Here is a 72089-nt window from a genome sequence, read left to right on the forward strand (position 1 = left end):
GATTGAATCACACAAAAACTTCTCCAAACATTCGATCGAAATTCTTCCAGTGAAGTGAAATGTTTTCCGGCCAAAATTGGTTTTGAATTTGAGAAGAAGATGTCCTACCACTAATCATGTACGAGTTTCCCTTTAGCACTTGCCTTATGGGGTGCAAATAGTAATTTTTGGGCGTAAATAGTAATTTTTCTGGGGTTTCTCCGGCACATTTTTTGGGTGCTTCCGGTGCATTTCTGGGGTGCCTTTTGTACTTTATCCTGGGGTGTAAAACACCACTTTTCGAGCCAATTTTTGCTGCAAGAGCTTATTTCTCTATAAATACCTGCAAAGACATAAAATAACAAAATAAATACAAAATCGAGCACTAACAATACATACAATTGAGACATATTAGACACATAAATGCGTCTATCAACACGCCCAAACTTATTATTTGCTAGTCCTCGAGCAAAAATAAAGTAGAAATAAAATCCTAACTCACTGTCGCAGGCATCATCGATTGCATTTAGCATATGCAATAAGCCTTTAAACCCCTAGGTGTCCCTAGTGGCGGAGTGAAGTCTCCGGAGGGCTTACCAAAGATATACCCACAAAACCTTTATACTTCAGACCCTAGATATCTACACAGAACCTTGGAAGGCACTAAAGAATCTCCTTAGTTGGCATACTTATTGACTACAGGAGGAAGTACCCTGATGCGAAATTCCAATTGTTGTACACGAGTTTGCACTCAAGCATACTAAAATTCATATGAAGTGACAGAGCTCTACTCAGATAGTCGCACTATGGACATCAATATCCGGAGTCAAAACTAATCACATGGATAGATCAAGAAGATGGATATAGAAAAACATAGATGGTTTTGATGTTTACTAGGTGAACGGTGTTTCCCATATCTGTCTGAAGGCCTCTGCCAAAATGAACCTATCCTAATGGACTGAGATACCGGTCTGACTAATATCAGCACACTGGCATATACAAGGGTACCAGTGGTCGACTTTATTGAATTTATTCCAGTTGGTCTAACGGTCTGTTTTTTTTTTTTTTTTTGAATCTCAATCACTCTAATTCACCCTAGCATTGGTAACAACTTGAATCGTGAGCCCCACCTAATCACTTAGAGAAACATAGTTTAAAAACAAAACAAAATAAAAACAGAAGTGAAAAGGACTCAACGAGATATAGTGAAACTATCATGTTATTTCTAACACCTGAGCTTTGTGCTTTTATGAATAGACTCTTTAGATGTTGCCATCTAGTCAGATTGGTTCCTCAAATCCTATAACCAAAATGCTTCCATCCACTTATATTGGTTGGTGCCATCCTTAATAGGCATAAATTTCTAGGCTCTGGAGTTTATTTATTGCAAATAAAAGCTAACAAAAAGTTTCTTCCTTACCCCCAAACTTAAATCTAACATTGTCCTCAATGTTTCTAATGAAATAGCAATACCAAACAGTAAAGTAACATGAGGAATTAGTAAAGAGAGAAGTCGGAAAGATAGTACCTGGGTGAAGAGAGAAATAAAAAACTAATATACAACAACATACAATCGCCTCGATGGTCAATCAAGGGTAAACAGGGTCCTCCAGAGGGACCTCCTCAATATCATCTGTATGAAAGGGCTCTCAAAAGGGTTTCAATCTCTGACCGTTAACCTTTGAAGAACTACTACCATCCGGTGTCTCGATCTCAACAGCTCCATGAGGAAAGACAATGCGAACAATAAAGGACCCGTCCACCGAGAACGTAACTTCCCAGGGAAAAGATGCAAGCGAGTATCATACAGAAGAACTTTTTCACCTGGAGAAAATGACTTTCTTAAGATATTTCTATCATGCACAAGTTTCATTTTATTCTTATACTCCTTAGCACTATCGTATGCATCTCTACGAATCTCTTCCAACTCATTGAGCTGGAGTTTCCTATGGGCTCCTGCCTTGTCAAGTGAAAAATTTAGCTGCTTAACAGCCCAATAAGCTCTATGTTCTAACTCAATAGGTAAGTGACATGCCTTTCCATACACAAGTCGATAAGGTGACATTCCAATGGGGGTCTTAAACGCAGTTCGGTAATCCCATAAGGCATCAGTAAGCCTAGACGACCAGTTTTTCCGATTAGGATTAACTGTTTTCTCTAATATACGTTTTATCTCCCTATTGGAAACTTCTGCCTAACCACTAGTCTGTGGATGATACGGGGTAGCTACCTTATGTGTAATACCATATTTCTTCATCAAAAGCCTAAAAGGTCCATTACAAAAGTGCGACCCTCCATCACTAATTATATCTCGCGGTGTACCAAAACGTGTAAGTATATTATTTTTCAAGAACTCAATCACAACCCTATGGTCATTAGTTTTACACGCAACCGCCTCAATCCACTTAGAGACATAGTCTACAGCGACAAGGATGTATAAGTTACCAAAAGAATTAGGAAACAGACCCATAAAGTCAATACCCCACACATCAAAGACCTCCACAACTAAAATAGGGTTCAAGGGCATCATGTTCCTACGGGAAATGGTTCCTAATTTCTGGCAACGTTCACAAGTCACACAATAACTGTGGGAGTCTTTAAACAACGAAGGCCAATAGAATCCACACTGTAATATCTTAGCAGCAGTTTTGCTAGCACTAAAGTGACCCCCACAAGTATGATCATGACAAAAGGAAATAATACTGGACTGGTCACTCTCAGTTATACATCTCCTAATAATCTGGTCTGGACAATACTTAAACAAATAAGGATCATCCCAGAAGAAGTGCTTAACCTCAGCTAAAAACCTAGAACGATCTTGTTTACCCCAATGTTGGGGCACTCGACCAGTAACAAGATAGTTCACTATATTCGCATACCAAGGTAATTGGGTAACAAAGAACAATTGTTTATCAGGAAAGTTATACCTTATAGGAAGGGAATCATCAGGGTAACTAACAACTAGCCTAGACAAGTGGTCTGCTACAATATTTTCGGCACCCTTTATGTCTCTAATTTCTGGAGAAAACTCTTGCAACAAAAGGATCCACCTAATCAATCTAGGTTTTGTATCCTTCTTAGACAAAAGATATTTCAAAGCAGCATGATCAGTATATATGATGATCTTAGAACCTAAGAGATAGGGTCTAAACTTGTCTAAGTCAAACACAATGGCTAACAGTTCCTTCTCAGTAGTGGTATAGTTCAACTGGGCATCATTCAGAGTTTTGCTAGCATAGTAAATCACATGAAGTAATTTGTTTTCTCGCTGACCTAGCACTACACCAATGGATAATCTGAAGCATCACACATGATCTGAAAGGGTAGGTTCCAGTTGGGTGCCTGGACTATGGGGGCGGTAGTGAGTAAATTCTTAAGCTTCTCAAAAGCCTCTAAACAAGCATCATCAAAGACAAAATTAACATCTTTTGCAAGCAAATTGCAAAGAGGTCTAGAAATTAAGCTAAAATCCTTAATGAATCGACGATAAAAACCTGCATTCCCTAAGAATGACCTAATATCTCTTACGGTTTTTGGGACCTGTAAAGTTTTAATAAGGTCAACTTTGGCTTTATCTACCTCTATACCCTTAGAATATACGATATGCCCTAAAACAATTCCTGAACGAACCATGAAGTGACATTTCTCCCAATGAAGCACTAAATTATTTTCCTTACACCTAGCCAACACTAGTGACAAATGATGCAAGCACTCATTGAAAGACGAACCAAACGCTGAAAAATCATCCATAAAGACCTCTAAGAACCGTTCTACCATGTCAGAAAATATGCTCATCATGCAACGCTGAAAAGTCGCAGGGGCATTACAAAGCCCAAAAGGCATGCGTCTATATGCAAAGGTACCAAAGGGACAGGTAAAAGTGGTTTTCTCCTGGTCTTCTGGGGCAATAACGATCTGATTATATCCAGAATAGCCATCTAAAAAGCAGTAGTGACTATGTCCAGCTAATCTCTCTAGCATCTGGTCGATGAAGGGAAGGGGAAAGTGGTCCTTCCTAGTGACCTTGTTCAATTTCCTATAGTCAATACAAACACGCCAACCCGTGGTCACTCGGGTCGGGATTAACTCATTGTTATCATTCTGGACTACAATAATACCGGATTTCTTGGGAACAACCTGAACGGGGCTGACCCACTTACTGTCTGAAATGGGGTAGATTGTCTGCATCTAACAACTTAAGGACCTCGTTTCGAACCACCTGTTTCATATTAGGGTTTAGTCGACGTTGCATCTCCCTAGAAGGTTTGGTATCACTCTCTAAATAGATCTGATGCATACAAACAGTGGGACTTTTATACCCTTAATGTCAGCTATGGTCCACCCTAAAGCTTCCTTGTTGTTTTGAAGGACGGTTACTAGCATACTTTCCTGGTCACTATCCAAGACGGAAGAAATAATCACAGGTAAAGTCTCAGACGGGCCTAAAAACCTATTTCAGGGAATCTGGCAATGGCTTTAGGTCCAACTTAGGAGGCTCTTCTAACGAAGGAACTAGGGTAGACTCAGAAACTGGTAGTGGTTCGACTTTAGGTTTCCATCCATTACTAGTATCTAACAAAGGAGTTGAATCTAACAAAGCATTCACCTCATTAATCACATTATCATCATCAAAATCAACCCCAAAGTGAGCTAGGCATTTCTCTAATGGATCTTCTAACAAAGTGTTTGGTAATGACTCCTCGACTAATGTTCCTATCATGTTTACCTCTTCTATGTTCGAGTCATCTAGTTCGGAGGGTAGATTAATAATATTAAAAATGTTCATCTCAATAGTCATATTACCAAAAGACAATTTCATAATACCATTTCGACAGTTAATGATCGCATTGGATGTAGCTAAAAACGGGTGACCTAAAATTACCGGTATCTGGTTCTCTGGGTCAGGGACAGGTTGGGTATCTAGGATAACAAAATCCACTGGATAAATAAACTTGTCAACCTCTATGAGAACATCCTCGATCACACCACGAGGAATTTTAACGGACCTATCAGCTAACTGAAGTGTCATCTGGGTAGGTTTCATCTCACCAAGTCCTAGCTTAAGGTACACATGATATGGTAGTAAGTTCACACTAGCTCCTAAGTCAAGAAACGCTTTCTCAACACGGTATTTACCTATTGTGCAAGAAATGGTAGGGGACCCTGGGTCTTTATACTTAGGAGTAGTGGTATTCTGAATAATATAACTCACGTGACTAGCTAGAAAGGCTTTCTTCTGGACATTAAGCTTTCGATTTCTCGTACACATATCCTTGAGAAACTTGGCATAAGAGGGAATCTGATTAATTGCATCTAGTAGTGGAAGGTTGATAGTTACCTGTTTAAAAACCTCCAATATATCATTAAAATTGGACTCCCTCTTAGTTGGAACTAACAGCTGTGGGAATGGGGCTCTAGGGAAAAAGCCGAGCTCAATATGACCCTCATTGGTCTCTTTAGAGACTCTATCAGTCTCCTCAGTTTCTGGTTCAGATGGGTGAACTGCAGCATGTTCACTATCAGGCATGGAAACCTTGTTGTATATCTCTCTACCACTCCTAAGGGTTTTAATAGCATTCACATGATCAGATGGTCTTTCACCTATTTCATTAATTCCTCTAGGGTTGGGTTGAGTCTGACTAGGAAACTTACCTCTTTCTCTTAAAGACTCATTTATCTGACTAACCTGGGTTTTCAACTTGGAAATAGCCTGACCTATTCTCTTATTTTCTTCTAAACCTCGAGCAACAGATTGCTGAAACTGCACAGTGTTACGAGTTAACAAAGCAAGAGACTCTTCTAAACTCATAATCTTCTTATCCGAAGGGTTCTGAAACTGTGCCGGAGCTGAAGGATTCTTTGTATAGCCAAAACCTGGGAGCATTACTAGACTGACCTTGATTCTGGCCCTTGGACCAAGAAAGGTTTGGATGGTTTCTCCATCCAGGGTTATAGGTTTCTGAATATGGGTCAAACTTCTGTCGGTTATCAAACCTAGTGTTGTTATAAAGATCATTGGCTTGCTCTTCAATAGCATGGCCTTCCCAAAAAGGCTCATTTCTTCCACTACTACCACTAGAATGACCTAATTCTAAGGCTTCCAACCTTTTGGCTATAACTGCTATTTTGGCATCTGACTCATGAGATCCTTCTACCTTATTAACATTTTCTCTACTTAGAAGAATTGTTTTCTGGGGTTCCCTACTAGTTTCCCATTGTTGGGTCTTATCGGAGATTTCATTCAAAAATGTCATCGCTTCATCAACAGTTTTATTCTCAAACCCACCTGTGCATAAGGACTCAACCATGGTTGTTGTTGAATAATCTAAACCCTCGTAGAGGATCTGAACTAACCTAACCTTCTCCAAACCATGATGAGGACATTGAGATATCAAGTCATTGAACCTTTCTAAGTACCTATATAAAGATTCTCCCTCTTGTTGGACAAAAGTACATATTTTTGTCCTAATAGACGATGTTTTATGCCTTGGGAAGAACTTATGTATAAAGGCAGAAGTAAGTTGGTCATAGGTTTCAATTGACTCAGAGTCCAAACTATACATCCAAGATTTGGATTTATCTTTTAAGGAAAAGGGGAATAACCTAAGTTTCAACGCATCATCACTTAGGTTTTTAATTTTCAGAGTACTACAAACTTACTCAAATTCCCTAACATGACAATAGGGGTTCTCATTCTCCTTCCCTAAAAACATTGGGAGCATCTTTAAAGTCCCAAGTTTCAGTTCATAATTTGCCTCGGTTTCAGCTAACTTGATACAAGACGGAAGAGAGGTCCTAGTTGGGTTTAGCAAAGCTTTCAAAGTTACCATTTCTGGCACTACCAAAGGACTAGGAGTACTTTCCTCACGAAGAGACAGATTCTCAAAACTGAAGTTTCCAAAAACGGGGCTCTCAAAAGAAGAGTCTTCGATCTCCCCGCCTTCACAAGAAGAACTACTAGGTTTGTCACTAATCAAACGACCTAGAGTGTTTCTTTTCCAAGCCCGTTTAAAAACTTCGGGCATACACTAGAAAAACAAAATCAAAAAGAAAATACCTAAAAAGGAAGGGATGTTTTATGCAAACACAAACAAGGCTGACTCCGCCACAGCAAACCTACTGATTTCTAGCAAATAAAAAGCATGATGGCTCCACTTAGATTGTTTCTAGACCAGCTTCTAATCCTTCGAACGGGAATTCGTTACAATTTAAGAAAACCCTCTGGAATCAATCCGAGTTAAAGTAAGTTGAATAGAGGCGAGGGAAGCTCGGTGGAGCTTTGATACCCAAGGCCTCACCGGTATTACAAGGCGGCGCAGTCACGCATTCAACTTAAAGTAACCATCAAGAACTTCGAAGTATGCTTAAAAGAGTAACCAATATCTTTTGAATGACTTTCCTGTTAAGCTCGTTACCCTGTCGGTCTCGTTCTAGTCAAAATTTTAGACTTAGGTTCGCGTTTGATGTCGTTTTCCTAAGGCGTGCAAGAAGAGAACGGTGATGAAATCCGAACCCTTATCTTGTATGGCCAGTCCTTGCCCTTTACTAGGAAATTAAAGAGGTGGTTTTCAAGTCCTCAACATATATGCATATGAAGGAAGACAGTAACTCGCTGACAAGGGATTCGCGAGTGTTTCGACAAACTTACCTCCCGTACCAGACGGGGGATGAACCTTTGTATTCGACTCGGGCCACGACTCCTATGTCATCTACGAACCCGAGGGGCCGAGGTGATATCGTAATCACCGTCCTTCTCTGCAAACAGTTTATATATAAACCACCCTTCCGTAGGGTTTAAAAAATAATGTCCCAAAATTTAAAGTCCAAAGTCTAAAAATATAAAGTGCAAAAGAAAAAGAAAGTCTAAAAAAAAAAAAAATCTATAAAAATGTCTCTCTTTTTTTATAAAAAAAAAATCTTCTTCTTTCTCTCATTTCACTTTGCCTTTTACTCCAGTCTTTAAGTATTCACCAAAAGCTTTGGCAAAATTTTCTTTCGCTCCAAATTCCAAAATCTGAAAGAAAAAGACAAAAAACCAAAAACGTAAAGAAGAACAAATAAAAATAAAAACCTAAAAAAAAAAATCTAAAAACTCTAGCCTAAAGACAAGTCCGCGTCGGCGGCGCCAAAAATTTGATGTATTTTCAAAGTTGTTGTAGTAATAAATAATAGAGTTCGTTCAAGACTTGTGAAGGTTGTGCTTTTAGATTTAAATTTTAAAACTAAAGAAAATAAAGCAAATTAAAACTGATTATATTAGAGAGACCGGGGTTTAGGATTTCACCATTCACCAAAATTCATGTAATTTAATGTTAATTTTTATCATGCAATTCTAGACAATATAACTCCAATCAAAAGAAATTGTGATTCTAATCATTGCCTAAATTAGATTTTCAAAACATCAATTGTTAATCGCAAGAATGAAGTATCAAAAGCCCTAAACTAAGCATACTTCATCAAGAGAAAACACAACTAATTAATAAAAATCATTACTCAATTTTCATTCGGTGCAAATAATCATAAAAGAATTGCATAAATAAATTCAAATAAATTTTACCACATAAATTTTGGAAGAATGGCTCCTCCATCGCCCCAAAAGATTGGGTTTAGCTCATCAGGTTGGAAACACACTCAAAATATGTATTCATGGCTCAAAAAGTGTTTACAAGGAGAAAATAGTGAAACAGGAAATCTGCAACATCACATGCCCGTTGCAGACCGACTGTTTCAACTCTCAACTGTTAAGATAAAGATAACCGTTACAAATGTGAAGATAAATGTTGCAGAAGAGGATGAAGAAACCTTTACAATGAAGATAAATGTTGCAGAGTAGGATGAAGAAAATGTTACAATGAAGATAAATGTTGCAAACCAGTTGAAGAAACTGTGACAAGCATTTTAAGAAACCGTTACGACGGATGAACAAACCGTCGCTGTTTCCTTGTTCTTCACGAGCAGCAGCAACAGAGTTCTGAAAACTCTTGATTCACGCTTCCTAAGCTCTCCTATCGACCCCAAACTCTCCCCTCCATTTCTATGTGATCCTAGGAACCTATTTATACATCATTGCGACATTGAATCTCCCAAAATCTCTTTATTTAATCCCATTATTTCTTTTATTCTCGAAAATATATTGTTTCCAAAAATCGTTTTCCTACGCGTCTGCAGCTGTATTTATTTCCTTCTATACCTTCTTCACGCTCCAGAATATCTATCAACTCTTCCAAACACGTGCAGTACACGTTTAAATTCCTCACAACTCGTGCAAGCTCATGTTTTTCCTCCAACTCCCTGTTTGGATTAAACCAAGTTATCCAGCCAAATTTGATCGAAAAAAACACCCATACTAGCTTTTTAAGGACATATCACAACTACCCATGAAGTTTCAGCGATTGAATCACACAAAAACTCCTCCAAACATTCGATCGAAATTCTTCCAGTGAAGTGAAATGTTTTCCCGCCAAAATTGGTTTTGAATTTGAGAAGAAGATGTCCTCCACCTAATCCTGTACGGGTTTCCCTTTAGCACTTGCCTTATGGGGTGCAAATAGTAATTTTTGGGCGTAACTAGTAATTTTTCTGGGGTTTTTCCGGCACATTTTTGGGTGCTTCCGGTGCATTTTTGGGGTGCCTTTAGTACTTTATCCTGGGGTATAAAACACCATTTTTCGAGCCAATTTGTGTTGCAAGAGCTTATTTCTCTATAAATACCTGCAAAGACATAAAATAACAAAATAAATACAAAATCGAGCACTAACAATACATACAATTGAGACATATTAGACACATAAATGCATCTATCAAATAGCACGGAAACCTGTTTAATTAATGTAGTAATACCTTGTTAGATTTTAGTTTTTTAGGCTTCCAACCGGTTTCTTGTAATAATGCTGCTCTTCATCCAATAATAAAGGTAAATTGACTTTTTTATTTTTTAATGGAAACATCCACATTATATAATAATTGAAAATTACAATATAATGATAGATTACAATTGGTAAACGTAAAAAAAAATAATACTACTACTTAAAAAGCAATATAAAATAATAAAGAAAAGAACCTTTAGAAGAGAAATCTAGAGGTCGGTTTGGGAAGATGTCCACAAATAGTGGACATGATGCTGAAAAGCAAGCTTCGCGGGATCAAGAGTTACTGTAACTCTTCTCTTTTGATTAGCCAACATAAAATTGCTGAAAAGTTTCAAAATCCAAAAATAAAACTTGATAAAACCAGGTTTTGTTTTGCTCTATTCCAGTAAGAGTACTACATGAGTAGGCCTGTCAATGAAAGAATATCCGTCGGATATTAAGGAATCCGATATCCGACAGGTTAAGTACTATCGGACATTCCATAATATCCTATAAGATATCAAAATCAGATATCGAATCCGATATGTTAAGCTATCGGATATCGGATAAATATCCTCCAATATCCATTTCTGACCAAAAAAAATCAATAATCTGTAAAGTTTCAGAGGTGAAATTCAAGTTTCATTTCTCATACACAAACAGTCTTAAAAGTTAAAACATTACTCTTAAATAGTTACTTCGAAGTCTCTCATTCACACATACATGAAAAGAAACACAAGCAAATGCTAAAGAAAGTAAGAAACTTCGAAGCACTAAGTATGATAAGTACTGTCACTCAGTCACTCTCCTCTCCGGTCTCCAACTCTCTTGTCTTCAGTCTTCTTCGATCTCCATATCTGCATTATAACAAGTCAACATTTAGATAAGATATACAACTACATCTATAAGTAGTAATAAGCAAGATAAATCACTACAAGGGAAAATGTTTCCACTAAAAAGTAAGAGGAATAGTACGGTACAGATACACATTTTACAATTGTAATACAAGATAATCTACTCATGCAACCATAAGTTCAGACCCATGTATCAGCACTAATACATTGATTAGAAATATATTAATATAAAAACAAAAGCTGTTGTTTTTCATACAACAACTTCGCTATGTAACCAAATGAACTCAAGCTGCATAATTTAAAGCACGGAATCTTTTTAGGAATACATACAGACTCAAGTTCAGCCTCAACCTCAAGCTAAAGTTAAAACTAACACAAGGCAAAATGTCTGAAAGTTTGGGTGAGCAAATGTAATGTAAAGTGTAAACCACAGTTTACATTTCTTATCCCGAACAAGAACATTTTGAGTAATCATCATAACTCATTACAGTACTACCTAAAAAGAATCAAAATTCTCCTAAAACACAGAACAAATTAGCTAATGGATCAAATAATAAAACATTCTAAAGTAAATTAGCAAAAATATGAATCCAAGAGGTAAATTCCAAGTTTGCAGAACATTCTTAAGCAGATGCCATACTATCGATAGTACAATTGAAAATTACTAAATGAAAGTCCAACTAGATCATTACAACACCAAAACAGAGAAAATTCACTAGCAATAGCTAGCTAGAGAGATTTTGTATATTCATCTGGATGTAACACAATCTTGTGGAGAAGGTATCTGTTTCTCCAAGTTGGCACCAACCGCGACAGGTTATAAAATTACTAGAACAAATCAATTCAATACAACCCTACTAAAAGTAGGAGGAACCATGACAGAAACAAACAGAGAATAACTACAACGTTTATCTATACACGAAGTATAACCATCCATCATTGATTCCATAAACAAATTTCTTAAAAAGCATAAAAAATATAATCAACAATCAGATAGAATAATTCAAACCTCACCTCATGCAGCAAGCAACACCCACATTCAATTGAGCCAATGAACAAGCTTTTCCCTTGCTTGTATTCCTTTCTAAGCTGCTCTACAACAAACAATCCGTCAATCCCCCATGTCTAATTTCAGTTATGCAAATTAAATTAAAACCCTAACTATAATTTCAAATATACAGAAAAAAACACCAAATCTCAAGGAAGAAAAATAAGATTAAAAACCCATTTTGTAAGTCACATCAAACCCTAACAAATTTCATCCATACATGTAAGTCACATCAAACCCTAATTTTTGATTGCAAGACAGAAACCCTAATTTCATGACAATCAATGAATCAAACATAAAAATCGAACACGAAGAGAATCGGTACCTGATTCTGATTGAGTGGGTGAGTGATTTATCAATAGTGAGTGAGTGATTGATCGAGATTCGAGACTCGAAAGAGACTAAGAAGTGAGAACTGGGAAGAGAAGAAAACAAGAAGAGAAAGAAAAATGAGTCTGTTTACACTTTACTCGATTGATAATAGATATAAATTAGAAAATTACAAGTATCGTCCTTATTATATCGGATATCGAATATTAATCAAACGGATATAGCATAATATGATACCGATATGCTAAGGAAAAATATCCCATAAAATATTATATCATATATCCGATAAAATGGATAATATCGTATAGAATCACAAATAGTCGAAAATGGATGCTGGATATCGGATTTCCATTGACATGCCTATGCATGAGGTCCCACTATGTCAAAGATGGCACTGACCAAGTGAGTATGTAAAGAAAGAGCAGACGAGTATATCCACAGAACCAGGGCCGTCTTAAGGGGCAGGCGAGCTAGGCGTGGGGCCCAAAAAAATTGAATATAGGTAAATTACTAACAGTTATAAATGTTATTAAATGATTTTGTCATAGTTACTATTCTAACAGAGTTTGTAACAATTATAATTGTTGCAAACTGTTTTGTAACAATTTTAAGTATCGTTGATTTTTGGGATATTTATGCAAAATTAAAAGTTTTAAACCCAAAATACAACCTAAAAAACTGGAAAAAAAAAATCGACGGCCTTCGGCCGCCAAGCCAAATCCGATATATCTCTTTTTTCTTTTTACTTAGTATCACATAAAAAAAACCTCAAAAATGAAGTTCGCCTAGGGCACCTTGGAAATATAAGACGGCCTTGCACAGAACACTCAAGTATTTCAAACGACTTTGGATTATCATGTTCCCACGAAATGAGTAACGACCGAAGAAGTGGGAATCAGCTGCGTCCCCTTGAGAGTCGGCGTATAACATGAATACAAGTACATGAAGGTTTTGAAGTAGTCAATCCGATGAATGAATCTGATGGTAGAGATGTTACCTTGATTAACAAGATCAAACATTGGTGATCACCAAAGAAAAAACAGTCTTTGGACATGAGATTAAGTTCATTGATTGGTAGCAAAATAAATTCACCTGTAGTGGAAGCTTCAAGAGCAACATAGCCATCATATCTTAACCCCATCTTTATGATATAACATCTGAAGATAAAAACACTAAACAAGCAAAAAAAAAAAAAAAAAAAACCTTAAGAGAGGGAATGTTCGGTTTCCGCACAGCAGCAGTGGTGGGAAGATCGTCTTCGCAACGGAACAAGGTAGGGTTTTTGGATTCAGATCAGCAAGGTTCGCAAGGTACGCAAGCTTCATCAATATCATCAGGACAATCTAAGAGTTGGGTTGCAATTGTCAGTGGATTCAAATCTTCAAATAAGATAGATGTGAGTTCTAATGGTTTAGAAATGGAGGGTGATTGGCAAGTTGTTAAGAAAATAAAAGAAGGGTGTTATAATCCTTTGTTAATCAGGAAGTCATTAATGATTGTAGCTTCAAATTTTTCATTCTTACTCACAAATTAAATGGTATTCTTTTTGATGAAAAACCAGAAATACTAAAAAGATCATCAACATTCTTATCAGTTTTGAAGGAGTAACTTGGATGAAAAATATTTTAAGAAAAGAATCTAAGAAGAGCTATTACGGTAGTTGGTACTGGATTTTTCATGGGGGGATGAATATATATTATTTTCACGCAATGAAAACAAATATGGGGAATTCTTCAGAGCAACTATTTTTTGTCAAGGTATCAAACAAACAATGTGTTTTCCAGCAGAAGAAGGAGATGCTAGATGGATACATTTTGTCAATGGTTTTTCTAATATCACGTCAAAAAAGATTCTTGTTTCTTCAAAGGTATCTGAAGCTTTTCAGGAGAGAGACATTCAAACAAGTGTTCAGCTAGTTCATTAAGTGATTCAGAAAGTTCTTCCAGCTATTCAAACTGTGCTTCCTCAAAAATCCATATCTACAAATCATGATTGGAGTCAGGCTGTTATAATTGAGACCTCTAAGAAAGTAGTTTCTTGGAACTCTATTGGTTTAAAGATTCTTAACAGATTTGAAATTGAATTAGGCTTTAACATCTTTCCTTTTGATCATAATAAGGCTTTTTTGTTTGTCTCAAGTCAGAACAAGGATCATATGATTTCTAATGGTCTCTGGAATTATAAATATATCTCAATTCGTTTACTAGATTTGGTGGAATGCTTCGAATTCAGTGACCTTAGATGAATTAAATGCAGGTGGTTCATGGGTGGAGTTACGTGGTGTGCCATTTAATCTATGGAGTGAAAATTTTTACAATGATTTTTGTGCCAGATTTGGTGGTTTATTGGAAATCCATTCATCCACTTTAAATTGGGAAGACGCTTCAGCTATTCGTCTTAAGGTCAGAAGTTTCGATGGTATTTCTTCTTCGATATTATGTCATTTTGGGGATTATTCCTTTCCAGTGAATATTCCTTCTTTATAGTTCATCAGTGGCGAGATTGATCTTTCAAACAATAATATTTGTGCTCAAAAGTTGGATTTGGCAATTAATGAGTTTCAATCTAAGGAGTCAACTAACAATATTTCTATTAATGTTGATTGGCCGAAGATTCCTAGATCGGTTTTACAACCACTGGATTCACGGAGAAGAGACTAGCTCAAAAACTTTCCGTTATTGAAAAAGGTATGTCAATCGTAATTAGCGCTGAAAATTCAAATTCTGCAATTACTCCAAGTTCAAAAGTTGTTGGACTCGGTTCACAGTAGGCGAGTTGCAAAAGTTTTACAGGGTGTTAGTCCTCAAGGGAGTTGGGGGAGTTGGGTGTAGTTGGGTTTTTTCCCGTCAGTCATGGGGGAGTTTGAGGGAGTCTCTCAAAATCCCCGTTAATCGTGGGAGAGTTTATAAGAGTCTCTCAAACTCCCTAGAAAACCCTGTTAGTTGTGGGAGAGTTTGAAAGAAACTCTTAAACTCCCTGTTAGTGGTAAAAATTAGAATGTTAGGGAGTTGGTTTTTGGGGGGAGTTCTAGGGAGTTTGTAGTGTATTTTTGCCTCACTCCAAATCTCTCAAAAAAGTAGAGATTTTGGGAGAGTCTCTCAAACTCCCTACACTCAAAACACCAAACTCTCTCAAGATCCCTATACTCTCTTACACTCCCTCAAAATCCCCAAGATCCAAAATACATTAAACTCCCTCCAACTCACTCTTGGATTACCCCCTGTTAATGATAACAAGAGGATTTAGCAGGTAAGATTGTGCCATCATAAATTGGATGCTGCTTTACATTCATACATGAAGCTATGACACATTCAATCAAATGACTACGTATTATGTAACAAAACAACCCAGAAAAACAAGAAGTATCTCTTTGACATGCACCTAATGCTAACATTCAATCATTGTAAAAGTCAAGTACCTGAAACATCAAATATACCACCTCCAAGGTCAAATATTAGCAGGGCTTAACTAGCTTCCTTCTCACACCCATAAGCTAGTGCAGCAGCAGTGGGCTCATTGATGATACGAAGAACATCCAATCCAACAATTTTACCAGCATCCTTTGTTGCGGTCCTCTGAGAGTCATTGAAGTAAGCAGGAACTATTACAACAGCCATAGTCACTTTGTCATTCAAAAATTTGGACGCATCACCCACAAGTTTTCTCAAGACCTGAAAGCATAAAGGAATAAGCATTTGGATTTATTAATGCCGCACAATAGAGACTCCAATCTAAAAGCGACATAAAAACAAGTCTCTTAAACATAAGCAAGAACCAACAAATTAAATTGAAATTCAAACCTGGGCAGAGATCTCTTCAGCAACCAATTGTCTACTAATAACAGGACATTCAAATTTAACATTGTCATTTTCATCACTAACAACTCTATAAGAAACTTGTTTAGATTCTTCATCAACTTCAGACATATTTCTACCAATAAACCTTTTAACAGAATAGAAAGTATCACCATTTTGTGTGTAACCAACAACAGATGGTGTTGTTCTTTGTCCTTCAGCATTAGTGATAGTAGTTGGTTCACCACCATCTTGTTCCCATACAGCTACTGATGAACTTGTTCTACCTAAATCAATACCAACAAATTTTTCATTAACAGCCCTAAGCTTCATGCGACCAAAACCTGTTAACCATTCTTCTTCTTTTTCATCGACAACCCTAACCAGACCATAATTTGCTATTTTTCTTCTACTGCCACTACTTTTACTCAATGAAATCCCATTAGAAGAATATTTTCTTTGCCCCAAGAAAACATTTCTTGAAGTTAATTTCCTTAATGTTGTTGTTGACGGAAACCATGTACCACCAAAAACATGAATCTGACCAGCTGACGATGATAATGCCATATCCTCTTTTAGGGTTTTACGAGGTTTAAGGTGTTAGTCTCTATATTGGTTTAGGAACAAAACATGATTTGTATTCCTTTAAGATGGATTAGTACTAATCCTGATCATGTATGTTAAGGGTACATAATGATAAGTATCTCTTATTCTATTTGGAATGGCATATTAGTTATAACAATGCTATGCGAGGCTGTTTTTCAACTCTTGATGGAAGGTTGAATGACACATGTCTTCCTAGCATGAGCTGGACTCCATTCTAGCTCTTGTTTATAAAGAATTTTTTTTCATCATCAAAAAATAAGAGAAGAGAAGATAGAATTGGAAGTACCTACCTACAGGTTTTTCTTTCTACTGCTTTGCTAAATCTAAGGTATGCACTTATACTTCCTATCTACTTCATGCCAGGTGTTTTCAATTGTAGAATATGTGACCATAGAACATGCATAGGGTTGAAAAACAGCCTCATATATCAGCATAAGGTATTAAGGATGTTCACATAAACAATGATTATAACTAATAAGAAATTGCAAAGCATGATTATAGGATGATATTCTAACATTGGTATCAGAGCCTTAGGTATTACATATTCTACAGAACTTGATTCACATATTATGGTGACTGATATGAAATTTCAGCAACTCACATATTAGTTTAGATACGAAATCCTTAGATTCAAATCATGTAAGATATGTGTTTTATTGTTATCATGTTACAAGGCAGATCTAAAGAATTATCTGAAGCCTTGTAGTAGTCTTGATGTAACTTTTATCGTTTCTATGTGTCGCCAAAGTGATACTTTGGTAGCATATAAAAGCTACATATTTTCGTTATGAAAGGACTATGTAAAATTGTGTTTCAGATGTTGTTTGTATGACGATACTCAAAAGTTAATCATGCTTGTCACATCTGTAATGGAGCAAGGTAATCTATTTATACATAGTAAATTATAGGTCTTTACGACCCAAAGGTTTAAACGATCCACTGAGTACTATGTATAATCTGATTAGCCTTATTTTTGTTTAGACTTTGGTACATCACAAGTTTACCCAAAGGTGGAGTTGTGGTTGTATCAAGTCTGAAATCAGCATGTTGTTATCATGATGTTTAAGAATGTTTTATGTTTCAATACATATATATCATTCATATGGAATACATGCATTTTTCAGCTATAATGAATCCTATACAAGTTCAAGGTTTTTTGGATGGTATTGAGCCTTTTAACGGCACGAATTACTTCAAATGGAAGTCAAACCTTGAAATAGTCCTTGGCTACTTGGAACTAAGAGAACCTAAACCATAAATGCTTGTCGATACTTCTACTATAAATAAAAAGCTAGATTTCCATAAATGGGAGAAGGCAAACAGAATGAGTATAATGGTCATTCGAGGTGCAATTCCTGATGCTATTCAAGGTGGAATTCCTATAAAAGATACTGCTAAAGAGCTGATGGAAGTTATTCAGTCACAATTTATGAGTTCAACGAAGTCTATGATTGGTACTCATATGGGTCAGCTGACTTCAATGCGGTATAATGGTGAAGGTAGTGTTCGAGATCACATCCTTCAAATGGCAGATCTGGTATACAAATTACTGAGTCTGGATATGAATCTTAATGATGATTTTCTAGTACAACTTGCAGTTAATTCACTTCCTAAGAAGTTCGAGACTTTCAAGGTCAACTATAACACTTGTGACAGAAAATGGAATGTAAATGAATTGATCGCTCATTGTGTGCAAGAAGAAGAAAGACAGCGACGTGAAACTAAAAAGTATGCACATTTTACTACTGCTGGTCCTAGAAAGAAAGATTTCAAGAAATCTTGGAAAGAATAAGAAACCACAAAAACAGAAAAAGGAAACACCATACAATGAGCCAGAAGTTAACAAGGATGGTAAGAAGTTTCCATTTAAGTGTCATTTCTGTAAGAAGACAGGCCATATGAAGAAGGACTGTTTTAAGTATAAGAATTGGCTGAAAAAGAAATAACAAGGTACTGTTTTTATATGATGTGCTTTGAGATTAATCTTGTTAGTACTCCTTTAAATACTTGGTGGTTAGACACCGCAGCAACCATTCATGTTGCTAATTCCTTGCAGGCGTTCACAAGCCAGAGGAATCTAAGTAAGGAGGAGCGGTGTCTATACATGCCAAATGCTCAAGGAGTGGAAGTTAAAGCTATTGGAAACGTGCGTCTACCTCTGGATAACGGGAATTTTTTGGATCTTTTTGATGTATTTTATGTACCTACTGTAAGAAGATGTTTGATATCAGTTGGTAGACTCGACTCTAAAGGCTTTACTTTTTCCATCGGTGGTGGTTGTTTTAGTATGTTTCATAACTCTAAACTGGTTGGTATTGGGCCGAATGAAGATAATATTTTTAAGATGAATGTTGATATTAAATCAGTGAATTCAATGTCTTGTATGAATGTTGATACTTCTAAGGGTGTCAAAAGAAGCTTAAACTCAGAGAATTCTTCTATGTTGTGGCATCAGCGTTTAGGGAACATATCTAAAGATCGAATGCAAAGGCTTATAAGGCAAAACATGCTATCGCAACTAGATTTTTCAGATTTCAGTACATGTGTAGCATGTATTAAAGGAAAGTTTGTTAAATCAAGAAAGAAAACAGCTATTAGAAGTCAACTCTTACTTCAGATTGTGCACACAGACATTTGTGGTCCTTTCACAGTTGCTTCTAGAGGTGGACATAGATACTTCATCACATTTATAGATGATTATTCACGTTATGGGTATGCTTATCTTATTCGTGAAAGATCAGATGCTATAGAAGTCTTCCAAACCTACAAGGCAGAAGTTGAAAACCAACTTGAGAAGAAAATTAAAGTTTTGAGATCAGATAGGGGACGAGAGTATTATGGCAAATCTGATTTCTGTGGAGAATCTCATGGAAAACTACTTGAATTTCTGCGAGAACATGGTATTGTACCTCAGTTTACTACTCCCGGATCACCGGAACAAAATGGGGTTGCTGAAAGACGTAATAGAACATACAAAGATATGATTCGCACTATGTTAAGTAACTCTACATTACCTGAATCTTTTTGGGGAGAAGCTTTAAAGACAGTGGTATACATTCTAAATCGTGTACCCAGTAAAGCAGTTACTAAGACTTCTTATGAGATTTGGACAGGTAGAAAACCTAGTCTAAATCATCTTCATGTTTGGGGTTGAGCAGCGGAAGCTATGATATTCAGTCCTGCTGAAAAATCTCTTGATTCGCGCACTACAAGTTGTTTCTTTGTTGGCTACCCAAACAGATCAAAGGGTTATAGGTTTTATTGTCCTTCTAGGCCTGTTGAGATTGCTGAAACCAATAATACTAAGTTTCTGGAGGATGATCAAATCAGTGGGAGTGAATCTCGCCAAATTGTGTTTGAAGAAGAGAATCCAACTGATCTGATTGCAAATGAAGTTCGAAAAGAATCAACAGCTGACATTCCAGAATCATCTAGAGCCGCTGAAAAGGAAGAAAAATCGAAGATCTACTAGACCAAGAAAAACCATCGTTAAACCCGATTTTAGTACCTTTATTAGATGGAAATATCGATGATTTGGAAGAACCATTGACATATTCACAAGCAGTGAATGGAAAGAACTCTCGTTTTTGGATTCCTGCCACATATGAAGAACTGGAATCAATGGACAAGAATGACGTATGGGATTTGGTAGATCTGCCTGAACGTGCAACAACAGTTGGTTATAAATGGATTTTCAAAATCAAACGAAATGCTGATGGGAGTATCGAAAGGCACAAGGCTATGTTTGTAGCTAAGGGATTTACTCAATAAGAAGGTGTTGATTATGAAGAAACTTTATCTCCAGTTTCAAAGAAAGATTCCATCATGGCGATGGTGGCTCAGTTTAACCTAGAATTGTATCAAATGGATGTGAAAACGGCTTTTTTGAATGGTGATCTTGATAAAAAGATATACATGGAACAACCAAAAGGTTTTGCATCTAAAGGTAAAGAAGGTAAGGTATGTTGCTTAAATAAATCTATATATGGATTAAAGCAAGCCTCCCGTCAGTGGTATCTGAAATTTGATCAAGTAGTGTCGTCTTACGGTTTTGTTGAGAATGAAGTTAACAGATGTATATATCTGAAATCTAGTGGGAGAAAGTTTATCATTCTAATTTTGTATGTTGATGTTATTCTGCTAGCTAGCAACAATATTCATATGTTGCATGACACTGGACACTTTCTTTCATCTAATTTTGAAATGAAAGACTTGGGAGAAGCTTCTTATGTTCTTGGTATTAAGATACATAGAGACAGAAACATGGGTCTTTTAGGTTTGTCTCAATAAGCCTACATCAAAAAGATACTCAACAGGTTTGAAATGCAGAATTGTGCACCGGGTGAAGAACCTATTATGAAGGGTGACATTATTAACCGATTGCAATGTCCTAAATCAGATATGGAAAGGATTCGAGTAGACTCTAAGAAGTATGCATCAGTTGTTGGCAGTCTGATGTATGCCATGATATGCACCCGTCCAGACATTGCTTTCGTTGTTGGTGTGTTGGGACGTTACCAACACAATCCAGGTGAATTGCATTGGAAAGCAGTGAAGAAAGTTCTTAGATATTTGCAGAGAACTAAGCATTATCAGCTTGTGCACAAGAGATCAAATGAATTGGAAGCTGAATGCTTTTCATATTCCGCTTTCATGGTCTCGGATAAGCTAAAATCCACATATAGATATGTGTTTCTGCTAGCTAAAGGTGCTATTTCGTGGAGAAGTGTCAAGCAATCCATTGAAGTTCAGTCCATAATTGAGGCAGAATATATTGCTTGCTACGAAGCAACAACTCAAGCCGCTTGGTTAAGAAATTTCATGAAAGGTCTTTTAGTTATAGATTCGATATCTAGACCTATGAAATTCTATTGTAACAACAAATCTGTGATTAGTTTTACAAAAGACAGTCAAGGAACAAGCAGAGCGAAACATATAGATGTCAAGTTTTTCTTAGTAAAGCATAAAATCAAGAATCGAGAAATTGACATTTCTTATGTTACGACTGAACATATGCTAGCAGATCCTATGACTAAAGGTTTGAGCCTTAAGGTATTTAAAGAGCATGTAACTTCAAAATTATGTTGTAGTATCTGGAAATGAGACATTGGTAAACCTCTTTTGAAATCATGAACAAGTCTCTTCTATGATGCATAAAGAGATATTTGTTGAGGTTATAAAGGTTATTGTCCTTACGGAATGTATGTCAATAAAGATTAACTCAAGAATGATTGTCCGTCTAGATTTCTGATTATGGAAATGGCATGTGCATCTTATAAATGGTGTTTGGGTCTTCATAGTCGAATTCTAGCGTATTATTAACCTTGAGGATAAAGTAATACATGAATGTATACTCACTGATTAGGATTATGTTTCTAAAAAGGTTGGCCACCTACAGTTTTTTTACTTTTACTAATCCAAATCTGTTTTGTAAACTTTTCCAAAACTTAAAAGATTTTGTTGCTGCCCAAAGTGGAAGATGTTAGTCTCTATGTTGGTTTAGCAACAAAACATGATTTGTATTCCTTTAAGCTAGTTTAGTACTAATCCTAATCATGTATGTTAAGAGTACATAATGATAAGTATCTGTTATTCTATTTGGAATGGAATACTAGTTATAACAATGCTACGTGAGGCTGTTTTTCAAGTTTTGATGGAAGGTTGAATGACACATGTCTTCCTAGCATGAGGTGGACTCCATTCGAGCTCTTGTTTATAAAGAAATTCTTTCCATCATCAAAGAATAAGAGAAGAGAAGATAGAATTGGAAATGTCTACGTACAAGTTTTTCTTTCTACTTTTTTTCTAAATCTAAGGTATGTACTTATACTTCTTATCTACTTCATGCCAGGTGTTTTCAATTGTAGAATAAGTGACCATAGAGCATGCATATAACTACATATCAGCATAAAATATTTAGCATGTTCACATAAACAATGATTATAGCTAATAATGAATTGCAAAGCATGATTATAGGCTGATATTCTAACATAAGGGACAAGAGAGAAAGAAAGGAAAAGAAAAGGAGGAGACGAGATCTGACTAGAACTCAAAATTCGTCGTAATTATGGTTCTATTTTACTTCCAGAAATGCAAATATCTTTCGGTATAAAGTTTCACCTCCTAATTCTTATTTGACAATCTTAACATAATTAACAAAACTTCGTGTTGTGTTTTTACAAATCTCTGAAGCTCAAATTGCTTCCCAAGATCCTTTCTAGACATTCACCAGCTTGGATAGAATTACGCTTGGTTATTTCATCACTTACTAGAATTTCTTAAGTAGGTTCCCAGAGAGTGTATCCTGATGTAAACATGGAAACTGAAACTAACACTGCATCTTCCAGTCATCATCCAAAGTCACGCATTTGATTAATTCATCACAGGTTTCCTCTCGTGGGTTCATTTTATTCCGTAACATCTTAGCCCACCTATCCATGCTTTCAGTGACATTTCCTCTTTGCACAGTCCAGTGAAGTCCAGTGATGATGTAATCTTGAATGCAAACCAACGGCTAACATCTCCTTTTGCATCCTTATTGCTTCTGCCACATTTACCTCATCACAGAGAGCCCTAATTAGCGATGTGTCGGTAGAAGTAGAAGGTTTCAAACCTACCGGAAGGAGTTCCTTGAAGATACCCATAGCCTTACTTGACTTTCCATCCTTACAAAATCCCTGAGTCATAGAGGTTCAAGTCCCTCTATCAACATTTCATCAAACAAAGCAATTAGTTCACGCATTCTTGCATTTAACGACATCCCCCCCAATCAACATGTTGTAACTTAAGTGCTCTCTTTAAGGCCTTTATCACACATCTTCTTGTACAGTTTCCTCAACTGAATCAGATACCCAACTGTATCCTCATTACCCAACTGTATCCAACTGTTGAATTTAAGAACAGTTGAATTAGATTCCCAATTGTATCCTCATTACCCTCAGGACCGGAGACCTAAATCTCACCACACAATTTTGAACCAAGATCAGTCCTCCCGACCTCATGACAACCCAATAATACAGTATCCCAAACTTCAATTGAAGGAGACATATCACCAATCTTCTTAGCTTAGAAGAAACCTTAGCAACAACTTCTTCTACAGACTTCACAAGCCTTAGATGAAATTATACAAAAAAGCTGGTTCAGGTATAAATGTACGTTGCAGAACTGAGAAGGGATTTTGCCCCTTTTGAAGCCTTAGCCTGCACAGGGTTTTTGAAGATGGTATTCTATGACATCAGGAGTGAACACACTCTGATGGTATTGTATTATATCCATTTGAAGAAACGCCACGAGAGATGCATTAACTTGACATTTTATAATATCTTCAACGCAATTCTGATAAAAAAAGAACAATAGCGAGGAAATAAGATAGGAGGGTCGTCTCTAATGGAAACTGCAAGATGAAACTTAGCTTATATAAAGACAACTCTCTTTATTGATGTTTAGAAAATCTCTCAAAACTAAACACAAGCTCTAATCTTGCTCATATGATCAAATCACAACTTTGGTGATCATATATATATAGAATTATGAATTCCTTTTCCTAGTCTTATTACCTTATTACATGTATTACCTTTTCTTAGAACTAGATGACTTCTAATTCCCTTAGGATTACATCAATTTCCTAATCTTATCCTAACCAACTTGTTAGTGACTTTTATGTTGAAGTTAATCCAACATTCTCCCCCTTAAGCTTCAACTGTGCTTGTGAAAAATCTTGTACGTATGATGGTGCTCTCGTCTCCCATGGCTCGGTGTAGACAAGCTCTGATACCAATTAATGGCAACTGCAAGATGAAACTTAGCTTATATAAAGACAACTCTATTTATTGATGTTTTAGAAAATCTCTCAAAACTAAACACAAGCTCTAATCTTGCTCATATGATCAAACCACAACTTTGGTGATCATATATATATAGAACTATGAATTCCTTTTCCTAGTCCTATTACCTTATTACATGTCTTATCTTTTCTTAGAACTAGATGACTTCTAATTCCCTTAGGATTACATCAATTTCCTAATCTTTTCCTAACCAACTTGTTAGTGACTTCTATGTTGAAGTTAATCCAACAGTCTCGTCTCTCATTTTGGTCGACTTCGTATGACCTTACAGACTTGCCTCACTATTGTCGTCATAAAATCTGGTCTTTTTGTAATGGTATCACTGAAATACTACAAGAAAATCAAAAATCCCCAAACACTTAACGAATGCAATTCCAACGGACGAATGGCTCTGTGTTGGTTTTGGATGCAGGCTTAGCCAATTCAGGGGTCCCAAATACGGCCCAAAATCTTAGAGTTTCATCACCTGCTACAGATGCTACAGTGCACCCATCTGGACTCTGAGCCATGAACATAACTCTTGATTCATGACCAGCGAGATCCGCAATTTTAACCATTGATGGATACTTCCATAGGGTCAGTTGGTTTTCTGTAAATCCGTGGGAGCTCAGAAGTTCTCTCTCATTTCTGTTCCACAATAGAGAACAAACTTGCGAACCAGTATCAACAGAATTAAAGCAAGCTCCAGTGTGGCATTCCATAATTTAATACTTCCATCAGCTGCACCTCCACCAGAAGCAAGTAAGTTAGCCTGGAATTGGAACCAAACTACGACTCTAATAACAACAGTGTGATTTGCAAGCCTGTGAAACCACTGAGTAGAAGTATTGGAAGAAGCAACTGATATATCCCAAATATGAATAAGGTTGTCATTCCCACCACTTGCTAATTGTTGTCCTGACGGCGACCATTCCATTCCACACACTTCTTGATCATGTCCTATGTATGTATCTACAATGTGGTTCCTGATTCTTACGTCATTGTTTATTATCAAACCATCCATTCCACCAGTTGAAAGGATGTGCTTGTTCCAATCCATTGCGCAAACTCGAGATTGATGACCACCTCGTAGTGTTCTCAATAGTCTGTGAGATGTACAATCCCATATTTGAACTTCAGAATTGTTCAAACCAAGTGCTAGATGACGCCCATCGGGAGCCCAACTAACACTTTTAATAAGGCCAGTATCTTCGTCAACGGTCATAAGCTCGGTGGTAGATGACTCACAACTTGTTTGTTTGCAACTGAATCGGTGTCTAGGTCTGAGTCAACTCCTGACTCGCTCCGAGTCAGCAGTCAGATTGGAACAAGCACATCCTTTGACAGGATACTCCTAGAAGAATGGAACCCCGAAGAAACTTAAGAAGGCTAAACGGCGTGTGCGCCCGAAGTACAAGAAGTCAATTTTATTGGGAAAGGCTTTCACCCTATATCTGTTAGAAGGAAATCCGAGGAATATGTACAACCTATTGAGAATGAGTAAGGCTCCTTTTATTCAATTATGCAATGAATTCCGAGCCAAAGGACTTTTAGAGGATATCAAGTATATTGAAGTAGAGGAGAAGATGGCAATGTTTCTATACACAATTGGGCACAACTGTAGGAATCATGTGATTTTATATCACTTTCAACATTCGGGTGAAACGGTTAGTATGTATTTTCATGAAATATTGACTGCTATGAAGATTTGGTCTGATGAAGTTTTAGTTCCTCCACCTACTGTCTTTGACAAGCCATTTATAACAAAAAGGCATAAACGTCTCAGAGAAGGTGCTTTCAAAGGTGATCTTGGTACATTGGATGGAATTCTAATTAGTGTGAGCATTCCAGTCGAGAAGAAAACACCGTATAGAGGAAGGGGAAGAGGAGAATGTACCGAGAACGTGCTTGCGATATGTGATTGGGATATGTACTTTTTGTATGTAGTGGTTGGATGGGAAGGCACTGCTCATGACTCGAGAGTGTTGACCGAGGCATTGCGTGATCCATCTTTCAAGTTTCCTTTACCTCCACCAGGTAATATCTCCATTTTAAGTCCCATGTTTCTGCATTGGGTTTGTTTTCTTTACAGAATTTTATTTAGGTTCTTGTGCACTGCGTTCTTATATATTTGAATTACAATGCTCAGCGTGGAAAAGTAATATTGGTTATCCTTATAAGTCAACAGTTGTTGAAATCTGGAGACCCCATTTTAGTAAAAGTATAAGGGTATAGGGTCTTATCCATCTAGTGCACTTTTCAGCTTGCTTTATTCCTATCTGTGTAGGCACTATTGTGTTGTTAAAATGCCTTCTTACTCATTTGAGATGCAAATAGATATCGTTATTGCTTGCATGCCAATACATAATTTTTTAAGTCGTAATGCATTGGATGATTGGATATTCAAAAAATATGAGAATAAGACATTTGATATGAATGAGACACAGGTGGAAGCGGAAACGGAAACGGAAGAAAATGCACCTCGTCTGTTTGGACGATAAGAGAAGATATATATGAACAATTTACGTGATGAGATAGCTAGTCTCTTTTAGATTTTATTTCTTCTTTTATGTTTGTAAGATTGAAATATTTAGATTTTATTGTTTTGTAATGTCTAATATGTTTAATTCCATCAAAAAGGGAAGTTGTTTAGACTGCAATGGGACAATTTGTGATGTTTCAGTAGAGATAACTGTTATGGTTTAAAATGTGCACAAGGGCATTTACTGTCCAAAAAAATCCAGTCAGCTGAGTCAGGTATGACTCACAAAACAAACATATTTTCTGAATCAGACCTTAGTGAGTCAGATCCAGATGAGTCGGGTGATTTAAGTCAGATCCAGACGACTCGGATGAGTTAGCTGCAAACAAACAAGTTTTCAGTCGCATCCCACGAGTGAACAGTGTATCCAAGACCTATAGCAAGCACATTGCTACCGACCCAGTCTAGCAAGTTCAAGTAGTAATCATCGATAATATATGGAGCATCCAAAATCCTATCTGCTATTTGACGAATGGATTTATGGGGCTTTGTTAGTTTTCTACGTTGCACCGTTGAAGTTTCAGAAAATAACAACTCAACAGATTTTGCTGGCTTATTCTTGAATGCAAGAATTCTGGTTCTATTAATGTTCAATACCTCTGCAAGATGCTTTCTGTAAACTTTCTTAGATGGTGTACTCTCAACAGTGTTTTCCTTAACTTTACATCCTTCTGTTAGCATGTAGTGAGCGAAATCGAAATCCATAGCAGATCTATTTGGAATTAGTCTATGACACTGCAGTTTCAATAGGACAAAAAACCAAATCAGATCAACATAACGATACCCTAGAAGTTCAACCACACAGTATCGACAATTTCAAAAGAAACGCATCAGAACCATATAGTGTCTATAATATAAACTGTTATGTATTCCTTGAATAAAGGATTAACAAATTTGTTGGGCATGCTACCTTTGTCTTGACCCAACAGTACATTAGTCTCTTTTGTGAACCTAGGTCAAATATAAAAGGGGTCTATGATTTATAATAGAGAGAGAAAATAATGTTATTATTGACTCTTGAGAGAGTGTGAGGCACAAAAGGAGGCTATGTTCTTGAGAGGGGATTTGGGGGAAACCTTGTAAACTTGTTTGATGATCATATTGGAATCATATCGTCGTCTTTGCAAGTGGATGTAAATCATCTTGATCGAACCACCATAAATCCTTGTGTTGTGTGTGTCCTTGATTTGATTAATTTCATTTCCATTTTCATATCTTAATTGATTTTGCTAGCTAGAGCCATTGGTTATAACATAAACAAACCCTCAAATTCGCAAAACCCATAAAATCCCCCATTTGTAAGAAGAAAAAAACCTGATTTTGCCTAAAACCAACACCCAAAATTGCAACAATCTACTAATCTAATCGAACCCAAAAAAAAGAGTAACCCCGTAATTCAAAATAACAAGGAATCAGAAATTGAAAAATTAGGGTTAGATAGAAACATACGTTTTCTGTAGATTTTCTTCTAAGAAGGATTTGTTGTTGCAATAGATTTCGAGAATTAGACCCTCTCAACGCACTAGAACATCCTCCTCTTGAAGTCATGATGTTAAACACCTGCAAAATAAAACAGACATGAAAAAAAAGACACAGTAATCCTGCAAAAAAAAAGAGGATGAAAAAATCAAGCAAGAAATAACAATAACAATCGAACTAAATGAAACTAAACTGTAAATAATCAAAATTTGTTTTACAGAAAACTGCTATTGCAATTTCTCGAAGCCTCTTCAACAAGAGAGGAAATGCGAAAGTTGTCAGTTGTGGAAAGAAAAACAACCGGCGAGGCTTTGGAATGCGTAACGGCGATATATATACCAAGGTTTGAAAAAACAGGTCACAGTCTAGGTCACGATCACTGGATGTGACCGTTATAACGCATTTTGACAGGTGTGAGCACGTTTAGGGCAAAAATCGCATTAATTAGGAAAAACGCGTTTTTTGTAAGTTATTGTAAAATAACGGGTGTTATAACGGTAAATAGAAAATGAAAAAGAATTATAGTTTGAAATTCCTATCTAACAGTTACGTGCGTGAAAACAGTTATAACGAGTCTAATAACATTGTTATAACGTTTTTATATATTATTATTTTATTCTTTTATTTTTAAAAATTAGTTGTAATTTTTTAATCTTTAATTTAAAATATTAAGAATTGTAAGAAAATATTTTTATATTCTTTTTTATTAAAAAACGGTTATAACTAACGTGAAAACGGGAGAAATGTTGTAAAAAGCTTACGTTAAAATGTTATTTGGATGGGGAAAATGTAAAATTCAATTTTAGAAAAACGGTTATAACTTATGTGAAAACGGTCCTAAAAAACTGCCGTTATTTCCCATTTATCGGCATTATATAGGCGCAGAGTTCGAAGACCCTCATGGCCACGGGATATGGATGTGACCGTTTTAATGGTTTTTTTTTTGTTGGAAAAACCAATGTTTTTCAAACCTTATACTGAAAGATACAGTTTTGCAATTTCTAAATTTAGTACAACTTTTTGGGACCATGACCTTTTTTTTAGGCGACCATGATTTGATTAGGTCACCTTCCTTAATCTTTATGGTTATAGGGTGACCTAAAAGGTGGAGATGACTAAGTTACCTTTTTATTAATTAAATAAATATTTATTTAATTAAAATACTTTCGGGGTGCCTTTTTCATTTAATTATTTTATTTTTTGTTTTGTTTTTTTATTTTATTTTATTTTATTTTATTTCATTTTTCAAATTTTTTAAATAGTTTTTTAAACTTTTTTGTATGTGGTTCAGTTAACTGAATCTAGTAGAAGTTGAAGTTCGACTAAGAGAAAATACATAAAGGTTTTTTAGATTGGAGTTCGGTTAAATAAAAAAATTCTAAAACTTTTGCGAACGCACCGAACTGAAAGTTTGGTTTGCAAAGAATTTTATGAATATAACCTAACCATGTTCAGTGTATGTTCAGATAGGAGTTCGGTTAAATAAAAATTTCTAAGAAAATTGCGAAAGGAACAAACTCAAAGTTCGGTTAGGTACAAAATTTCTAAAACTTTTGCGAACGCACCGAACTATGAGTTCGGTTTGCAAGGAAATTTTTCGTTCTAACCGACGTGTTCTTGGTGTTTAATGTTTCAGGGAATTCGGTTAGAAAACTAGGGTTTTTCTAAACTACTCCTAACCGAACAATACTCTGTAAATAACATTTGAACCCTAATTTGGTGATTTTTAATCGATTTTTTCAATCAAAAACTAATTAAAAGCAATGGGATTGTGAGAAAATACCTCCGAATTTGCATATTCCTAAAGGGTTTGCTAGAAAAATATTTCCGAATTTGTACTTGTCGAACCAAAGCTAATAGAAAAAAATTAAAATAAAATTTGAAGAAAAAAATTTTAAAAAATTAAAAAAAATAAACTTTTTATTTTTTAAAAAAGTAATTTTATTTAAAAAATAATTATTTTTAAAAAAATATTTCAAGTTAAAATAATATAAGGGCATTTAGGTCGTTAACTAAAATATATCGGTAAGGGGTAGCTTTACTTCTAAATGTCCTCCTAAAATTGAAACCAAGGTTTGAAAAGCAGGTCATGACACAGGTTACGACTACTGGGCGTGGTCGTTATAACGCTTTTTGACGGGTGTGAGTACATTTCGGGCAAAAAATCGCGTTATTTAGGGAAAAAACGTGTTTTTTATACGTTATTCTAAATAACGGGCTTTATAACAGTTAAATAGAAAATAAAAAAGATTATGGTTTGAAATTCCTGTCTAACGGTTACAACGTGTGTGAAACGGGTCTAATAACTTGTTATAACGTTTTCTATATATTATTATTTTATTCTTTTATTTTAAAATATTACTTATAGTTCTTTAACTTAAAATATAAAGAATTGTAAGAAAATATTTTAGAAAAAACGTAAAATTCAATTTACAACGTGTATGAAAACGGAAAAACGGTTCTAAAAAACTGTCGTTATTTCCTATTTATCAGCATTATATAGGCATGGAGTTCGTGGACCCTCACGGCCACGATATATGGATGTGACTATTTTAACGGGTGTTTTCTTGAAAAAAAAGGGTATTTTTCAAGAACGAGCAATTGGGGGATATCAAAACTAATTGGGGGATAGAGGAAAAAGACAAAAACTGGATCCAAATATCAAATCGGGGTGACCCCTTATCTAATTATTTTTTTAATTCCTAATCTACCCCTCACTAATTAGGTTTAATGGTTAATTAGAATTAGTAAAATCTTAAGATTTTTTGTTAAATGATTAGTGTGTATTTTATTTTAATTTGGGTGAGTGAGGTGAGAGTAGAAGGAGGGAAAAAAATATTTGAGAGGGGACTTTTTTTTGGTGAAAATGGAGGATATTGTGAAGAAAGAATTGCTGCTAAGAGGTTGAAAATTTGACAAGCCAGCTATAACAAAAAGGCATAAACGTCTCAGAGAAGGTGCTTTCAAAGGTGATCTTGGTGCATTGGATGGCACTCTAATTAGTGTGAGCATTCCAGTCGAAAAGCAAACACCGTATAGAGGAAGGGGAAGAAGAGAATGTACCCAGAACGTGCTTGTGATATGTGATTGGGATATGTACTTTTTGTATGTAGTGGTTGGATGGGAAGGCACTGCTCATGACTCGAGAGTGTTGACCGAGGCAGTGCGTGATCCATATTTCAAGTTTCCTTTACCTCCACCAGGTAATATCTCCATTTTAAGTCCCATTTTTCTGCATTGGGTTTGTTTTCTTTACACAATTTTATTTAGGTTCTTGTGCACTGTGTTCTCATATATTTGAATTACAATGCTCAGCGTGGAAAAGTAATGTTGGTTATCCGTATAAGTGAATAGCTGTTGAAATTTGGAGACCCTATTTTAGTAAAAGTATAAGGGTATAGGGTCTTATCCATCCAGTGCACTTTTCAGCTTGCTTTATTCCTATCTGTGTAGGCACTATTGTGTTGTTAAAATGCCTTCTTACACATTTGAGACGCAAATAGATATCGTTATTGCTTGCACCCCAATACATAATTTTCTAAGTCGTAATGCATTGGATGATTGGATATTCAAAAAATATAAGAATAAGACATTTTATATGAATGAGACACAGGTGGAAGCGGAAACGGAAGAAAATGCACCTCGTCTGTTTGGACGATAAGAGAAGATATATATGAACAATTTACGTGATGAGATAGCTAGTCTCTTTTAGATTTTATTTCTTCTTTTATGTTTGTAAGATTGAAATATTTAGATTTTATTGTTTTGTAATGTCTAATATGTTTAATTCCATCAAAAAGAGAAGTTTTTTAGACTGCAATGGGACAATTTGTGATGTTTCAGTAGAGATAACTGTTATGGTTTAAAATGTGCACAAGGGCATTTACTGTCCAAAAAAATATTTATTCTTTTATAACGTCTTCTATATATTATTATTTTATTCTTTTATTTTAAAATATTACTTATAGTTCTTTAACTTAAAATATAAAGAATTGTAAGAAAATATTTTAGAAAAAACGAAAAATTCAATTTACAATGTGTGTGAAAACGGAAAACCGGTTCTAAAAAACTGCCGTTATTTCCTATTTATAAGCATTATATATGTATGGAGTTTGTGGACCCTCACGGCCACGATATATGGATGTGACTGTTTTAACGGGTGTTTTCTTGAAAAAAATAGGGTATTTTTCAAGAACGAGCAATTGGGGGATATCAAAACTAATTGGGGGATAGAGGAAAAAGACAAAAACTGGATCCAAATATCAAATCGGGGTCACCCCTTATCTAATTATTTTTTTAATTCCTAATCTACCCCTCACTAATTAGGTTTAATGGTTAATTAGAATTAGTAAAATCTTAAGATTTTTTGTTAAATGATTAGTGTGTATTTTATTTGAATTTGGGTGAGTGAGGTGAGAGTAGAAGGAGGGAAAAAATATTTGAGAGGGAACTTTTTTTGGTGAAAATGGAGGATATTGTGAAGAAAGAATTGTTGCTGAGAGGTTGAAAATTTGATTTTTTTTCTTTGAATCCACCATTTTTGCAGCTGAAAAAACTCGGTGCCGGCATGGACGTGGTTTGAATACCATGCCGGAAGCATCCATACCGGCATGGTATTCATACCACCTTCATGCCGGCACCGAGCTTATCCCCCATTTTGAGATTGAAGCCGGCATAATATTCAACCAAAAAACTATGTCGGCACGCTATCCAAGGGGTCCGGAGGGAGGGGGAAGCGCTCCCTAGCAGAGTGAGAGACAGCTCTGGTTTCAGTCCACTGCTGGCACAGTAAGTTGATTTTCGAGCATGCCGGTACTGCTACCGGCATGGCATGATGCTTAAATTTCTATGCCGGCACATGATGTAAAGTATCCAGAAACTTGTTTTTTCACTTGAATACCGGCATTGATAGATTTCTATCGAGCATGCCGGCATTAAGTTACGGCGTTGAATGTTAGTTACCAAGCATGCTGAAACCATTTTCCGGCATGGTCTTCATCACTTCCGGCGATGTAAAAAAAATTATTTCCGGCATTGTATTCATCACTACCGGCATCGTCTTCATCACTTCCGGCATGGTCTTCATCTATACCGGCATGGTCTTCATCACTTCCGACATGGTATTCATCACTTCCGACATGGTCTTCATCACTTCCGACATGATCTTCATCATTTTCGACATGATCTTCATCACTTCCGGCATGATCTTCATCACTTCCGAATGTTAAAAAAAAATCGTTTTCAAAGTGAGGAGCCAGCAGAGAAGGAGAAGAGAATTTAAAAGGGAGTGGGGAAAATCTAGAATTTGAAAGGGAGTGGAGAATATTTAGGTTTCAAAGTCCTAATCCTAAAAAAGATTAATAAGAGGTAAAGATGGAAATGGGGATATGTTATTGTTTTTTGATTTTAAGTTTTTTAATTTTTATTTTGAGGGAAAAGTGTTTTAGTATTTTCGTTTTAAAAAACACCCCTTAGCAGACATCTTTGGTTGGGGGAAGTAATTCATATCCCCAATGTGCGTTCTTTTTCAAACCTTGATTGAAATCATGGTCGCTCAGAAAAAATTATGGTCCCAAAAAATGATTCTAAATTTAAGTTGGGGTTACAACGGGCCAGCCATTAGCAAAGGCCCACTAATATTATACCTCGGGTGCACAAATTCAGCTAAGGGGCACGTAAATGGTCACCTTTGTTTGGCGCTATATTTTTGAATGCCCGTATATGGGTCAAATTAGATACTCTGCATAGGATTTTACTTTTGTTTTTAATTTTATTTTTATTCATGAAGTTCTCTTTTATTAAGAAAAAAATTATTCAATTTCGTTGGTACTATGAGATTGCATTGCATACATCAAAGATGAAGAACAAAAAATATCATGCATCATCATAGATTCATAATATTATTAAGTAAATTGTAATACATGTATGTATTGAATGCATGAAATTAAAAAGTATATTGATGATATTTGAATCTGTCATTTTAGTTTGTTCTAAATTTGTTCTAAAAATGAGTAGTATGCACAAAACATCAGTTTTTGCTGAATCATACACAATCCATTGCGCCAACTCGAAATTGATGACCACTTCGTAGTGTTCTCAATAGTCTGTGAGATGTACAATCCCATATTTGAACTTCAGAATTGTTCAAACCAACTGCTAAATGACGCCCATCAGGAGCCAAGCTAACACTTGTAATAGGGCCAGTATCTTCATCAACAGTCATGAGTTCAGTAGTAGATGATTCGGTCGCATCCCACAAGTAAACAATGTATCCAAGACCTATAGCAAGCACATTGCTACTACCCCAGTCAAGCAAATTCAAGTAGTAATCATCGAGAATATCTAGAGCATCCAGAATCCTTTCTGCTATTTGAGGAATGGATCTATGGGGCTTTGTTAGTTTTGTCTGTCGAACTGCTGAAGCTTCATGGAATAGTAAATCATCAGGTTTTGCTGGCTTATTCTTGAATGCTAGAATTCTTGGTCTATTCAAGCTGCTTTCTGCAAGCTTCACTAGATGGAAAACTCGCAACATTGTTTGCTTTACCTTTTTTACTACATGCTTGCAATGAATCAAAATTGGTACCAGATCGGGTTTGGAATGAATCTGTCACACTGCAGTTTCAAGAAAAGAAAAACCATAATCAAAACAACATATCAACACCCTAAAAATATGATCATACAGTTGTTGATGGTGGTTTTTAGCTTAGGGTCAAAATCGTAAAACCTTGCATCTGACGTCACTCTGCAAGGAAACGGTGCCATGAGTGCTAACCTCTCCACCAGCATATTTATTAATCCATTCAATATATTTACATGAAATTTATCCGGACTGGCGAATGTAACCATCCCAAATATCGGTATGGTATGACGTATTTGTGTTCACTCGCAGCATAGTAGCATGAACCTCCAAGTACCAAAATTAAGGCCATTGCACAAAATGCTCAGACGAAAAACACACTGCATTCTGTAAATAAGGATTTTTGTGGCAACATACAAAATCCAGCCAATTATTTTGATAACTCAAAAAAAACTCATAAACCCGACTAACTTGCAAAAATTAGGGTTTCGCCACCCGCGCAGCACACTAGACCCCTTGGTTGAAACTATGCTTAGCCAAACTAGGCAATTAAATCCGCCACAGCGCACTGGAAGTGTGGCCGCGCCCTAGCTTGCCGGCCCCACTTCCCATCGACTAATCAGGTCTCTCTAAAGCCGCCACGCGCACTAAAAGGGGAGCTACGCCCATGCTTGGCCGCCCCCTCTTTCATTGACCAATTAGGTTGCTCCAAACCCGCCGCAGCCTTAAAAGAGGTTGCCATGCTAAGTTGGTTTCCCAAAAACCCGCGCCAACATGCCAATCGGCATGCCAAGCAGCATGCCAAACCCGCCAAACGTGCATGCCTAACATGCCAAGCAGCATGCCAAACCCGCCAAACGTGCATGCCAGACGCACATGCCAATCGGCGTGCCAAACATGCCAAGAAGCATGCCAAACCCACCAACCGTGCATGCCAGACGCACATGCCAATCAGTGGTGGGATTTGAAAGAACCTACAAACTGACCTGCAAGTGCACAGGATCAATTGTAGTTAGTGATGGGAAGAAAAGGTTTGTCCACAGGGACTTGGAGGGAGCTATTGAAATTTTCTAGCTAGTCTGAGCTAGTGACAGGCAGTGAAGTTAAGAGAAAGACCAAGGCAGTGAGCCAAGGGCAGGGACAGTGAGCAAATAACCAAAGGCAGTGAAAGAGAAGTAAACAAAGAAAATTCAAGAACAATTTAATCAAAACAAAACATGGAAAAGAAATTGTGGATGGGAAGTGCAAGGAGATGGATGAGAATTCCCTTCACCTAGCTAGTTCACCTAGGTTAAGTTTTTGTCATATGTCTAGTTAACCAACCTTACAGCCTTAGCTAACCCCTAGTATTGGCTGTCTGTTTAAGGCACAACCAATCACAGACTAACTAGGCAGTGGCTTACTAACTAATGTAGCTGATTAATTCCTTAGAGCCACCACTGACCCCTAGCATTAGTGGTCTTCTTACAGCACCACTAATCACAAATCAGTTGGGCTTTTAGGAGTCTAATTAGCCTAAGCTATTTTAAGTTCAGCAAAAACCATCCTAATAGCTAACCATCATGGTTCAGTTGTTTTCTCACCCTAGTGGGGAATCAGAACATGTTGCAGTTAGGAGTCTTCATGGTTGTCAAGCATTAAGACTCAAAATAAGAGCATGTGAGTTAAACAGGGGAATTACAGGATCATGTGTAGAAACAATACAAACATACTAATTAACACAAACATAACATGAACAATACAATCACACACAGAACACAACAGGATATTACATTTACACATGAACACAACATTAACAAACAAATGATCATTAACAGAACGTGGTTCTGGACACACTGGCTAACCCAGGCATGTCAATTTCACAACCCATGAATACATATTTATACCCACAGACCCAATTTCCCAAAACTACAAAATTAGGGTTCTTCCCCAAAAATCAGTTGAATTAGGGTTACCTAATTTTTTGAAATTGATCCTTGAAATCGTCGACCCATGCTTTGTAATTGCTCCCTGACCTCTTCTCATGCGCCAATTGCAACTCTAGGTTACCTAATTCATCAGTTTTTCACGCCTAGGGATTCAGGCAGAGAAGCGTGAAAAAGTGAGAAAATAGGGAACTAGAGGGCTAGGGGGGAGATGGGTTTTGGTTGTTGGTCGATAGGGTGATGATGGTGGAGGTGTGGTGGTGGCAGTGGAGGTGAAGAAGGTGGTGGTACGGTTGCAGGGAGAGGTGGTTTTGCAGCAGGGTAAGGTGGAGAAGATGGGTTCAATAGAATGGGAGAAGGGTCTGTTTGTTTGGGGTGTAGGTGCTCGGTCGCTAGGGTGTGAGGCGGGTCCATCAAGAGATGATGTTTCGTGAGATGGGCCGTGGGATGTGAAGCTGGTAGGTGGATCGGATGGTTCCTCCTGATGAGGTTGGTAGCGACCGTCAGATTTTTTGATACAACGAAGTTAACGGTTCTAGATGGGGTTAGGTGTTGTAGTGTAAGGCGGAGATATCAAACGTTGATGAACAGCAAGGGAGCGACCGTTGGATTCAACTCCCATATAATCTGAAGGCTTGGAATTTCAGCGCTGTGGTGCTTGGCAGAGACTTCAGATTTTGATGCTCTACGAAGGAGCGACCGTCGGATGCTTCTGAGAACTGATCTGATGGCTGAGAACGGAGGCGTTTTTGTGTGTAGAAAATGAGGTTGTGCGCACCATTCTTCGCGGCTTCCTTGCGTAATTTCTCCTGGCTTTTCACTACTTTTCTGCTCTTTTCGCTCCGCGACTCATCCGAACTTTATTTATTACCTAAAAATGCAAAATTAATTAATAAAAACATTTATTCTTGAAAACAATGAAAATACAGAATATGGGATAAAATGTAGAATTACTGCACAAAAGATGAGTTAAATGCCAACAAAAAAAGGATAAATATATACAATATTTGGCACTCATCAAATACCCCCAAACCTGAATTTTACTTGTCCTCAAGTAAAACAAAACTAAGGAAATCCTAACTATACCACTGTCGCTGGTCTCTCGAATGCATTTAGCGTATGCACTAAGCCTTTTAAACCACTAAGTGTCCCTAGTGGACGAGTTGAAGTCTCGTGAAGGTTTGCTTAGAACGTACCTACAAAGTTCTAGGTCAAAATATAAGCTCAGATTCCATCAAATGTGACATGTGCAAAACAGTTTAAGCTCACAGCAAAATGGAGATGTCAATCTAGCTATCGAAGGCACAATCCTAGCACTGATAACAAAAAAAGACATGTGATAAGAGTGTAAAGTGTATCTACACATGTGTAAAGAAAGATCTGAAGTTATGACTACTAATCACCAAGAGATAGTTTCTCAGGCTAAGAACTGAGGTCGAAATCTAGCTAGCTGTCCGGACTTTACGAGAATTGTGAATGAGTTGGAGGTATTTCACAATTTCTCGCATTGTACATCAATGGCATACACCCTCCTTGCTTATTACAACGAAACAACAACAGATGACTATTTACATGACTCTTATTTACATTGACTATTCTCTTTTTATTTTTGGAACAAGAGATGATGGAATTGATAAATACTTGATTTTTTTTTTTTTTTTTTTTAAACACAACATATACATCGTGTTTTTTTTTTTTTTTTTTTTTTTTTTTTAAGGAAACACTTTTGATACATAACAAAAAGAAACAAAAATTACATGACACTTTGCAAGAGGTAGCCCTTTTTGATGCACCCAGTTAAATTCGATGGTTGTCTTTCTTAATGTAACCTCCACCTTCTATCCCAACCAACCAAAGAACAAGCTAGTCAAGTTTCGTTCAGTATTCTAAAGTGATTGGCAATCGTAACTTCCTATCAAACACCTTGAAGATCGAGGCCATACATGTATTGGTAGATCGTGCGCGTGCAAATTTCTTATCACAATGTGAATTGTGCTAGAATCAGGGTGCCTAAATATCTAGACTAAGACTCCTAATAAAAATACATATTTGCACAAGAGTCAACATTTCAAGGTAAATGAGCTCCATTTTTATGATTTTGATTTTTTTTTTTATTATTATTATTTATTTTTTTTTTTTTTTTATTTTTTTATTTTTTTGGAATTTTTCAATTTTTTCAAAAAGAAGAAGGAGTTCGTTTTCAATTATAGCAAATTATCATGGCATCTACTCTATACCCCCAAACCTAAACTAAACATTGTCCTCAATGTTTCAAAATATGGAAAGGATTAAAATGCAACATATGGAAAGGGACATGCTGAGTAGAGTAAAAGGAGAGAGAATACCCGATTGTACGGCGAAAGCAGAATTAAAACTCCGTTATTCAAGGCAAAAATCCAACATATTTTAGCCGAGATCATATTGGATTAGCAAAATATATACAAAAGGAACAAAAGGGTTTTTAAAATTTTTATCTACTGGATTATATACAAAAAAATTCACCATACACTAACAATCTAAAGAGTTGAGGATCAACCCAAAAGACAAAGTGTAGACATTTCAACAGCTTCACACAATAATAATATGATAGAAACGCAAGTGAAACTGTGAAACAAAATGAGCTACCCCCAAACCTGGTTTTTTCAACGGATAAAATTTTGGAAACAAAATCTCGCAGTTTTGGGGGTTCATCATGTACAAGGTCTAGCTCAAAGTGAACTGTGCTAGGGACGGGCAAACATGCTAATTCCAACTGTGGTTCCTCAAATGTATTATACTTAGAAGCAAAATAGTCCAAGAGGACTTGGGAAGCACACAGTTCCAAACCTAGGTTGGGCATTCTCAGAAAAATTGGTTTTACAATATTGGTACAAACCAAATCTAGGTTGGGTGGAAGGCCAATAGATGGTGACTCATGTAGGAGAATAGGTGCGTCATTATTAATCAAATCAAAATCTCCTAAATCATCTACACATGTCACATCATGCTCACAATCATCAATCAAATTAGCAAGTTCACACTCAGAATCATCAACATCATCAACAGATTCATTCTCATGCATCGGCAAATCAGGAGAAATATCACAATGTGACCTAGGTAGAGAATCAGACACATCAAATATATTTTCATGCATATTAGTGTCTACAGAAGATTCAACTATTCCTATGTCATGCTCATCTTCACAGAATAATTGTACGAATCCCATGTAAATATCAAAATCATATGAATTACAATGAGTATTAGAAAAAACAACATTCATGAAGGTCGAGGGCGAGAAGCCATATGTTATTGAACCAACAGGTTCCACAATATTTTCATGTTCTTCTAACATATCATCATAATCATCATAATCATCATCATGGTAGCATGCATATTGGTCCTCATTAAAAGTGGTGGTGTCATTAGTCGATTCATGTTCCTCTAAATTAGGTTCATATTCAACATCATTTACATGAATGGGACTAGACACTTCATGAGGGACAACATACATTTCCTCATGAATTTCCTCCTTTTGTAGGTGAAGCAAAATCTGATCTAAATATGCCTGAATTCGTGATGTAGATCTATCGAAGTTTTGCTCACTGAGTCTGAAAGCTTCTGTGGTGGAGTCTAAATTCATGGGAGTACAAAATTCTTCATGTTCAAATTGTGGTGATTGGTACATGTGTGCATGGTCATTAGGGTTTATAAAAGATTGATCGCAACCCTCAAAGGATTGATTACGGTCCCAATGACTACCATTCTCACAATTTATGGGCATTTCATACCTTGGATTTTCTCTAGATTGCCTAAAATTATGCAAAATATGACAATTCTCAACGGTGGTCTAAACTACCACATGCAGGACATGCATAGATTTCAGGTTGCCTAAGAAAATTAGATGTGACAGATTCCTCATGTGATTGCATTTCTAAAGCTGCGATTCGAGCTTCTAATTGATCCACAAGAGATGATTGTGTGAGTGAGGCACTAGCAAAATGTTCATTTTCACGTTGTGGCAAACGATGCATGTGCGAATAGTCAGTAGGGTTCATGTATTGAAGCTCGGGACTTTGAAAATGTCCATAATAATTCCTATAACTATTGACATCATGGTCTGTGGGAGGTTCATAACGTGAAGTTTGTCCATACGCAAGTTCTCTAAGGGATTCGTTGTATTCCCCAACTGTAGAAAAAGATCTAGACATGATTGGGCTCAAAGGCTAAGTAAAGAGTTTACAAAGCTCAAAATTTGGTTTTTAAGGGATTGGACTTTTTGGAAAAATTTGGTTTTGTTGGGAAAAAATTTGGTTTTGGCGGGAGACATTTGGTTTTAATGGGAAAAAATTTTGGTTTTTAATGTGGGAGCAGAATAAAATTTGGTTTTTTGAATTTGGGAGCAAGTAATTTTTTTTTTTTTTTAAATTATCCTATCATAAATTAGCACAACCCATAAAAGAAAATAAAAACAACAATAATAATTACAAACCCATAAAAGAAAGAAAAAGAAGAAAAAGAAAAATTATTACAAGCCCAAATAAAAAAAATAAAGAAAAACAAAAATTATTACAAGCCCACAAATTAAAAATGGAAGCCCACAGGTTGGGTTCTCTTAATGGGTTTAGGCTTACCTTTGAAGCACAGCCCAGCTGTTCAGTTAGGTTGCAAAAGCCCAGTTGGGCTTTGGATCATCCTAAGCTTTGGCTTTTCTGAGGCCCAGTTGGGCTTTGGTTCACCTTCTGCAGCTTACAACCCAGTTGGGCTTTGGTTCACTTTCTTCACCTTCTGCAGCTTACAGCCCAGTTGGGCTTTGGTTCACTTTCTTCACCTTCTGCAGCTTACAGCCCAGCTGGGCTTTGGTTCAGCAAAGCTGCAAGTGCACAGGGTCAGTTGGCCTGGCACCAGGTGCAGCAGCTTTGGTTCAGCAACAGGTGCAACAGCTCACAGGATTCTTGGCCTGGCACCAGCAGGAGCACCACAGCAGCACAAGAGCATCAGCAGCAGCAGGTGGTTCAGTTCAGGGCTTGCAGGCAGGGCAGCAGCAACAAGGGTCAAGTTCTTACAACCCAGCAGCTTGGCAAGCTCAGCAGCAAGGTTAAGAAAGGTCTAGCAACATGCAACAGTTAGCTAGCTAGCTAGCAAAGGATAGCCAGCAACAAGACCTGCACCAGCAAACAAATGCAGAGAACAGCAAACAAAGGTAGAACACAACAAAATCAAAATTAAAAAAAAAAAAAAAACAACAGCGCCGCTAACCGAGTCCCCGGCAGCGGCGCCAAAAACTTGGTGGGATTTGAAAGAACCTACAAACTGACCTGCAAGTGCACAGGATCAATTGTAGTTAGTGATGGGAAGAAAAGGTTTGTCCACAGGGACTTGGAGGGAGCTATTGAAATTTTCTAGCTAGTCTGAGCTAGTGACAGGCAGTGAAGTTAAGAGAAAGACCAAGGCAGTGAGCCAAGGGCAGGGACAGTGAGCAAATAACCAAAGGCAGTGAAAGAGAAGTAAACAAAGAAAATTCAAGAACAATTTAATCAAAACAAAACATGGAAAAGAAATTGTGGATGGGAAGTGCAAGGAGATGGATGAGAATTCCCTTCACCTAGCTAGTTCACCTAGGTTAAGTTTTTGTCATATGTCTAGTTAACCAACCTTACAGCCTTAGCTAACCCCTAGTATTGGCTGTCTGTTTAAGGCACAACCAATCACAGACTAACTAGGCAGTGGCTTACTAACTAATGTAGCTGATTAATTCCTTAGAGCCACCACTGACCCCTAGCATTAGTGGTCTTCTTACAGCACCACTAATCACAAATCAGTTGGGCTTTTAGGAGTCTAATTAGCCTAAGCTATTTTAAGTTCAGCAAAAACCATCCTAATAGCTAACCATCATGGTTCAGTTGTTTTCTCACCCTAGTGGGGAATCAGAACATGTTGCAGTTAGGAGTCTTCATGGTTGTCAAGCATTAAGACTCAAAATAAGAGCATGTGAGTTAAACAAGGGAATTACAGGATCATGTGTAGAAACAATACAAACATACTAATTAACACAAACATAACATGAACAATACAATCACACACAGAACACAACAGGATATTACATTTACACATGAACACAACATTAACAAACAAATGATCATTAACAGAACGTGGTTCTGGACACACTGGCTAACCCAGACATGTCAATTTCACAACCCATGAATACATATTTATACCCACAGACCCAATTTCCCAAAACTACAAAATTAGGGTTCTTCCCCAAAAATCAGTTGAATTAGGGTTACCTAATTTTTTGAAATTGATCCTTGAAATCGTCGACCCATGCTTTGTAATTGCTCCCTGACCTCTTCTCATGCGCCAATTGCAACTCTAGGTTACCTAATTCATCAGTTTTTCACGCCTAGGGATTCAGGCAGAGAAGCGTGAAAAAGTGAGAAAATAGGGAACTAGGGGGCTAGGGGGAGATGGGTTTTGGTTGTTGGTCGATAGGGTGATGATGGTGGAGGTGTGGTGGTGGCAGTGGAGGTGAAGAAGGTGGTGGTACGGTTGCAGGGAGAGGTGGTTTTGCAGCAGGGTAAGGTGGAGAAGATGGGTTCGATAGAATGGGAGAAGGGTCTGTTTGTTTGGGGTGTAGGTGCTCGGTCGCTAGGGTGTGAGGCGGGTCCATCAAGAGATGATGTTTCGTGAGATGGGCCGTGGGATGTGAAGCTGGTAGGTGGATCGGATGGTTCCTCCTGATGAGGTTGGTAGCGACCGTCAGATTTTTTGATACAACGAAGTTAACGGTTCTAGATGGGGTTAGGTGTTGTAGTGTAAGGCGGAGATATCAAACGTTGATGAACAGCAAGGGAGCGACCGTTTGATTCAACTACCATCTAATCTGAAGGCTTGGAATTTCAGCGCTGTGGTGCTTGGCAGAGACTTCAGATTTTGATGCTCTACGAAGGAGCGACCGTCGGATGCTTCTGAGAACTGATCTGATGGCTGAGAACGGAGGCGTTTTTGTGTGTAGAAAATGAGGTTGTGCGCACCATTCTTCGCGGCTTCCTTGCGTAATTTCTCCCGGCTTTTCACTACTTTTCTGCTCTTTTCGCTCCGCGACTCATCCGAACTTTATTTATTACCTAAAAATGAAAAATTAATTAATAAAAACATTTATTCTTGAAAACAATGAAAATACAGAATATGGGATAAAATGTAGAATTACTGCACAAAAGATGAGTTAAATGCCAACAAAAAAAGGATAAATATATACAATATTTGGCACTCATCAATCAGCATGCCAAACATGCCAAGCAACATGCCCAACTCGCCAAACGCGCATGCCATACGCACATGCCGAACATGCCAAGCAGCATGCCCAACTCGCCAAACGCGCATGCCAGACGCACATGTCAATCGGCATGCCAAACATGCCAAGCAGCATGCCCAACTCGCCAAACGCGCATGCCAGACGCACATGCCAATCGGCATGGCGAACATGTCAAGCAACATGCCCAACTCGCCAAACGCGCATGCCAGACGCACATTCCAATCGGCATGCCTAACATCCCAGGTGGCATGCCCAACTCGCAAACGCGCATGCCAGACGCAGATACCAATCGGCATGCCAAACATGCCAAGCAGCATGCCCAATTCTCCAAACGCGCATGCAAGACGACATGCCAATCGGCATGCCTAACTTGCCAGACGCACATGCCAATCGTCAGGCCATACATGCTAATTAGGGTTTCGGCATGCTAAACCCTAATTTAGACAAAATAGCCAAGCGCTGGCAGAAGGTGGCCAAATCAACGACTATCCTTCCTCATGAGATGCAATCTCAGCCATCCAAGTTCTCTACTGAGCTGACAGACTTGTGGCAACCAGCCGCCTAAAACTAATGAACATGGCTACGCTAGGCGCCACTTTCACCATCGTGCCACAGGCATGCACGAGCCATGCCAGCCATGCCGCATTGCCACTGGCTTGCACCAAAACACCACTGCACCATCTTCAGATGCCAACACAAGGTAGCCACAATCAACGACTACCCTTATTTCATAAGATGCGATCTCATCCATCGAAGTTCACCACCAAGCCGACAAGCTTGTGGCAAGTTTTAGGCGACCAGCCGAGACGAGCCTAATAGCATCACATGTTGTTTACCTGCGGCAAGACTCTCAATTTAAACTTGGCACACGTAGCAAAGTGCTACATGGTTTCCAAAAAAACACTCGAGACATCAAAACATGTCACAAACTGGGGGATACTCATCAGGGTATTGGTCTGGCGGTTTACAACGTGCGGCGTGCAATACGCCCGTTACAAGAAAGTGTCATAAAGCGAGGCGGCTAGTAATGGCAAGAAGTAATGGTGAAACGTATCCTTCATTATGGAAACATCAATTCCAGGCGTTACCCGTTACTCTTTTCTTCCACCACTCAACTGTTTTCACTTCCTACAAGACCAGGGTACGTTTTATTGCGACGTATAAATAGGTCTCACCTATTTTCCACCAAACAACAAGTTTTGGTCAGAGAAAAATACACATACAGAAATCACCTGATAGCTTTTCACTCAGCTATCCAGTCCAATTTTCTGATACAAGTCACAAAAAGCTACAGTTCCAGAATCAACGATTCTTGTCTCAACACTTTCTTCGCTTCCCTCCCTAAGACCAGCCATTCTCCTTCACTTTGTGACCGAAAAAGCCTAGAATGGCCATTTCTTGGTTTAGGACAGGATTGTACAGATTGATCTCTCGAATCAAAAGTACTCTCGTGCAGTACATTGTTTAGGGTTTATACCAAGTTTCTCATCCACTCACACGAAATTACCAAAAGCGGCAGAAACCGTTTTCACCCTCAAACAATTGGCGACCACAGTGGGAGATTAATCTCTCGGTTACAATATCAACTTCCAATTCCAAATTTCATTCTTCAACCCAGATATCAAGATGGTAGAAGCAAACGACGCAGGGTTCAACGGCTCAGTTGTCAGTTATTACACGATGAGGAATGACTGGGGACTTCTCACAGTCACAACGGCGTCGCCCACAAAACTCAGATTTACACCCGGAAGATCCATTTTGTTTGGAGACCCTAAAATCGAGTAAGTCTTGTTAGAAAAAGTACATAATCTGCTACTTCAAGTTTTCACGTTAATAATAGGAATCGATAGCCATGTTATCCCCAAAATTTCTTCCCATACTTTGTACCGTCATATAACATTCACGGTTCCATGACTCTCCTGGAATATTTGTGCTACTAGTAGTCATGATCAAGACGACATTATTTTAAGATGCATTCCAAAGAATAATCCAAAACCCTCATATGTAACAATTATCTATCAATCCAAAATCCAAAAAAAAAAGAATCAAACCATAAACTAGGCGTTTCGTTTGCCTTTCAAAAAAAAAAAAAAACTAAGAAAAAAGAATTCCAGAAGACAGAAGATATTCAAGGAAAATCATTCAGCAATGGATTGCTCTTCTTAGAGAAAGCCTCCTTCGCATTTTGGAGGGCCGCCTGTTTCAGTTTCAACTCCTGGGACAACTTCTCGACTTATGCCTCCTGTCGATTAATCAAATCCGAGGAAGGGCCTTCAGCCGCCTCAGCCTGCAACCTTTGGACCTCAGAAAGACCTTCACAGAACCAGGAGACCTTGAACTCAAAGACCACGCACACGTCCCGGTGAAACTTCCAGCTCGAGATTACATCTTCAGAAACAGTATGGACAGTCACATTGCACATGTCATGAATCGAAGATAAAGCTTATTCCACGCGCTTGACCAATGCAAATTGGCTAGTGATCTTTTTTGATGTGGCAATATGTCCATACCTTTCCCGTATCTTGGTATACAATGCCCTATACTTAACGGGTACGCTGAAACCCCCAATCAGCACGTGACCTTAATGAGGAGTCAAAAATGGAGGGTCAAAAGTGGCGCCTGCAATTGATTCCGCGACCAGCAGGGTTTCCTTGGCAACAATCGCACCTGCAGCCATGGGATCATTTCCTATCATCATGGACATAGCAACATCTTCACGACGATCAATATCCATCTCCAGGTTACCAGCGGGTACAGTTTCCATGATTGGAGACACAATTATATATTCATTTCCCTGAATCTCCATCTCAGAATTATTTTCAGAAGCAGCCCCCTCCTCCTATAAACACCACCAATTGAATATTTGTGCGGTATAAATAAATAGTCCAAGAGGAAAACGTGTGGGAGACTCACCGACTCATCTGTGGGCCCACTGGGATTGGTTGAAGACTCGCTGCCTCGCTCTGAAGAACTTCTCCCATCACCGTCAGACTCTGAGTTTTCTTCTTCATGATCTTCCTCTTTGCTGCTAAAAGGCTCAGTATCGCCGGACTTTTCTTCAGAAGGCATCACCTTTTGGCCACGTACAAGTATGGTAAAGGCGTTTATCTTGTTGAGACCCTGAATCAAAAGGGAAGAGATGTTCAGTGGAAAAAATTCAGAATATTTATGCAAGACGACCAAATCAGGAAGAAAATCATACATACTCGCATATTGGAAGAACTAAAAGTCACAAGAGCCGTCGAATCCGACTGAAAACCACACGCACGGTTTTTAGACCTTCGCTCCTTTTTTTTGAACTGTCCACATCCGGGCCGGGAGATTTCCGCTTAGACGTAGGAAACTCTCTCAACAATGGATGTTCCGCTAAAACCGCAGAGGAAGGCTTTCCACGGGGATCTTTCATCACGTCATTCACAAACCCATGAAGGGAGAGAAACTCACTCTTCCAGAACACATTGTATTTGGAGGTCGTCGATGGACTTCGTTCTGAGAGAAGAAAAGGGAGGTTTTTACTCGGCGCAAGAAAACTGGTATCAAGAGCAGCTGACAACAATTCTTTCGGAGCCGCCGACTGACGAAGAAATGGGACTCCTTGGTCAAAAACCATATGCCGATAAGCCCTGTCAATATTATATGGAACCGCCTCATAAGATCTCCTGAATAAAGATGGCACGTGTCTAGGTGTATAGCTTCGCATGAATATGATTTATCCAACGCTCATATTCTCTCCAGCAGAAAGCAAAGTCATATTTGGGGCAGTAGCGAAAGTGTTCGGCTGAACTATGGATGCATGGACCGGAGCCCAAGGACGAAAGCTAACTGCATACGCATTGTCGAGGAAGTCGATGAGTTTCGACCCGAATTTTGGACGCTTGTTCAACCAGCGGAGTAGTCAGGAAATGAAGCCAGCGGCTTAGGAGCGTAATTTTTGAAATGCTCTCATAGCCACGTTTGAAGAAAAATGATATCGACATACGAGTCTACTTTCATATGACCATTAGAAGCATACATGTCCGTGGCCAAGTGATCCAGATGGGTGTACAAAGATCCAAGAAACAAGCCGCCGATTGGGAGGACAACACCTTTCTCCAATTTGATAGCCAGTTTGATGAGCTTCTGTCTTATATCCTTCTTGACAGAACCATCATCAATAATATCTCTAGAAAACCACAGAGCCAGAAATGCCGCAACGTGGAGTGTACTATTCATTTGATCTGGCTCTGAGTCTTTCGAGAACCATTCAGACGCCCACCAACTGTAGAAGCACTTCGTTTCGTAATCTTTCCGAACAAACCCTGTCGACTTAGCAACAAGAGTGACACGCATTTCTTCTTCTTCATCAGACAAGGTGATACCAAGATTCCATGTTATTGGAAGATTCAACAGAACGGCTACACTCTCTAAAGAAATAGTCATTTCGCCCCACCTGCATATGGTCGTATCAGTGTCCGGACACCATCTGGAGATGAAAGCGTCCAAACCCATGATGTCCTTCCTAATTTGAAGTGTTGCAGAAGCCATGACTGCATCAAGGATTTGCGCCCTGGTCAGACTGTGTCTTACGCGATCTTGACTTATCATGAACCACATCCACTCCTCAAAAGAACGCAATGGACTCTGACAAGCCCTGAAGTCAATAGGAGAAGCAGGATACTCATTTTTTTGAAGACAAAATCGTATCACGCGCCCTGACTGAACTGACTACAAAAATATCAACTTTTAGTCACGGGCTTACTGCCACGGATTTACATATCCGCGGCTATTAATCACATTTTGCCACGTCTAATTGGCGGTCGTGGAAAAAAATTACCCATTTGCCACGGCACGATGAGAATTTGCTCGAAACCATGCTTTGTAAGTTATGAGCCTCTTAAAGGACCTCTAGTGACGCCAACATGGGCCGTGGTTATTATGGGGCTCGGGTCGTGGCTAGTAATGTATCATAAGATCCCACGATCCACGTGAGAATGAAATAACTTCCCACTCTCCCCGTGTTTCCCTGCACTCTTTCTTCTTATTTTTTCGATCTTGTATGACTGACTTTATCAAAAAAGACTATCTAGAATCTCATCAGAAAGAGGCGAAATCTCTCTACACAAGAAGGCAATACTTGGATTAATTTAAGGTTTGTGTTGAATCAGTTCTCACATTTTGATTTTTGGAACCTAAGTAGTTAGTTTACCAAATTAACTACCGGTGATGCATTCTTTAATTCAATCTAATAGTTCTACCTGCTTTGATTAAAACTACTTCTGATATTTGATCATATTTGGAACAAGAAGATCAAAAGATTTCTTCTTTCTCCACAAGAGTTGATTGACTATATTTCCACCAAACTGGTAAGAACTTTCTCTACTTATTCCTTTGATTTCCTGGCACAATTTTCATAAGTATTTAGTTTATATCAAAGCCAGACTTTTGAATTTGGTTTTAAAATTATAATTACTGATGTTATTTATCAGAATATAACTTCAATGGTGGTGATAAATTTCTGGTTCTATTATTATACACGATCTTTGTGATAGAGTATCATTAAGATTTATGTAACACAGATTATATTTTGCTTTAATTTGTGAATTAAATGAATTTTATTTTTCTTTCAAAATCAGGTTGAACCCACAAATTTATGGTGTAGTTCTGTGTTTCAGGAAGTTCTACAGTGTAATTGGAATGATAAATAATAAATCAGTGTGTCTAAGTACTTTATTTCGAGAGTAATGTTGGTCATTATCAACTACTAATAACTAGTATTTGGAAAGGTGTGCTTATGTTTGGTCCACCTGGTGCTGGAAATGGACTCTTGGCTAGGGAAGTTGCTATAGAATGAGGTACAACATATTTTAATGTTTCATATGCATGTTTCATATGCTACTTTAGCTTCAAAACGGCATGGGGAGAGTTAGTGTATTGTCCGATGCTTGTTTTATCTTGCCAAATCTTATGCATCAAGCACAATCTTCATTGACAAAACGGATTCTCTATGCAATTCCAGGGTGTGAGACTTTTTTTATCCTTATTTCCTAACAAGCCCAAAGTTCATTTGTTTATCCTTTTTTTTTTCAAGGGGTGAGACTTTTTCATCCTTATTTACTGTTGGATTTCTTGTTCTTTTGTTTTATGTAAACAAACATGTCATTATACATAGTTCATTTACGAATGTGTTCTGCTTAAGGCATCAGGGAACATGATTCTTCGAAAAGGATGAAGTCCGAACTTCTTGTACAGGTAGATGGAGTTAATGTGAGCACTCCCTGCGAAGATGGTACATGTAAAATAGTGATTGTCTTGGCAGCCACTAACTTTCTAAAGAGTGGGAAAAGTAACTTGGTCATGCATCGAATATTGTCTTTTAACGCAAGCTTGCTTACCATTATCTCTCTAACAGCCTCAAGGTACTTTCTCTAGATTTAAACTTTCATGGAAGGCTTGGCAGCAGTTTATAAAAAGTGTTAAATGTTACAGTAAATTATTTATCTTTATCGTGACATTTTAGCATCTAAATTGCAATCTCTTTTACGGTATATCTGCATGGATTTTCTTTTCTATAACTATTGATGATTCGGAACAAAAAAATATATGTTAATTCATAAGTAAAAAGGAATGTTAACTATTTGTGTCATGGTTACGAGGAGTGGAGTCTTTTTATAACTATCGCTTGCAAGTATTATAATTAATAGGGCCTTGGAATGTTCATGATATGTACACTTGCCATAGTTATTTCTTGAGTTGGACTTGTCTGCTTACTGATCTAATATATTTTATTTAGTTTGGGGTTCTTAGTTGGTATGATGTTAGTTTAGAATGGATCATGTTGCATATATGATGCATTTGTTATTGAACATTCCTTCTACGTCCTTGTTACTTATCACAAGCTAATGTTTTTTTAAGTTCTAGTTATTATTTAGTAACTTCACTCTCTGGTTGTGGTTTTATCATGGTCAATTCTGTTATATCTTTCATTTAAAGTTTTGAAGTATATATCCAACTATGCAACAGCTCAGTGTGAGGGTCGTTAGGTCGTGAGTATAATTAACTAACGACCCTGTAGAGTCGTCAATGGATTGGCACCAAAATAAAGGACTCCATTGTTAAGTTATGAAAAATTGTCAATGAGGTTCCTAAAAGATGACGACTCCATCTTTTAGGTCATATAGATTCATAACTCTATATATTTAGAACTGAACGACTAAAAAACCTTTTGCTCTCTGTAGTTATCACTCTAAGGGTCGTCAGTTAAACATTACCATATACGGATGATCCTTTCATATTAAATGAGAGTCGTTTTTTTATACATCTCTAATATTGACGACTCAAACTGTTTTTTTTTTAATAATTTATGATTTCATATAACCATTTCATTGAATTGTAAAAGTCATACATCTTTTATAGGGTTAAATACAATACATGATAACGATTCACTTCTACACTCAATCATAAAGCATGTAATTATACATGGTTTCAATGAAGATAAAGTAGCAATCATGTAACTCAAACTTTTTCCCACGAAGCACCTCGTAGTATCCATACGCCTTCTTCATCTGAAAACGCAAACATACTTAGTTAGTATCGATCAAAGCTTTGGATAAGTTTTACCTCTTGTTTAAATACTTACTCTTATAACACTCAGCATATCCGGAAAGGCTTCCCTTACTGCCGTAAATTCTTTTTTCAAAACATCACACTCGAATTTTATCTCCTTGAAGCGTTCCTTGACTTGTTTCAAAGACCTTGAGTTGCGATTTCCGTCCAATGCCACAAAAACGATGAATACGCGGTTCCACCAAGCATCCGATGTTTCATCAATGTCTTTGTCTAGAATTTCAAAGTGGTTTGTGACTGTCAACCAAGCTCTCGCAATGGCGCAATTCTCTTAGGAAGTGTAGGGAGTAGTCATGGTGTTTGCTCTTGTTTTGAGAAGGAGAAGATAAGGTTGATAATTAGGATTTTGATAAGGAAGAGGTGAGATATGGGTCTCTATTAACTATTTAATAGAACTTAAAACAATCAAAGTATATCATTTTCTCAATGGCAAGTTCGTCATCAACTACCAATTCAATTGAAAGCATACTTAGAAGATGTAAGCGACCAACCAAATCAATATTGGCAATGGAAGAAGAGATATGCAAAAGAAACATGAGACCTACTAAAAAACCATACACTTTTACGTCATATCCTACGAAGGAAGAAGAAGAGATGCGCGAGGCTGAAAAACGAGGAGAAGAACAAGCACATCTCCGGGAAGTATTCAAGCAAGTCGAGGAAGAGACGGAATGGGTTAAAAACTATTACATCGTGAAAGATCTTCCCGAAGAACATCAAGATGAGAGTATATTTTGAACATTCAAGCAAGTCATCATTTATTTAATTTATATCCTAACGACCCCGAGTGAGGATTTCAAAAATTCCGACCGTTGGAATTTTCTTCTATATAATACCACCCTCTTCTCATGAAAAAATTGCCAAAAACCATCCATTTTCTACCAAAGTACATAAACTTTCAATAGCAATGGCGGAATGGGAACCTTATGAAGATTTGTGTCTTTTGAAATTGTTTGCTAATACGTCCCATGAACGTCCGAGTGAAATCTATTCAATGTTTTGGAAGAGAGTTAAAGAGTTCTTTTACGGGCGTACCGGGAATCCGAATAACCTCAAATGGCGAGACTTAGCATTTCGATTCAACTACATAAAAAGTGCAATGCGAGAGTATGTTGAAGTTAGAAATATGGTGTACCAACATCATCCACAAGCTCCTCTTAGAGAAAAAGTGAGTAATCCGATAATATTTATACTTATGGCATCGTTAAAACTTCGCATACTAACATTTAAGGATTCACTTAATTTCAGCTGGAACGTTTCAATGGGCTATGGAGGATTCGTAATGGGGAAACAAAGTTCATTCACTACAAAGAATATATGACGTTGTACCGACGTGCGAGGAGGTTTATCGATGAACACTTGATGTGTCAGATTCTAGATTACCCATACTAGTCCTCCGTTGTGGTTCAAATTCATCGAAGAGTCGTCAAATTTAACATATGGGTCGTCAATGCAGAGTCGTTCACTTTTTATATAAATGTCAACGACCCTTTAATAAAATGAAACAGAGTTGGTGGTTTGGCCTACCCTGAGTCGTTGGTCTACAAAAATTGTCTTGACGACTCTAACATTCACTTCATTACCATAGGTTTTGAGTCGTTGATCTGTAAAACTTTTGGTGACGACTCTAACACTCAAATTTAGAGTCGTTCATCTGCAAAACATTTGCTTCCGACTCAAACAAAAAGTTGGCATATTTTTCGGATTTTCACATCATTTTAATATTCATATAAGCACAACAACTTCTAAACATAGTTGTAAACATAATTAACACAAGATAACGATAGTACGAACTACAGAAAATAATTGTATCTAAGAAAGACGTAAGTTAAAGTCGACAATACTAAAAGACATAAGTTCTAGATGTTAAACCATACACTTTAAAGTTCTAGACATAATTTCTCCTCACCCACGACTACCACCTCGACCTCGGCCTTGACCTCCGCCTTGACCTCTCTGGCTTCCCTGACTTGATGATGTGCGACTTTTCTTTGAAGGACCCTGTCCAGGACTGCCCCTTGGAGAACCAGATTCTTCTCCACTAGCTTGATCATCACCATCTTCCTTTCCTTCACCCTTTTCTGCACGTTCTTGTCTTAGTTGGATAGCTGTTCTCCTTGTCCTCTTACATTGCTTTGCTAGATCGGAAAACATTTTCCTTGCTTGTGGATTTTCAATGTGTTGGCAGTACTCAGCGTACATACGACCTTGCTCAGGTTCTATCACTTCTCCTTTGTCCGCTTTGCAACAAAATGACTTCATAAAAATCTTCACTCGTTCCCTCTATTTGCATTCAAATACCGATTAAGATTAACATAATTAAAATTGTATGTAAATGATTAACATAATTCGAAAAATAAGTACTTACCACAAGCTTAAGAATGGAAGAGTCATCTCTAGTATCGGCCGTAGAAGCATAGGAAGATGCTTTGTTGCTCCTCCTACCCGTAGTATGATCAATCCTTATCACCCGACCGTGGGAGAAGCCTTCATACCATGGCATGTAGTTATCGCTTACCTCGTGACCTTCATTAACATGCTCCCACCAAGAGATGTCTACCCTACTAGTAGCCAAATTCCTATTATTCCAATGCTCAGTCTTAGGCTCAGGTTCGTAAACAACAGCCAACGCCTTTCTATCCTCCTTGCATTTCTTTAACTTATATTTGAACGGTGGTACATAATCCTCATCAGGTGAATCTTGAATATACCCAAGCTGACGCATTACTCTATTCGGATTGTTAATTGAGTATCCATAAGGGTAAAACAGAGGGACATGGTAATATGCAAGATCTAGGAGTCCTCCTACTCTATCTTCCTTATAGGGATCAAAGTTTACCTCTTTTCCTGTCATGTTGTCCAATTGTTGGCATATGGCTAACAACTTCAACTTCTGAGTTTCCTCCTTATCCTGACTTCCACTGTACTTGTATCGAGTTCCTCTTGGTTTAGTGTTGTTCCATGTTGGATCCAATTGGATGTCTCCATCGTCTTTGATCAATGAGGGGAAATGCTCGTAAATCTACACCTGAAACAACATTGAAACAATAAAAGAAAGTTAAATCTAAAAATATAGAACAACAAATATTACAAACAATGAACAAATTTGATAACTTAAATTACTTGAAGTAAAGCCAAATTCCCGTTCATTTGAGAAGTTCGTTCCAGGGAAGCCTTTGCCAGCTGAGTGTTCAAATGTGCTACTATGGCAGTCCCCCACGAATACTTGCTCACCTCCTCCAAGGGATCCAAAAGTTGAAGAAGGTTGACGCTGACTCTGTTTCCTTTGCTATCGGGAAATATAACCGAAGAAAGGACATACAACAAGTAAGCGGCTGCCGTCGCACGAACTTCCTTCTCAGAGAGTAGTTCATTGTCTCCGTCTTTCTCAAGTGACCCCGCATACATCTTCCTAATTTCCTTAAGTTTAAACTCTTTCTTTGGGTACTTCTTTCCCTTCACAAAAAGGCCATACATCGACTTTTCATCCCATCCAAACAACTTCTCTGTCAATTCATATATTTTTTTCCAATCTAGGTTTTTCTTGAACTTGTCACCCGTGGATTTCCCCTCAACCTGCAATCCTAGAATCTGTTCTGCGTCTTCGGGTATCAACGCCATCTCGCCAAAAGGGAATTGGAAAGCATCGACTTCGCCGTAAAACCTCTCAGTAAAACATGATACTGCAGCCTTGTCATATGCAATCACGGAGTTTTGAACGACAGCATACAAACCTGAGTTTTCAACAATGTCTCGCACTCTTGCACATTCACCTTCTAGGGGCCATTTTTTCATTTTTGCATAAGAAGATTGTGTCTAAAAAGACGCGTGGCATTCTTATGATCCTACGAAAGACAAACAAATAGAATTAAAACATAAGAAATTTAATATCAACAAATCATATGAAAAGCAAAGTTGAGATCGTTAAAATTGTCTCATTGATGATATGGGCCCACGAGCTATCATATCCAAATAGAACTTTGCCGCCATCTTTAGGTTCACCTCTGGCTTTCCCACCGGGTAGACGAGTAAGATGCAAACGCGTGGGTGGAATGTGTCGCGCACTCGATGCATTTAGAACTTTCTTCTTCGGCTGTGGCTGTGACTGTGGCTGTGTTTGCGCTGCATCCTCCTGAATCTCCTCCTCCTTATCATCATCATCATCATCATCATCATCACCACTACTACCATCATTTCTTTCCTTACCATTTTCATCATTACCATCATCCTCATCCCCCTCTTCATCACCGCTAGCACCACCATTTCCATCCTCATCCTCATCATTATCAAAACCTTCCTCCTCCTCCTTATCCTGAATCTCCTCCTCCTCATTTCCATGATTACCACCATCCCCACCATCACCACCATTACCATCATTACCATCATCATCATCATAAGCAACATATTCACCTCCTAAAGTAATTTCGTCATGTTCTGTGACTTCTTCTTCTATGCTTCCAGTTGCAGATATAACAAGAGAGGATGAAAAGGACAATTCAGACGAATCATCACATGGGTCTCTGGGTTCGCGGATAAGTAAGGCTACCTCACTCGGTATTTTTTCTCGTAATAGACTGGCATTTAGGTATTTTGTGTTGCGGGGAGGTCTGGATGGAGGAGTTACCAGTGCAAGCTTATCTTTTTTATTCTTGGTACTATAGGTCAAAGACAACAAAACAAGAAATATCAAAGGGTCGTCAGATTTTTTTTTAAAAATAAACGACCCTTTCATTATTTGGGACAGAGATCTGTTTAGGCATATCAAAGGGTCGTCAATTTTTTTATTAAAAATAAACGACCCTTTCATTATTTGGGACAAAGATCTGTTTAGGCATATCAAAAGGTCGTCAGATTTTTTTTAAAAAATAAACGACCCTTTCATTATTTGGGACAGAGATGTGTTTTGGCATATCATAGAGTCGTTTATGAATAAAAAGGGTCGTCTATAGAAACTAGCACACAACCTAACTAGAGTCGTTTTCACATATTACTAATGGTTAACGATTTTTTATTAACTTAACATGCAGATCAAAAATCGTTAAGAAAAAAAATATATTTGTTAACGATTCTAACCTCTAAAAAAAATTACAGCAAGGATCGTTTTCTACGCTACCCTAATGGTTAACGATTTTTGATGGAATTTACATGCATCCGCAAAATCGTTAAGAAATAAAACCTAGTGATTAACGACTCAATTTCTGAGAATCCTATTTTCCCGATTCAAACCCTAATTTTTCAGTAGAACATCAAATTAAACACAAACCCAAGTTACAGTTGGGGGTTTTAGTGAACATACCTTCTGATCGGAGCCATTTCCTTCACCGGATGATTTGATTTTTTGCTCAGTCTCTGATGCTCCTTCGTTGCATTAACTGCATATACCAGATTAGGTATTTGATTTTCCTTTCTAGCGGTCTGCTTTGTACGAGCCATGTTTATAGCAAAAGTTAATCGTTAATCGTCGATTAAAATTAATCGACGATTACGCAAGGAATCGGTTGAGAAAAAAAAAATTCTCCTCCGAGTCGTTAATGGAGAAGATGGAGGTGCAGAGAGAGGGGAAGGGAGGAGAAGAAGAAGATTTTTGTTTTGAAAAGAGAATGAGGGCTTCACTTGATTAGTATTAGAATTTTAAGGTTTAGTTATTAGAGAAGGATAAAATAGGTATTTCATACTCATTTTTGAAAGCTTGGCTATAAAATGTGTCATGACCCCCAATTCAGCCGTAAGTCGGAAGAAAGCAATTTAAACTTCAATTTTCAGAAAAAACTCTCAAAACAAACCCTAGACAAGACAGCAAATCCTACAGAGAAGAAGAGAGAAAGAAAATGGGTGAAGGAGTAGGAGGAGATCAAGAATCCGACTATGATCTACGAAAGGCAACATCCAAAGCAGCAGCCAGACTGAATAATTCAGATTTTAAATACGATTTATTAAGAAAAGCAAAATCTGTGTTAGATCTATGTCCTGGCACTGGTGGTTGGATGCATCTTGCTGTTTTAAAAATCCAACAAGGGGGTTTAGTTGTTGGTGTTGGTCTTCATCGGATTAAACCTATGCCATATCACTTCTCCTGAATGCAGAGATACTATACGAGAACATATGACTGAAAATGGTGTTACTGGTTTTGATCTTGTAATGTGTGGTGATGGATTATCTTCTGATACTCTTGCTACTCCTTGGGATCAGGCGTCTCAGCTTACTGAATCTATTAAACTCGCTACTGAATTCCTATCACTTGAAGGAGCTTTTGTCACTAAGGTATGATGAGTTTCTTGCTGTTTTTTCTTTTGACACAAAACATGATTTTTTTTCCCCAAATAGTGAACAGGTTACAATTACAACATCTAGCAGTTTACAATATTATGAATGTCAGTAGGAAGATTATCATTAGATATTCCTAAAGTACCGCATTATGTATGGGTTTGTTGTTGATTTATGTGTGTATCTGATGAGTATTGACTACTTTGTCTATATGTCCTGAATAATGATAGATGTTCGATGGCGCACTAGATTACAATCCTATGCTTTATTGTCTTGAGCATGTAAGGCTTCTCTTTCCTTCTCCTTAGTATTATACTTTTCCCCCATTTTTTGTGATACAGATATCTGATTCCCCCTTTTTTATGAAACCGACTTTCACATTTCCAGAAACCTACATCGTGGCTAAAAGTTATAAATCCCCAGAAAAGATTAATCCCCGTCTGCTTGTAGCCAGGAATTTGTTCAGTATTAAAGAAGATGTTAATCCTGAGGTACAACAATTATAAGATTCTTGTTGTTTCAGTTCTCTGTCTTTTCTTCTAACGATGAAATTCAGGCTTCTAATTCTCTTAGTTATGTCTTTTTAGGTGAGGTACTCTTCTGGCAGAGCCAGCAGAAGGTATGTACAGGGATCCTGTTTCTTATATGTTATTTGTGTATGCAACCATGTAGAAAGCCTACTTTCATCAAGTGTTTCAATAAATTATTTGAATGAACCATTTCCTTCGCAATCATTCTTCATTTCTGCAACTTCTCAAATCTAGGAAAGTAGGAATTTGAAATATAAAATCAACAACTAATAGATATCATAATTTAAGAATAATGCATTAAAACCTCCTTACGGTTGTATCATAATTCCAAATCTATGAGCTCAAACTTTTTTAATGAAATTTTGGTTCGTTTATACTGCAGCTACACGAAAGAAGAGTCAATAGCGAAGAGAGTTGTTTTGGCTTCAGATTTTGTGTGGTCTGAGACTCCACTTGAAGTCTTTGGAATAGCCGATTCCTTATCCTTCAATGATGATGCTTGTTTATCTTTACGGGGCCATAGTTTAACTACCAGAAAGGTACTTATTTTCTTTATATTAATTTTCCAAAAGAAAAAAATGTATGTTTTGTTGTTATAGTAGTGTTTTTGCTGCCGTTTCAACTGTTTCTCTTTCCTTTCCCTTCTCAGGTCAAGATGCTATGCAAGGATCTTCAGGTTCTGGACAAGCGACATTTTAAGCATTTGATGAAGTACAATACTGAACTGTCTTTTGCCTTCAAGTATAGATGTTAAGAAAACGGGTGTTGTTGGCACTCATCATCAGTTACCTGCATGATTAGTTTTTCAATTCTATGTCCCAATTTAATTTAGTGGTTGTTTCCATATTAATAGGTGGAGGTTGCGTGTGAGAGAAGCCATGTCCCATTCTCAGAAGGCTACTCCTTAAGCTACTGATGAAATGAAGGGCAGTGATGATAATGAGATACCCAATGAAATGGAGAAGCTGACATATATTCTATAGAGTGCACGAAGAAACTTGCAAAGTAATATTTGTTATTGTGCTAAGACAAGTCGAGGGAGAAATATTATATTGTTAAAAGGAAGAAATATTTATTGCATAATGACCGGCTCAGGTCATTGTTGCTTATCTTCAAGTACTCTTGCAACTCTTTTCTTTGAATAATTTCAATCATCTTATATTTTGGGTTATGTATAAAAGTAAAACTTTCCTGATTATGTGATATGTTTAAAGGGTTAAGCCTTATAAGGCAGTGACCTTATCAGTAGTTTATTAATTGACATGATGGTAATGGTTAATTTATACTTAGAATTTTAATCCAATTTAGGCTGAGTTTGGTAATGCTGTACCTGGTAAACGTGAAAATGATATTTCTCGCTCTCCATATACAGCGAGAAACAAACTAGTCCACTTCTTTTCAGTTTATGAAATTCACGTTGGTTCTGGACAACGTGAATTTTTATTTTCTCGTTTACCAGACTCAACGAGAAATGTTTTATGAAACTCACGTTGTCTCTGGATAACGCGAAAATAGGATTTCCCGGCATCCACACAAAACGAGATTCGAAATGTTCACTGGTAAAACTCTATTTATGCATTTTGGACCAAAAATTCAAAGCTTCCCCGACATATATTGAATTGTAAGATTCAGATAACACAAAAAAGTTATATATTGATTAATCACGAGTATTTGAGAAGTGTCCTTCATAAATTTACAAAAGAAAGAAAGATGGTACAACATCTATAAACTAGAACTCATCACAAACTGTTGCTGGTTCTACGATCCCTGCCAAAATTTCATATTTTTTCATTCTGCCCAAGTATCGTTTCAACCAGGCAGTTTGAGTTTTCATTTTTTTGTTTCATCCAATATGAAAATCTTGGAGGTGAAGGCAACGGACTACATCGTTTGAATTTTAGCCCGATTAAATGATTGTTGTTGACATGGCGGAGAGCTACCATATTCTTTTCAACTTATGCTTTGTAGTTCACTCAGATACACCACAACTGTGGTGAAAGCTTCAGCAATGATAAACACACTCTCAAGCATTCTTAACCATTCGTTTTTATTTATGCCTTCTGTAGTTACAGGAAATCCTATAACCACACCCTTAATGAAATCTAAAGAACAACTCAAGTGATCATCATAAAATTCATAAGAACATTCATTAGATCTTCAATTTGGATACAAAATTATGAGAAAGCTCTAACTTGGAGAACAAACAATCTTTCTCTCTCCTAAATTTCTTGTCTAAGCTCTCCAAAAAATCTCTCTCTATACAAGGTCGCTCGGCCCTTTATATAGGGGTTTACATAGTGGATGACAGCTAATAAAGCCCTTATTTTCGGATCTGCAATCGATGTTTAGATAAATTATCTTTATAAACTAAGGAATGCAATTGCAACCCGTGGCTATAGAGTTCATGAACCGATTCATGTGAATCAAATCGTTTTTGCTTCAATTGTGTCTTGTGTAGTACATAATATTTCCTTGCAATTGAACAACTCTCTAACTAGTTCACTTGAGTCATTTGAACTAGTTATGGTAAAGAAGAATATGGTTGATATGAAAGTGATCATATGGCTAACCATTTGGTTAACTATTGTTGAACCAACTAATGTACAAGTTTGGGTACGGTTACACAAGCCCAGGAAAGTGCATTTCATTTGTGTATAACAAGCTATATTTTCGATCTAACGGTTGATAAATATTAGCTTGAATCTAAATTAGGTTTTCATCTAACGGTGAATATTGAATGCTTTGTTACCAAGCTAACATTGATTGTAAACCCTGATTTGAAAGACTATATAAGAGAGAACTCTAGCAACTAGGAAACCTAATCCCCACACATTCTGTGTGATACTAGTTGTGCTAAGTTAGAGTGGATTCTCCTTTAACCTTTGGTTTCTTCTTCTAAACCAGGTTAACGACTTAAAGACTTCATTGGGATTGTGAAGCCAGACCGATACTACTTTTCTTGTAGTTGTCTGATCTGATGTTGTTGTTTCTATCGTACGAGTACAATTGTAATAATTGGCCTGAGATTTCTATCTCCGATAGGCAAGATAAAAAGTAATCACAAACATCTTCGCCTCATCGTTTGTGACTCCACAATATCTTTTTTCGCTGCGTCGATTAAGACTATTGTGAGGTGATTGATAATACTAGGCTGTTCTTCGGGAATATAAGTCCGGATTATCAATTGGTTCCTCTTCACCTTTATTTATCAAAAGACGGAACAAAACTCGTAGGTATATTCGTGGGAGACGGATTTATCTATTACCATAGACTTTTATGTGTGATACAAATTTGTTTATTAAAGTCTTCGACTTTGGGTCGTAGCAACTCTTGGTTGTGGGTGAGATAAGCTAAGAGAATCAAGTACGTAGCATCCTACCGAGGTCAGAGACGTAGGAGCATAAATGTACCTTGGATCAGTGTGAGATTGATTGGGGTTCAACTACAGTCCAGACCGAAGTTAGTTTGGAGTAGGCTAGTGTCTGTAGAGGCTTAATACAGTGTGTGTTCAATCTGGACTAGGTCCCGGGGTTTTTCTGCATTTGCGGTTTCCTCGTTAACAAAATTCTGGTGTCTGTGTTATTTCTTTTTCACATTATATTTTGTTATATAATTGAAATATCACAGGTTGTGCGTTGATCAATCAATTAAAATATCCGACCTTTTGGTTGTTGATTTAAATTGATTGACACTTGGATATTGGTCTTTGGTACCATCCAAGTTTATCTCTCTTGTACTTAAGTTGAGACTCGCAGTTTGCTTGAGTAAGATTTAAATCGAGAAATAGAGATTTAACCTCTTTGATATACTTTTCTATTGATTGAGTCTAACTGTCTAGTTGATTCTCTAGAAAGTATACTGGAGTTTGTCCATACAGATTGCTAAGCGAAATATTGGGTGTGGTTGTTAGACCCCCGCTTTTTCAGCTCTGCTGCGGTGAAATTGGCTTTTGGTTCTCCTAACGGTGTTGGATATTTTATTTCATGCATCGGCTCGCCCTCTTTTTCTGGAATTTCACTTGGTATTCCTCTTCCTTCTTGTGCTCTTATCATGTATACTCTGAATTCTTCTTCCTTCCTTAGTTATTTTGCTCTTCTCCAAAGATCCTTTCGCTTCCGTGCGCGTCCTTCATAGTTTCTTACATCTATCTGGCTACAGATGTTCGCACTCTTGGTATCTCCTTTGATTTCGCCTATTCCGCTTGGTATTGAGAACTGTATGCATTGGTGAAGAGTTGATGCTACGAATTTTATCGCATGTATCCATGGTCGTCCCAAGAGCATATTGTAAGGTGATTCCATATCAACCACGCACAATGTCACTTGTGTTTCTATCTCTCCCAACATTATTCACACGATTATCTCTCCTTTTGGTTTTGTTGTTGTTTTATTAAAACCATGAATGTTATAAGTTGAGCAGGTCATATCCGTATCCTTGTATCCCATACCTTTGAACGCACGGTAGAATAAGATATCTACTAAACTTCCCGTGTCTACCAAGGTTCTATCTATCGCCCATTCATCTGAAAATTTCAATTTCGCACTTCTTTCTTTTTGCATTGCAGTTACTGTAACTACCAAAGGATATGTCTGCCTTAAGTTTTCTTCCGGTATCTCCTCTGCTTTGAATGTTATCTTCTGATTTTCCCATTCCTTCAGAGGAGATAGCTTTTCTACCGTCATAATTTTCTTTCCTTCAAAATCACGCTTGTGTATTTTTCCTGTGATTCCTCCATGGAAATCATTGACAATTGTTTTGGTTATTAGGTTACACTGTAGTCTCCTGCTGCCTTCTCTTGCTTTGATGATTTGGATCGTTTCTGCTTGTGCATCTCTCATTTTAGCACCCTTTTGGTTTTTGTAATTGTTCTTTTGTTGAATCTGCTCTTGGATTTTCTCTAGGTTGTTTTTCGTTTCGTCCATTTTTGCTGATTTAACAATTTTATCTTTCTTTCTTCTTAAGATAAGATCTTCCCTTGGTAACAAATTTCTTCTTAATGAAGAATCAGTAACCACTTCATATTTGCTTTTCAATTAGATTCACCAACAGGGTATATCATTCCGAACTGTTTTCTAGCGCCAAAATGTAGTTGCAGGAAATCCTACAACCACACCCTTAATGAAATCTAAAGAACAACTCAAGTGATCATCATAAAATTCATAAGAACATTCATCAGATCTTCAATTCGGATGCAAAATTATGAGAAAGCTCTAACTTGGGGAACAAACAATCTTTCTCTCTCCTAAATTTCTTGTCTAAGCTCTCCAAAAAATCTCTCTCTATACAAGGTCGCTCGGCCGTTTATATAGGGGTTTACATAGTGGATGACAGCTAATAAAGCCCTTATTTTTGGATCTGGCGTGCGTTACTAACGCACGCTTATATTGACTCTTCTCACACGCGCTCTATAACATCGCACGATCTTCACACTTTACTCGTGATTATGCTGACGTCATCCGATGCGTCATTCTGGATAAGCTTTACGCGGTTGTCTTCGTTCGATCTTGATAATCATTGTCTCGCATACTTGATTGGTGTGCGGTATTGTATATCTACACCTTCCTTCAATTTTTCTAACAGATTTTTACCCCACATAGGCTCATAGTAATGCCTCTTCAATTCTATATTCCTTAGCATCGTCTCTTGCAAACACCTACAGGGGTTGTGATGCTTTACTTTGAGAATCAATTGCTTCAACAACACATGATAACTGGAATTCTCGTCCATCGACATATCTTGTGCAGCAGCAATGAATTTCTGGAAGAACAAAAAACAAATGGACAGTAAAACATTCATACGTATGCCACTGTCACTGAACTAGTATAGATAATGCATTTCACCATCACTAAGGTAACAGTGAAATTTTTCATTTCACCGTTGTTTGGGTGACAGTGAAACATTGATCTGCATCGTCTTATATACGGTAGAGAAATTTATAATTCACATTTTTAACTCTGAACGTGAATTTTTTATTTCTCCTCTACTGGTACGAAAGAATCACTATTTTTTTTTAATATATACATACACCTAGAAAAGTGAAAATCATGTTTTGATCGTTTGGGTACCTGAGATTCTTCGTTTCCGGCAAACACAGGTGTATTTGATAAAAGAGATTCACGGAACGGAGAAGGGTGTGTTAAGGATTGAATATCAACTTCCCAACCTTCAATTCACCTGTCATCATCTTCGTAACATTTCTGGATACACTTTCAGTAACAAAGTATTCAAAATCCTTACCATTTCACATTTAATGATCATAAAATAATTTGGGGTTTTAGGGATTTTGTCTATTCACAGAGAAACTAATGATCCAGTGCTTAGCAGTATAAATATCAGTGAGTCGACTTTAAAGGATAATTTGGTCCATAAAATATAAAATCGTAACTCATTCTCAAATTAGTGAGTAAATTACGAGATTTCCATTCCCTGGATCCAAAACCTACCTCCCTATAACAAAAGTGATTTTAAAAACCGTCTTCTATTTTAGAAAACACTAAAAACAATGGAAAACTGTTACTAGAAAAATGCTAATATGTTAAATCATATACTAGAAAAATTCGCAAGGAGTTTAAATTCAGAAAATGGGTCATTTGTCCAAATATTTTTAAAACATGGTTCTAATGGACGGGTAAAAATTAGTACGGATGAAATGGATACCAAAAAAATAGTAAGAATGAAACTGGATTCATCCTGACTTAAACTTAAAATAGAGCAAGGATGAAACTGGATGCATCCTGATGTAAATTAAAAATAATAAAAAGTTTTTGAAAATGGGTAGGATGAAACTGTTTATATCTTGACTTCGTTTTCACTGTTTTTTTTTCTTTGTTTTGTTTTCCAGTTCTTCCACTATTTTAGCGCGGGAATTGAACCCGCAACTTATAGGTTGGAAGCCCAACCCCTGGCCAACTGGGCTAATGCCAGTTCTTCCATTATATACCGATTCTTCCCTCTTTACTCTCTGCAATATACAATTGCTACCATTACCACTAGACAAATTTTGTTACTCGCTGATCTTAATGCATGATCTAATTTTGATCCATAGGTAATGCTGTTCAGTAGCCAGTAGCCACCTTGCTGCACTGGTAAATATGGGGCCAAGGTGTTTGATAAAATGTCACAGTAAACATCTTGATCCCGATTTAATAACTTGTAGATATGCAAATCAGAATTCGCCAAAAAGGATCCACTTTATATTAGAACAAGAACGTTGGGCACGCGCATTCGCGCGTGCTAGAATCATTAACTTTCAGATCTAACGCAATTTTGAGTAATACTGAAAGCATTTTGCTTGATTATCACACATTAAGGATACTGAAAGCATTTTGCTTGATTAGCTAATCAGTGCTCATATTGAATTCGATTATGAAAAAACAAAAGAAAAAAGTTGCAACACAAAAACCCATTAATGGTAAACTCAAATATCGACTGTTGATCTTTATTCTAGTAAACAATGATTGAATCTCTTACCAACTCTTATTCCTTAATCCTTCTTCCACCAAAAACACATTCATAAATTAAGAGAGACAAAATCCTTTTTCTTATTGCTTTGTAAATAATTTTTTAGTAATTAAAACTCATAGTGTATTCTTTCTTTGCGATTTTGAATAATTTTTGATGACTATATGAAGAGTTCTGAAGTATAGAGAGAAATTTAGTTTGAGAAAGATGAAGAGTTCTGAAGTATGAAGTATAGAGAGAAATTTAGTTTGAGAAAGAGTAAGGGGTTGAAAACAGGTGGATATGGGAAAAGGTTATAAGAGTGGTTTCTCCATCATTTGAACCAAATCCAGCAATAATTTTTGAAATCCTGATCAGCTGGGAAATTGAGAGTTCGGAGAGGGTGAAGATGTTTATTTATGTAGGAAGAGAACAATTCTAGAGAGTTCAGTACCTCAGTGAAATGATTTTTAGGGAAAGAGTGAAAGCATAGAAGGGAGAAGATGATTCTAAAATGTAGTAGAGAATTAATTTGTAATGGGAAAATAGTTCGTGATTTACAACATCAAAGGTGTCACTATCCATGCACAAAAACACCAACAAAATAAATTGTTCACAAAAACTCCATTTAACATGAACTGTCTATATTATCCTTCTAATTTAAATCACCCCAACAAAAACAAAAATCAACCCCGCCTTTAATATTTATTATATTATTACCACCAATAACAACACACCACGAGCAATACCACCATCGTGCCACCACCACTAACCACCATCGCCGCCAACCACCACCACCACCGCCTCCACCACCGACAACTACCGTCGTCGACCACCACCACTGCACCACGACCATCGCCCCACCACCGCCACTGCACCACCACCTCCGATCACCACCGACACCGTCCACCGCCACTACCGCCACCGCGCCGCCACCACCGTGACCACCACCTCCACCACCACCATGCCACCTCCGTCCGCCACCTCCGTCCGCCACTGCGCCACCACCACCTCCACCACCGCCGACCAAAACCAGCACCACCGCTGACCGCCCACCACCACCACCGACCACCATCATCGCTGCCGCCTACCATCGCCAACCACCAGCACCACCGTCGCTGCCAAGAATATGATGAATTTTGTTTTAATGAAACCAAAACTGTTTTCATCGAAAAAATTAAAAAAAGATATGATGAAACTAGTTTTGGTTTCATCACCAAAATGAAAAACCAAAATTGGTTCCAACAATAAACTACAATTTGGTTTCGTCGACAAATATAAAACATGAAAGCAAAATTTGTTTCAACATAAAATTCTCCTATCACCAACAAGATTGGTTTTGTCCACAAAAACTATAAAAAAAAAGTGTGATAAAATTAGATGAAACCGTAACTCGTTTCAACATAAACTATCGTATCACCAACAATATTCCTTTCGTAGGGAAAAATTAAAAAAAAAAAAAAGTGAAACCAAAGCTCGTCTCAACATCAAGTTATTATATCACCAACAAATTGGTGGTTTCATCTTATTTATGATGAAGCCAATTTTGGTTTCATCGTATTTATGATGAAACCAGACGAATTTTCAAGAGAGCTTTACCTTGAGAATAAGATGAAAATATAATTGCTTTCATACAAATGGTTATGAGTATCAAGAGACCTTTACCTTGCATGAACAAGAAGTGGCCCAAGCAGAAACGAATTCTCAATGCTCCTTAATATGGGTTTTTTAGGATCTGCGCGAGCCAGTAAGGAAATAACATGACCCCATTTCAATAAAAATTTAGAAGTAAGATGTCGATGAACACTATTAAGAAAGAAAGCTACCAGCAAAAAAAGTTGGAGCGGCAACAGGTGTACTCTTTGTATGGGACAAATAGAAAAGTGTATAAAGGTTGGAGCGGCAATGGTAGCGCCTCAACAGAGCCAGGCGACATACTTCTTCACACTAATGGGAGAAACATAAGTTAGTCGCAATTTTTCGATAAAACATGCACGCTGTACCTATATCCTATCAGTGATCACAAGGATTATGGTGTTTTTTCCATTCCTAAAAATAAACACAAGCCTCCTTCCCAAAAGACCATGGCTCATGATCAATAGTGCCCTTTTCAGAATGGCCTCGGCAAATGATAGCAAAAATTTCTTAATTAGCAAAACTTAGATAGAAACCCATTTTGGTTTCATCATAAATAAGATGAAAACATAATTGGTTTCGTGAAAATGTCTATTCAACTGTAAGAAAAATTACAAAAGGTATTATACACGTCCATTGACAGAAAGACGTCATTGAAACGTCATGATTGACATGGCATGCCTAAATGCTATTTCACAAAGCTTTGAAAATACTAACGGATGTAACGTAGCTAAACAAAGTGATCACCACCGCAAAGTTACTAAGATGAACTTATTTTCTCCCCAGTTGTTTAAGTTGCAGGTAAGACTATACGAGCTGCTAATACTCTACAAAATCTTTGCAAGTAGATACTACATTATCTATCTCTACATTTTCAGCACAAATAATAATATAGAGAAAATATGGAGCTACATTAACTTCACCACAAAGAAAAATTAGAGAACTAGTTTTGTTATGCCCAAAACTAATCACATAAGATATGCTTACCCATTATGTATCCAAGCATCCCTTCAAATTTTCAAGTCCATACTGGATGTCGAATGTGAACTCGTAGAGTTTCACCTTCTTCTCTGCCAAGTACTTACCCACTTTGTAGACTGACCAGAACCTGCAAACACATAAAAGTACGCATCAAATAACCAAATAATAACAGTATTAATGTTACTAGCAAGGATACCAGCTAACAACGACCATCTAAGTAAAAAAAATAGACCGAAAATGCCAAGAAACTACTAAAACGAGCCAAAGAGAAGTCCTCTCGACTAGTAAATCTGGCACAAAATGATTCAAGACAAAATCTTGTAAGCTATACTATCATTGTTTGTTGGTTTTTTGATGTAATATACTCCATTATATGATGATAGAAATAGAGTAACAAGACTCCGGGTAGATAAACCTTCCGAAGGCAAAATACAAGTAACTACTTCACCAACAAATAGGTTTCATCGACAAAAATTAGCAAAATACGATGAAACCAATTTTGGTTTCATGAACTGTCTATTCAACTGCAGGAGAAACTAGAAGAGTGTATTATACAAGTCCATTGAACATATGCGGACTTGTTGTGTACCTGCAAGAGAAATTATAAGAGGTGTTATACAAGTCCATTGAACAAATGAAAACATACAAAAGGGGTATGGATATCTAGTAATTTAGTTTACCGGATTTTTGCAAACTGAACATGCTTAATCTGACCGGTGGGGAACTTGCTACACGAATATGGGGGTGATGATTTTGAGAAGCCACCAGCACCTCGCAAGTAAACAATCAGCCTGCAAGTTAGTTATACATTAATACTAATCACACAAATCAAATCATTCCAAAATGAAATCCCACTTCATACTACGTAAAGATAAATAACAAGTACACTGACCAGTTCAAGTATAGAGCTTTGCCAAATTGTTTGCATATACAATCGCAGTCATTGTGAGAGCAAAGAAAACCTATGAAATAACAACTAATAATGAGAACACAATTACCAATGACTGTTATTGTCTAAGATCTCAGTGAACGGTTTTGAGAGTTATCAAGGGAAGCCTTACTAATAATTCTACTAAAAACTTAATCAACTATTTTATGGTAAATGGAAGTATTAGTTTCTTTCTCTAATCATGTTAAGACTTCTCAAAAGCATTAATATAACAATAAAAAATGTTAGAAATCCTAATCAACATGGGTAATTAAACGAAAACATGTGACGCATCTTCAAAACCCAATCAATTCCCACACATGGATCAAATAGCTGAAACGAAATCATACTTTGAATCAAAAGCAACAAACCTGTTTAATTACCATCCCACACCAATAACATTCTCACTCAACAGTAAATTCAGAGTAATCTTAAACTTGTTTCAATAGAAAATTATTTATCACCAACAACGTTGGTTTCACCGATAAAAGTTCAAAAAGTATCAAACAAAATTGGATGAAACCAAAATCGGTTTCACCAAAATTAGATGATTACCAAATTGGTTTGTTTGATTTTAGATTATTTTTTACTCACTGAAAATGTAATTGCTCCACCAAAATTAGATAAAACAGAAAATTAGATGAAATTAGATCCTCCACCAAAATTAGATGAAACCGAAAATGTAATTACTCTGTTTGAATCATTGTACTAATCGATTAGAATACTCATCGAACTTAACATATAAGTGAAAACAAATCTCTGTATTGAATACATGCAAGATCCACACTTTATTAGAATATCAAAAGACGGTTTGATTTATTCATCATTTGAGACCAATTCTTCAATACCCTAGACGTAATTCATCAAAACGACAATCCAATCGGCATTTGAGACCGATTTGTTTGACATCCAACTTCTGAATAGATAGATTGAGAAGAAAAACCACATTAATGTTACACAAAAAATCATATCTGTAGATTTAACTGGATTTTTACCTTTTTTATTTTCCTCAATTTGTATTCTCGATCTGTATATATTTATGTTGGTACGGGAGTAGTAGGTGTTGCTGTTTGTGATAGGAGAAGAAGAAAAAAAGGAGGCGACGTTGGTGGAGGATCAAGAGATGATCGTGTTTCTGGTGGTGGTGCGGGAGGAGAAAGATGAAGTTCTGTTAATGGTGTTGGTGTGAGTGATAGAGAGAGATAATAGATCTCGTATGGAGAAGAAGACGATGAATACTAGGGTAGGTTGGGTATTTCTTGAAAATGAAATGGATGTAATTTACCTATATTAAAAGATTTAGAGTTTTTGTATCATTTTTGGGGGAAATGGAGTTCTTGTAGCTCTCAACATATGGGTCGAGTTTTTGTACGACAAGTTTATTCACCCTGGTGTTATATGACTAGTTATGATGAGAAAATGGCTTAAATTTTAATTTTGTAAATTGAATTACAATTATACCCTCACCGATTTAGATAAAGTGTACATATATTTTATGGGAACCGGGGCAGAATCGGAAATGAAAATTGCAACTTCAACTAAGTATGGTTGGCTTTATATAATAGAATAGATGAATCGACGGTGAATTTACATGTTATTCTAGATTACATATATACAACATTATTATGACGCACTCTTGGTACACAGTTTTCAAATTTCATACCAAACGCTTCTACGAGACTTTTTCTTTTAAGCTAATTATCAATTGTGGCATTTAGACTGCCCGGATGATGATTTTTGAATTTGTTTCAAATGTACCTGGACATGGGCCTACTGATATACAAAATCAAATTGAAGCTAGAGCATATGATTGAATTATTTAGTGTTACTGTTTCATAAGATAGGAGGCAACAGACTGCAGTAAATGTAGCTTCATTTGCAATTCGGCACATTGGATTTGCGAAAGGATTTGCGAAAGATCATGAAATTAACTGAAGCGGGCGCTGCATAAAATGCATTGATCTTGCATCATTTTGTAGTGGGATACTTCGCCAAATTTCTACAAAACCTTGCAACTCATCTTGCTATAAGTAATCAAAGTTGAATGTAAATGCCAAAGAAAATTGTTAAATTTTTTGGGACAACTAATTTAATCCCGTGCACGGGCGCACAACTGGACTTTAGGCAACAACAATACATAGAGAAAAGATTGACGAAGTTCCGCCTTTCAATATCATGCACCACAAGTCTGTAAATGCGAATGGTTCCACGTATTGGACTAGCTGTTAGTAATCGTAAAGACGAAATCTTAGTGTCAGTAATCGGAGATTGCATGATTTGAACCATTATGAATTTTACTCAAATAAAAAAAGCCAAGAATAAGCTTCTTGATTCAAGAACTATTACCAATTACTAAGATTCCGTTTTAATCTAGAGTAGAGCTTCTTAAAAAATATGCTCTTATTGATTGGTGATTCGCAAGAATCACGGCTTACTTTGGATAAAAAAGAATTACATATATCCGTAAGAATTTTGATATATAAGCAATCGGACAGAGAAAGGGAATGAATTAATCTATCTACGTCAACCCAGACCCGTATGGGATTAAATTAAATAAGTAACTTATCATAAAAATAGCCATTATGTCCAGTGAAGTTCTTAATCAAGATA

General features: G+C 37.2%; 2 protein-coding genes, 2 long non-coding RNA genes and 2 pseudogenes across 4 annotated transcripts; 1 reads left to right on the forward strand and 5 right to left on the reverse strand.

Moving 5' to 3' along the window:
• Positions 1-10431: 10431 nt before the first annotated feature.
• On the reverse strand, positions 10432-12213 carry LOC113358638. Its single transcript, XR_003364694.1, has 3 exons — positions 12055-12213; positions 11696-11770; positions 10432-10684 (listed from the first exon to the last, which is right to left on the reverse strand). It is a non-coding gene; the product is annotated as an uncharacterized LOC113358638 (long non-coding RNA).
• A 3069-nt stretch (positions 12214-15282) lies between these two features.
• On the reverse strand, positions 15283-16420 carry LOC113360637 (annotated as a pseudogene).
• Positions 16421-17717: 1297 nt separating this feature from the next.
• On the forward strand, positions 17718-18251 carry LOC113360638. The gene has a single exon (XM_026604126.1). The coding sequence runs from the start codon at positions 17718-17720 to the stop codon at positions 18249-18251; it is 534 nt and encodes a 177-aa protein (XP_026459911.1).
• A 6411-nt stretch (positions 18252-24662) lies between these two features.
• LOC113360639 lies at positions 24663-34838 on the reverse strand (annotated as a pseudogene).
• Positions 34839-55599: 20761 nt separating this feature from the next.
• LOC113360640 (pheromone-processing carboxypeptidase KEX1-like) lies at positions 55600-57134 on the reverse strand. The gene is made up of 3 exons (XM_026604127.1): positions 56998-57134; positions 56326-56356; positions 55600-56025 (listed from the first exon to the last, which is right to left on the reverse strand). Exons 1-3 carry the CDS (start codon positions 57132-57134, stop codon positions 55600-55602), a joined length of 594 nt encoding a protein of 197 aa, XP_026459912.1.
• Positions 57135-67018: 9884 nt separating this feature from the next.
• Positions 67019-67843, reverse strand: LOC113362253. The gene is made up of 3 exons (XR_003365659.1): positions 67762-67843; positions 67601-67670; positions 67019-67053 (listed from the first exon to the last, which is right to left on the reverse strand). It is a non-coding gene; the product is annotated as an uncharacterized LOC113362253 (long non-coding RNA).
• Positions 67844-72089: the final 4246 nt, after the last annotated feature.

Source organism: Papaver somniferum, chromosome 3 (assembly GCF_003573695.1).
Source record: "Papaver somniferum cultivar HN1 chromosome 3, ASM357369v1, whole genome shotgun sequence".
Taxonomy (NCBI): Eukaryota; Viridiplantae; Streptophyta; class Magnoliopsida; order Ranunculales; family Papaveraceae; genus Papaver; species Papaver somniferum.

Excerpts from the sequence above, each read along its gene's own strand:
- LOC113360640 (XM_026604127.1), bottom strand. The coding sequence starts at position 57,134 with ATGGCTCGTACAAAGCAGACCGCTAGAAAGGAAAATCAAATACCTAAT. Across the intron at positions 56,357-56,997 it reads GAAATGGCTCCGATCAGAAG|TACCAAGAATAAAAAAGATA; the intron begins GTATGTTCACTA and ends TTTGACCTATAG. Across the intron at positions 56,026-56,325 it reads AAAAAGATAAGCTTGCACTG|GAGGAGATTCAGGATAAGGA; the intron begins GTAACTCCTCCA and ends GGAAATGAGGAG.
- LOC113360638 (XM_026604126.1), top strand. The coding sequence starts at position 17,718 with ATGCTTGTCGATACTTCTACTATAAATAAAAAGCTAGATTTCCATAAA.